This window comes from Phaseolus vulgaris, chromosome 7 (assembly GCF_000499845.2).
Source record: "Phaseolus vulgaris cultivar G19833 chromosome 7, P. vulgaris v2.0, whole genome shotgun sequence".
Classification (NCBI taxonomy): domain Eukaryota; kingdom Viridiplantae; phylum Streptophyta; class Magnoliopsida; order Fabales; family Fabaceae; genus Phaseolus; species Phaseolus vulgaris.
This window is the reverse complement of record NC_023753.2, coordinates 21,338,196-21,410,284: the sequence shown is the minus strand read 5'-3', so window position 1 is coordinate 21,410,284 and position 72,089 is coordinate 21,338,196. Positions and strand designations below refer to the sequence as shown.

The following is a 72,089-nucleotide window of genomic DNA, read 5'->3' as shown; positions in this document are numbered from 1 at the left end:
AGACAGGTTCATCTACCCTACAAGGCACAACCTTAACGAACCTATCGTCCTCTCTACCAAAAAGACATTTCTTTTTAGGGTGTTCGCTCTTCCTATACAACACTATTTTCTCACGAGTTGTGATCTCAGAGGTTTCTTATAAAAAGAGATTGGGAGCCCAGGGATACATGGTTCTGTAATCCACCATATAGGAAATCTAAAATAGAGAAAGCAAACAAACGAGTACAATACTCAGATAAAGAAACGCATGTGTTTTGAAGAAGGGAGCGACAAAGTGAAAAACATAGGCATTTACAATCACAATCGCAAGAAATGGAAACAGTCCCAGTGCAATTATGAGCAGATTAAAAGCATTTTGAATAATGTTGCAAATTAAAAGCAAGCATAAGATAAACACACCTTGAGGCGATTGATGAAGGGAGGCAAGGAGGTTGGTTTGAGGAAGAGAGAAAGTAGAGTATTCGAAAGAGAAGCGCGAAGGGGAATGAAACAGTGAAGGGAGCGTAAAAATTCCAAGGGTTAACGTATAGGGGAAACGCAAGCGGCAACGTTTCCCAACCGTTGGTGATGTCCACGAGTACGCTCGAGATGGAGTATGGTGAAACGTCACCTCAAAACACTGTGTGTGTCGCTTCGCTCATAAGACACGTAGGTCGCCATGGGCGAGCAATTAGCCTCTTCACTAAAACAAGTTTCAGCTCAAGCCTGGGGGGCTTGTGTACTGAACCAGAGCGCTGGGCTCAATGCTCGGATATCGGTACTTAGGTTAAGCAGGTCAACTCAATGGTCTAGTCGAGTTAATGGGCCACGTAAGTGGGCCTCATGAATGCGTGCGTTGAGGTTCATTCATATATATATATAAGGCCTGATCAACGAAAAAGTTCATGTGGTGTGTATAGTACATTCGGGTCTAGCACAAGTAAATATTCCCTAAAGACGCCTAAGTCCAAGAGCGCTAGGGTTTTTGGGGATAAGCTGCATGCATGATACGTGAAGGCTAATACGCCTACAGTAAACAAATGGGCTCCATGATGCTGGTACATGAGTTGGTACCCTGGCGACCATGTTGTTAAGATTGTGCACTCCAAGGAGGAAGATTTTGTGCGGTTGTTGTACTAAGATTGTGCACGTTGTAACAAACTCTCCTCCCATCAAACCTACTTTCACTCGAGATAAGGTTCTCGTGAGAGAAGGGTTGTTAGAAGAAGTAACCTAGAAGTAGTATAGAAAAGGGACTTGAGATCCCTGGTAAAGGTACATCGTTTCTAAGACTGAAACTACTTGCTTACTTACTCATTGTTTCTTAGCCCAGTACTGACTTGATCGTCGGAGTGCAATCAACAGGTAGGATTCTTTCTGTTTCAAATGGAGCCGTGTTCCAACATCCCAGGGAAAGAGAAAAATCTAGTAGAGGCAGACGGAGTCACAACCAATTCCCAGAGTCAACCGACGACCAGGTCAACCAACAAGAACATTATACAATTGAAATTTTGACAATTTTTAAAAATTGTGGAGTATGTTGGAAGGCTAAAACATTGAGAGTAACTTTTATTTGAAAAATACAAAATTTATTCATGGGAATACTATTGCATGCTATTTAAGACAGAATGAATATAAATTACATCTCAATATTCTCTCTTAATTTAGTTTATCAACAAAAATACACTCAACTTAACTCTAAAAAAAAAATCTAAATCTCTCTTCCTTTGTTGGTTTGGTAAAACATTTGTAACTTGATCATAAGTGTTGCAGTATACTAGTTTCAATTTTTGTCCATTAACTTGTTCTCTCAAATAATGAAATTTAGTTTCAATTTGTTTACTCCTTTCATGGGTTATGGGTTCTTTGACAAGTTTATTGATGACTTGTTGTTAATAAACAACTTCATTCTAACATCATGCTTATGATTCAATTCAATTAATAATTTATCTAGCAATGCAACTTGACAAGCAAACATAACATTAACTATGTACTTTGCTTTGTATGTGGACAACACAATCACTTCTTCCTTCTTGGAACTCCACGAGATTGGAGCTCCTTCGACAAAGAACACAAAACCTGTAGTGCTTATACGATCATCCTAAACACCTTCTCAATTTTCACTTGTAAATTCAACAACTTCAATATTCTCTATTTATGGGATGTTATATGAAAATAGAATACCATTTGTCATGGTTCATTTAATCTACTTGAGAATTCGTTTATCAGTTAGAATATGAGATATCCTAGGACTCTTCATATATCTTGATATTACTCATGTAAAAAATTCTATATCAAGTTGTGTATGACGAAGATATCATAAGGAGTCCACAATTTTCTTATACGCAGTCTCATCAACTTGCTAGTCATTCTTTTTTTTTCTAGCATTAAACCATTTTTTTTTATGGAGTAGTTGCTAAAAAGAAGTTTAGCATGTAAAATCTCTTTTAACACCTTCATTGCATACTATTAATGGTGCATCACTATACCTTTACTTTTGTGAATTTAAATCGCAGAAAGTATGACAATTTTCCTAAGTTTGTAATTCGAACTCCTACGTTAACTCCTTCTTAATGACATTAACTTCTCCTTCATTGTTCCTAATAATTAGAAGATCATTCCCATATATACCTAATATAACCAAGTTTTGAGTCCAAAGAACACATACTCCAAATTCATAAGTACACTTGAAAAACCCAAGTTGCCACATACGCACATAAATTCTTAGATTTCAAGCTCCTTGTTTGAGTTCACAAGGGCTTTCTTTTGTTTGAACACTTGGACTTCCTAACCTTCAAACTTAAATATAAGAGGTTGTTACATATATACTTCTTCTTCTTGAGGTCAATTTAGGAAGGCTAAATTTACATCAATTTGATACATAATCCATCTTTTTGAATTGGCAATAACAACCACAATTCTTATTGTCTTGATTCAAAGTCACTGGTGCAAATACTTCTTCATAATCAATTGGATTTTGAAGAAACTCACATACTTACCTTGTGCTTCACTACTCTTCTTGTAGGATCAATTTTCATATTAAGGACCCACTTGGTGCAAATACTTCTTCATAATTAACTAGATTTTGAAGAAACTCACATACTTACCTTGTGTTCACTACTCTTCTTGTAGGATCAATTTTTCTATTAAGGACCCACCTTACACGAATTGGTTTCTTGATTTTCCATAGAGGCACTAATTCTCACATATTATTCTTCTTAATGGATCAAATCTCATCCTTCGTAACATAAACCTATTTACTGTTTGTAATGGCTTCTTCTAAGGTGATTGGTTTAGTTTTCAAAAATAGAGAAAAGTGAACAATATATTTGTCTTCATTTACATCAATATTTGATGTCATTTTGAAACCTCTAAACATGTTAAGAATGTAACTTTTCCTCTGAGATCTCCTTAAAGCATTAAATTTACTTCCCACTTCATCATTTTGTTCTTCACTAGTTTTAAACCTCCTCCAACTTATTAATAAATTTTCTTAGATTGTTCATTTGTGTTTAATTTCCAATTCCATCCCTTTGACTCATCAAACACAATATTTCTACTCATTACAACTTGCTTGTTGTTGGGATTGAATAACTTGTAACCACCAATTTTATTATATCCTGGCAGTATCATTTATTCTCCTTTATTGTCTAGTTTCTTTCGTAACTACTTAGGGACATGTTTGTGAATGTACAATTGACTCCAGAAGGGGGGACAGGGTGAAAGGAGTCTCAAACTCTCTTTTCACAGTAAATAAAATAGTTAGACCATCTAATGAATAATCTAACAGATCTTCTAATAGGATCATCTAACATATCGTCCAACATTAAGAACTAATCACAAACAATAGTAAAAGTAATGAGAGATCAACACAAGAAATTTATCTTGTTTCAACTAAATCTGGACTACGTCTAGTCTCCTTAAGCAACTGCTTATGAGCTTCCACTAACCAACTTGTTATCACAAAGTATTCTCACCTCTTCAAGTTACAACAAGTGTTTACACCTCTCCATATTACACCTTCTTGACCTGCCCCTAAGATTAAGAACTGACAAGAAAAACACTCTCAAAGAGAGTACAAAGAAAGCTCACACGAGTATAACTTTACAAAGTCAAAAATTACAAAGATTTCACACTTAACCTAAAAGACTAAATGCTCCAATAACTTGATTAGACGTTCACTACAACCTTGTATTTTCAACAATATCACATAAGTAACTGATGACTATTTTACGGCAAGTGTACTGTGTCAGAAGTAATGATTGTCCCTAAGGACAAATATCAAACCCACAAGAAACAATTAAATTATTAAGTACAAGATTCACTAAATAGAAAACAAAATAATAAAGTTTATTGGAAGTTTGTTGTTTATGATTGCAAGAATTGTAAAGAAAGCAAGTTAAAGAGTTTCTTGGTTCAATTGGAAAAATTGGGATTGAGCTTCATCCTTCTTGCTCTTTTGTATTTTGAAAAGTATAGTAATATTCTATCATTTGATTGATGTTGATGCCCATATAAAATTGATTTATATCGATTCCTCGCATATAAAATTATTAACAGAGTCTCCTAAATATCGATTCCTCCCATATTTATAAAAACTCTTTATCATTACGATTAGATGTTAATAACAATTAACATTTCAAATCTATTCATAGCATTCAAATATGTTAAGCATTATCATTTGGATCGGAAACTTAGAGATACTTTTCAGTCAAATCTAAGGATCTAAATCGTGATAAACAAACATTACAAATAAAATGACAATACCAATCATCAATCAAGAATAGAACATTATATTTAAATATCACCTCAATACATAAGAGATTGAATATATTACTCCCAATACCAAAGGGTATAATTAGCCACACATGTTGGCCATTACAAGCATGGAAAGCAAGAAAAGAAGATCTAGGATGTTTCTCCTTGATAGCGGCCTCCTCTAGGGTTTTCTATCACCTTCTATTCTCCCAATATATGTTTAGGGTTATGCCTCACGCCTCATTTTTAACCTAGTTGGGCTTGGGCTAAATGACTTCTCGCCTGGGCGTGAATGGGCTCGCCTGGGCGAGTTGGACGAAAACAGGCCCAACGTCTTTAGAGTGATCTCGCCTAGGCGTGATTGAGCTCACTTGAGAGAGATCCTTTGGGAGCTTCTAGCTTAGGCGAATTTAGGCGAGTGTTTGGAGCGTTGACTTTCCCTTTTTATCTTATATATTCTCCTTTTACCCTTTCATCTCCATTTTCCCTAGAATTCTGAAATTAACACAAATTAGGGAATAAATAATTCGTATTCATATTATAATCATCCAATATGGAAAAATGTTTAAATTCATAAATTAGGGATTATATTATAGTTATTTTATCAATTAATATCCATAAGTGTTTGTATTTTAATATGAAATATTACTGAAATATGACACTTATTAGTAGCTTTGATTTCTTGGCTTGCCTTACCTTCGTTCTTCACCTTCAATCACTTTATAAGATTTTTGAATATATCATTTGATACTTGAATTGGTTAATTCTGGATTTTGCAATATCTTCATATCTTCGTCTTTCCGTATTAGATGCTCAAAACAGAGAGCTTGAATTTGAAATACTTCAATTTATTTATGCTTTGAATCTGTTTAAAAATTTAATTCAAAAGTATTTTCAATATGGGTTAATAAAAACAAATCAAAACAAAATAATAATATATTTTCGTTCCAGATATTTCATGATAGGAAAAACAAAGTACTAAAGATTTTCAATTTTTAAAAATGTTTCTATTTAGAAAAGATTGGAAGACCACAATATATTAAAAAGATATTTGCAAAACTTGATTTGAACAAATATATTTAGGAAAAGATTGATCTTAGAGATATGAAAAAAATAGAGTCGAATATAGTCATTACACCTATTCAAATCTTTTTGGTTATAGATATAAGAACTTTTTGTAGATATAAGAACTTTTAGAAGATATATGTATTCAAAATATTTTGTTTAACTATTTTAATTAAAAAAATTACGCTTTCAATTTGTTCAGTAGATTGTGCCTATCATTAATGAAAATTGTAGATTCTCAAAGAATTTACTGCATACTACAGTTGTAAAAAATATCGTTAGATCATAAAAAACATATTCAGTCTAAAATTTATTATTCACTTAAAAATCTTATTAGATCGTCTAATGAATATATGTTATAGATGCTCATGTTGAATAAGAGCTTTGATGTCTCCAAATCTATATGGATTGCTTGAAGGCTCAATATAGCTTGTGTGAGTGAGTTCTGAGTAGTTTGAATTCGTAAATCCACTCTTAGTTAGGATTCAAAGTTGGTTTAAATCAAATCCTTTTGAAAAAGAGTGTTTTCCAAAGAAGTGGAAAAACAACCAGTTGTTTTATCGTTTCAATTAGTTGTTTGACATTTAGTGGTTTTTGAAACAAGTTTTGACAAAGTTTGAAATTGGTTGACTTGCTGTCAAGCCAATTCAATCAATTGTTTCAACAATTCAACCGGTTGTTTTTTGAAAATACTTAACATAATATGTTAAGTTTGGTAAATCTGTTTTAATTGATTCAAAACGGTTTTGGCTCCTTCATTAAATGCTTTTAACTGCCTTTTGGAGTTTAAATAGGTTGTTTTAACGCTCCTGGTAGTAATGATTTGAGATTAATCTTTTGAAAACAGTTTTCTCCAAGATTTACATCAAGCTTTGATTGAACTTGCTAAGGGTGGAATAGGACTGTTGTGTAATCTTTTGTATTTCAATCTGTATCAGGTGTGATCTTTTCTTATTCTCTCTTCATCTGTATTTCTGTAAAGAACTGTGATTCACAAAGTTAGAGGCTGTTTTGATCTTTGGTGTGTTGTATTTCCAAAGGAAGTGTGTGTTCTTGAAGGGTTCAAGATCACTTTTTTGGTGTGTGTGTGGTTATAATTTGTGGTTGATTACATAGTAGAATACCCAGTGATTTCTGGGGACTGGATGCAGCTCTTGGTGTAAGAGTGAACCAGTATAAATCTGTTTGTGTGATTCTCTCTTTCCCTAATCTCAACTATATCTATTTTAAGTTGTTTTTATAAATTGATGATAAAAACAATTGCTTGAATTTTTGAAAATGAACTAAAACAGTTTTGTAACTTTAGCATTTTCATTCCTCTGGCTTTGATTCTTCATTGGCTTTCTCCATACCTTTAAAGTTTGTGAAAAACGTGTAAAAACAATTCACCCCCTCTTGTTTTTGGCCTACAATTCTAATAATTGGCATCAAGAGCTAGGTTCTTGAAAGTTACTCGAGTTTTGATCCAAAAATCTGTTTTTATGGCTGATAAACTAGCTTTTGGGGAAGGTGCTTCTATAAATAGACCACCACGGTTTTGTGGTGTAAATTACCAATTTTGGAAGGTAAGGATGAAAATCTTTGTTGAAGCAATTGACAAAGGTATTTGGGATGCAATTAAAAATGGTCATTTTATCCCTCTGATTGAAAATGAAAAAGTAATTTATGAAAAGCCTTGGTCCCAATGGACTGAGCAAGAAAGTAAAAAGGCCCAATATGATTGTATTACTAAGAACATTATCACATGTGCACTAAGTTCTGGCGAGTTTTTCAGGGTGTCTCTATGTGAATGAACAAAGGAGATGTGGGATACTCTTGAAGTAACTCATGAAGGCACCAATGATGTGAAAAGGGCAAGGAAGCACACTCTCATACAAGAATATGAGATGTTCAGAATGAAGAAAGGAGAAACAATTGTAGAAGTGAAAAAATGATTTACTCATATTGTAAATCATCTTATGAGTCTTGGGAAAACATTTGATAAAGAGGAGCTTAATATAAAAATTCTCAAGTGTCTTGATAGATCATGGCAGCCCAAGGTTACTGTGAAATCTGAATCAAAGGATCTAACCTCTGTGACCACTGCCTCATTGTTTGGAAAGCTGAGAGAACACGAGTTAGAGATGAACATGCTAGGTGTTCAAGAGAATGAGACAAGCATGTGATGACAATTGCATTGAAGATAGTTGGGAACAAAAACTATCAATATTCAAGTGATGACAGTGAAGAAAGAACAACAACAAAAATCACACCAATGACAGGTATGTTAGCAAGAAACCTACTGGTTTAAAAACTAACAAATATACATGTTTTGGATGTGGTGAGCAGGGGCACATAAAAGCTGAATGTCCTGATAAAGGAAGCAAAGAGAAAAAGTCCAGCAAGAAGTTTGAAAAGAAGGACAAATAAAAAATGGCCTACATTGTTTGGGATGACAATGATGTATTATCATCAAGTGGCTTTTCAAGTGAAGAAGAAGAAGCAAATCTGTGTCTAATGGTCAAGGGTGAAAGCGACACAAACAGTGTAAGTTCCTGCTCCTTTGTTAATATTGAAAATTACAGTTAACTTCTTGAAGCTTTCAAATAAACACATGAGAAAGCTAATAGATTGACTCTCTTGAACAACCGATTGAAAGGTTTAAATAATTGGTTGGAAAATAGAGTTAAAACACTGGAAGAAGAGTTGGAAAATTCAAAAAATGATTTTGAAAATCCAGAATTGATGTATAAAAACTCTTCTTGCAAGTGTAACTCTAGTGTTTGTGAAAACTGTGAATCTCTTGAAAAAAAGGTTCATTACCTTGTAAAAATAGTGGATAAGCTTTCGAAAGGAAAATCAAATTTTGAGACTGTTCTAACATCTCAAAAATTGTGTTTATGGAAAATCTGGTTTGGGTTTCTATCCATAGAGTAAGAAAAATGGAATTTCAAAGCCTTACTCCACTATAACAGAAACAACCGATTGAAAATAGAAACAACCGGTTGTTACATGTTTTTACTGCATGAAAAGAGGCCATTATGTTAGGTTTTGTAAAATTAGGAATTTTTTTGTTCCTAAAGGTGTTTTAAAATGGGTTCCTAAGATTTCTCAGGATCTTAATGTTTCTACTAACACTCATGGACCCAAATTTATAGGGGAACCAAATCTTACTACTTGATCTTGTTTTTTGCAGGGTTCTTTGGCAGCAAACTAACACTTACGATACTTGAACTGTGGTTGTTTTAAAGCACATAACAAAGGATAAATGCTCTACTTCTTAAGCAAGAAGGTTATGAGAAATGTGGGAACAACAAAAGTACTTTTGAAAATCAAGAAAAGTTTGGGTTAAAGAAGAAGTGCTCTGGTGAAAACTCATCAAAGTGATGTTTATTATTATTGTTCTGAAGCATACACCTTACTCAAATTCTTGACAAGTCAAAGATTCATGACCTATGTAAAGTAAGTTGTTTATGTTCATCCTATGCTTTTGGCCTCATATGAGCAAATGAATTTCTAAACATGTTTCTCTTGGTTAAACATGTTGAGGTTTTCTCTGTGCAAAGGTATGCATTTTCCATCACTTTGAAAGATTATTTGCTTTGAAAAACATTTTATTGATGTCACAGAAAAACAACCAATTGTTTTCACGAAACAACCGATTGTTTTCCCTCTGACACATTTGAATAAAGCTGTTATGAATTCTTATGCATGGTTACAACTATTTCTTTTCTTTCAAAACCCATTGTGAGTCATATATGCATTTATTATGCCTTTGAATAAGATAATCAAGGGATTTATTCTTTGTTTTCCTAGAAACTCAAAGCTTTTTATGTATGGCAATCACATTGGTGGTCATGGGGTTGATGAATATTTATTAATGTGATTACATTTGGAGTCTTCACCTTGCTTGGAGGTGTGGAATGAAAATGTATCTTTGAAAGGACTAGAAGGTTTGCTCCTAGCAGAAGAAAGAATATTTCTACCTCTTGATCAAATTTTACAAGTTATCTCAATCAAGAATGGATTCCTTTCTTGGGATGCAAAGGCTGAGAGCCCTACATTGTCAAACATAAATCTGGAATACCTGTTGGTTGTCTAGTTGCAGTTGTTAACAGTACATAAGATAGTGAGGTTGAACTTGTTGCAGCAAAGCAGATGGCTTCTGATATTAGGGACCAAGATGTAAGATTTTATGTTAATGAAGGTCAACTTGTTATTCTTGGGTCATTCCCGTGTCGATACTATGTTGTGATGGGTCGGTAGAAAGCATGGGTCATGTTCACAATGGAGATTTGGACTAGTATACTTGCAATATGGAATTGAAAATATCCAAGAAAATTGTTCCACTACAAGAAATTTTCTATTTACATACCGATTATTACATAGGATTCAAATATGTATGTAAAGTGAGCGTTACATACAGATTTTACATATGGATTTGAATCCGTATGTAAAGTGAGTGTTAAATACGGATTTTTACATACGGATCTGGATTCGTATGTAAAGTGGGCATAACATATGGATTTTTACATATAGATTTGGATCTGTATGTAAAGTCAACGCTACATACAGATTTTTACATACGGATCTGGATCCGTATGTAAAGTGAGCATTACATATGGATTTTTACACGGATTTGGATTCATATGTAAAGTGAGCGTTACATACGGATCTAAATCCGTTTGTAAAGTGAGCATTATATATGGTTTTTTTCATACGGATCCATATCCGTATGTAAAGTAAGTGTTACATACCGATTTTTACATATGGATCCAAATCCACATATAAAGTGAGTGTTACATACGGATTTGGATTCGTATAGTTCTTGATGGGAATTAAAAGCAATGAACAAACTAAAAAAATGAAAATGAAAATATAAAAGAAGGTTATAGGGAATTGAAATAATTTTAAAATTTATTACGTTGTTAGAATTAAATTAGAAAAATAATTTGAGTTTAGTTTTTTCTTTAAATTTAATTAAAGAAAAAATTATAATATTAAAATTATAAACAAAAATTTACATATGGATTGTATCCGTATATAAAGTATTACATACATAATATTTTTAATAATTGTAATAATAATAATATTGATATTAATGATAATATTGATATTAATATTTTTATTAATATTAATATTAATAATTTAATAATATTTGTTCTCGTCGGTTGACCTAGTCGCCAGTCGAATCCAATCCCAAGCTCTGGCTCCGTCTATCTCTGGTGGAATCTGTTCTTCCCTTTGGAATGCTGGAACGCGACTCCGTTGAGATAGAGGGGGCCCTACCTATTGATTGCACTCCGACAATCAAGTCAGTACAAAGCTTATATAATTTTCTTTTCCTTTTGCCTTTGTGAAATGAACTTCACATCTACTTAACCACTTGGTTAAGTTAATGTCCAATGAGAATTTTTATTAGGTTTTCACTCATAATTGCCTAACAATCTCAATCCTAAAACTAAAGTGTCACCTAAATGAAAACTCTTAAAATCAACTCACATTAGTTCTCCTGAATGAAAAGTCTGAGGAGAAAGTTGTGCTCCAGGCTGAGGTGGAAAAGCTGAAGGAGGAGTTGGCCAAAAAGGATGAAGAGCTACTCCGAAAGGATGAAGAGCAGGCACGACAAAGGGAAGCTCTTACTAATGATGCCGCCAACTCCTTCATGGAGAGCTTTGAAGACGTCGTTGCCCAGGCCTCGGGGATCTACCCAAAGATGGACTTATCCCAACTAGGTTTGGGAAAGATTGTGGTAGATGGGCAACTAGTGGATGAGGAGGAGTAGAGTAGAGTGTTGAGCCTTTTTTGTAATCAACTGCCTTCCGCAACTCTTTGAACAATTTTTCAAACTCTTTGTATATATCAGTACCTTTATTTATTTAACTTGTTTATCTCTATCACATCTCGACTAGTGTATCAACAATGCATGCCTTGGTAAACATGACTTATCGTAACTTAATCAACTGATGATAATATAATCGACCACCTTATCAATGCAATACATCGATTAAGCATGGTAAATCATAGTGCTCTTGGCGGAGCTATCTCATGGATGACCTGTACCTTCTAAGTGCGAAGGATATCACCCTTGCTCGAGCATTGACTAGCTACCTGAGTAAGGGATTAGAGCTTTCGATATGGTCGCGCAGGACTTGTGCATTTGGAAAGTTTACTTGCTTTCTTAGCACATCCTTCCCCTAGGCTAGGGGTGACTTGGGCATCTGACTTGGGGCCAATTTCTTTGTCGAGTCTGCCCTTGAATGGCCCATAGTGGCTGAGAGTATCTGACTTGAGTGTTGGTCCATCTTTCAAGTCCATTCTTTGGTAGTTTTCATTATTTAGAGTATCTAACCTGAGTGTTGGCTTACACACCAAGTCTACTTTTAACACCTCCGTGGTGCTTTGCTACCACATGTTTGGTTCTTCTTTCACAAAACGCCCGAGCTCGGGTGGTTCTACTAACGCCGAGGTGGGTTGCTCTCTATACCTTTAGTTGTGTACTTTTAGGTATTGTTGGTTTAGTACCTTTGGACTCAGAATCTTACTGAGTAGAGAGGGTACTGCCTCATGGTGTATGCTTTAGGGTGTCTGGGCTCAGAATCTTACCAAGCCAGATCATCTTTCCCAAACTTAAGTCAATCAACCTTAGTTGTGGCTAACTATGTTTCGGGGCACCTGAGCTCATAGTCTTATTGAGCAAAGGTCGCCCTATCTGATATCCAATTATAGATATTTCTTTCATAACTTGTTGGCCTTTAGAATGTCTGACCTGGGTGTCATCTCACACACCATGTCTACTCTATTAAGGCCTTTCGGTTGGAGTATCTGACTTTGCTTACATGCCAAGTCTACTCTTGAACAATTTTTATTATTTGGAGTATCTGACTTGGGTGTTGGCTTACAAGCCAAGTCTACTCCTTGACCCCGAGGTAGGTTAGTCTACCTGCCATTGGGTAGATAATTTTAACCCTATTCAGCGTGCCAAGACTCAGAGTCTTACTGTGAGGACATCTGAATAGTATGATCGTTGAGCCACCTAAGCCCTGGAGACTTACCAAGGGAATAGGTGACCTCGTTTGGTGGTCAATCATTCACACTTTGCGCTTACTCGGATACCTTACCAATCAAGTCGTCTTCTTGTGTCTTAACGAAGTATCCTAACAAAACATTTTTCCAAGAATAGTTTTGATTGGGCGACCTCGTTAAAAAACCCCGTAAGGGAAAAAGAGTGTCCCCTTAATTATTCAAATTGTTCATAAAGATTGACAAAAATACATTAACTGAAATAAAACTTGAGGCTGGCCCCATTCCACGTTCGGGGTATAGCTCCACCCTCCAGAGTCTCGAGCCTGTATGCTCCATTTCCGAGTGCCTCTACCACGCGGAATGGGCCGGTCCACTTGGGAGACAACTTGTTCTCCAACTAGTAGGGGTGAGCTTTTCGCATCACCAGGTCGGTAGCTTGGAACTATCAAGGTCTAAGCTTGGACCTTTGTTTCTGCTCCACCCTTCTCTCCAGGGCTTCAGCTTTGACGCGTGCTTGCTCTCACACCTTGTCAAGTAAGTCTAAGTTCACCTTCCTCCCTTCATTAGACTCTTTTATCACGAAGTTCTAGAACCGCGACGAGCTCTCCTGGATTTCCACAGGAATCATGGCGTCTGATCCATATACCAGGCTGAAGGGTGTTTGCTTCGTGGTGGATAGTGGAGTGGTGTGGTAGGCCCACAAGATTCGGGGTACCTCATTATCCCAGGTCCTATTAGCCTTCTCTAGCCTCCTCTTCAAGCCTCTGAGCAAGACTTTGTTGGCGGACTCAACCTGTCTGTTTTTCTGAGGGTGTTCTACCGAGGCGAACACTTGCTTGATGCTGAGCTCTGTGCACAACTTGCCCAACTGCTGGCTTGTGAACTGGGTGTCATTGTCAGATACCAAACGTTTTGGAATCCCAAAATGACAAACAATGTTCTTCCACACGAAGTGCTGAACCTTGTGGGAAGTTATATGTGCCACTGGTTCAGCTTCTACCCACTTGGTAAAGTATTTAATGATCACCACTAGGTACTTCATCTGACGAATCGCTAGTGGGAAAGGGCCCAAGATGTCTATTCCCCATGTGTGGAAAGGCCAGGGGCTATGTATGGACTGCAACTCCTCTGGGGGTGCATGATGCCAATCAACATGCTTCTGACATTGATCGCATCGCTATGAGTACTTCGTGTAGTCTTCCCTCATGGTCGGCCAATAATACCCCGCCCGAATAGCCTTTAGAGAGAGAGCTCGTCCCCCAACATGACTCCCACAGATGCCTTCATGGAGTTCTGCCATGATGCTCGTACATTGATCCTCGCTCATGCAGGTGAGGATAGGGTGTGTGTAGCCATGTCTAAACAACATCCCATCTACCAGGGCCTGCATGAGTTATTTTTAATCACCTTAGCCTCCACGGGCTCTGCTGGGAACATTCCATCAGCAAGGTAATGCCTATACGGTGTCATCCAGGTTTCGCCTACGTCAACCTGACAAACGTCCAGCATATCCTCTCCTGACAAGTCGTAGGTGCTTACCTTGGGCACCTTCAGCGTTTCTTGCATCAACGATCGGTGCCCTCTTCTTCCACCCTTCAAAGTCTCCACTTGTTGCACCTCTCCTGCATAACCTGCGGCAGTTCTGGGTGACTTCAGGATTTCTTAAATAACTGAACTCTGGTGACCTCCCTTGCCTAAGCTAGCGAGCTTGGCCAGTGGGTCTGCTCGCACATTATGTTCCCTCGGGACATGTACTAATTCAAACATAGGAAAGGTCTCCTTAAAGAGCATGACATACCTTAAGTACGAGGCCATATGCGAATCCTTGTCCTGGTACTCACCTGTTACCTTCCCGGTCACTAGCAGCAAGTCGCTTTTCACCATCAAACTCCGAGCACCCAACTCTTTAGCCAACAACATTCCAGCTACCAGCGCCTTGTAATCAGCCTGGTTGTTGCTGGCTCTGAAAGAAAATTTGATGACTTGCTCGATCAGCAATCTGTTTGGTCCCTCCAGGATTATACCAGCCCCGCTACCCTACTGGTTAGAAGAGCCATCCACGGAAAGAACCCATTGGAAATCCCCCCCCCCCCGCCCCGTCTACATGAGGGGCTTCTGAGGAGAGCTCCACCACAAAGTCAGCATAAACATGGCCCTTGATATGTCTTCTAGGTTCATACTGCACATCAAACTCGGACAACTCGATTGCCTAGCGTACCATCTGACCTGCTACGTCAAGTTTCTAAAGGACCTTTCGTATGGGAAGGTTGGTCATGACAACCACTATGAAGCTCTGGAAATAGTGGCGGAGCTGCCGAGCTGCGAATACAACTTTTAGAGCTGCTTTCTCGATGGCCTGGTAGCGCACCTCAGGCCCCTTCAACACCTTACTCACAAAGTATATCGGCTTCTGGACCTGATCCTGTTCCTGTACCAGGACTGAGCTGATCGCTCGATTTGTCACCGCGAAGTAGAGGCGGAGGGGAGTGCCTGGCAACTGCTTGCAAAGAACAAGTGGGCTGGCCAAGTACTCCTTCAACTTGAGAAACACCTCCTCACACTCGCTAGTCCATACGAAGCGATTATTCTTCTTTAGACATTGAAAATAAGGATACCTCTTATCTCCACCTGCTAACAAAAATCGGGACAGGGCCCGGTCAAGTGTTGTACCTCTTTTATAATGGCAGGGCTCCTCATCCTTATGATCGTTGTGCACTTATCGGGGTTTACTTCTATTCCCCGTTCAGTGAGCAAGAACCCTAAGAATTTCCCTACCTCTACCTCGAATACACATTTTTCGGGATTCAACTTCAAGTCATACTTAGCTATTGTGGCAAATAGCTTCTCCAAATCATCCACATGTTGATCCTTCTCTGGCGAGATGATGACCATGTCGTCCACATATGCCTACACATTTCGCCCTATCATAGGGGCGAGAATCCTATCCATCAACCTCTGGTAGGTCGCCCCGGAGTTCTTCAGTCCAAAGGGCATGACTTTGTAACAGTAACTGGAGAGCTTGGTCATTAATGCAGTTTTACTCTTGTCGCAGGGGTGCATACGGATTTGGTTGTACCCTGAGAATGCGTCCAAGAAACTGAAAATTTGGCAACTCGAGGCGTTATCCACTAAGGCGTCAATGCTGGGCAGCGGATACAAATCCTTAGGACAGGCGTTATTCAGGTCGGTGAAGTCAACACACATCCTCCACTTCCTGTTGGCTTTCTTGACCAACACAACGTTTGCTAGTCACTCAGGGTACTGGATCTCCCTTATGTGGCCCGAGCAGCTTCTGGGTCTCTTCCCGAATAACTAAACATCTCCCCTCGTTAAACTTCCTTCTCCTTTGAATTACGGGTCTGTCCTTCGTGTCCATCGTGAGACGGTGGCACAAGAAGTCAGAGACGATGGCAAGCATGTTAGAGGCAGACCACGCAAAAGCGTTTAAGTCTCTTGCTATTACCTCAGCGATCTGATCTTGCAGCTCCTGGCCCAGCGACGTGCTGAGCTTGAACTTCTCTCCCACAATTTATTTCTCCTGAACCTCACCTACAGGCTCAGGTCGGCTCTCGCTGGCGATCTCTACGCAAGTGATCCTCTCAGGCTCCTGTGGTTGGTCGGAGACAACACATATACCTCTCTTATTCTTCAAGCTGTTCTCATAACACTTCCTCGCCGCCTTCTAGTCAGACCTGATAACGATTACCCCTCCCTCAAGGAAGAGTAATTTCATCTTCATGTGCCTCGTTGAGGCCACCGTGCCTAACCTGTTCAAGGAAGGCCTACCCAAGAGTATGTTATAAGCTGAAGCTACATTGACAACTAAGTACCTCATACTGGTCGTACGAGATGAGGTGCCATCTGAGAAGGTCTTCCTTAACTCCACATGGCCCCTTACCTCAACCTGATCCCCCGCGAAACCAAACAAGCAATCGTCGTAAGGTCTCAGTTGGTCGGGTGACAATCGCAGTTTGTTGAACGTTCCCCAAAACATCACGTCGACCGAGCTGCCCTGGTCGATGAGGACCCTGTGTACTCTTCTTCCCACTGGGTCGTCCTCGTGTAGGACTACATCTCTCAAGTCATCCTTGGTGAAGCAGAGTTCGGGCTCGGCCGGCTGACCAGGCTCTCATGCCTCTACTGTTATCACCTCCCTCGCGTACCTCTTACACTGAGAGACGGTGCAGCCTCCTCCCGAGATTGTATTAATCTCACCATGGACAGGCACCTCGTGTCTTTGGTCCGCTGATTGCAGATCCTCCTTCGGTTCTTCCTGGTTCCCTTCCAAGTATTCCTTCAAGAAATCATCATTCTGCAGCACTGCCAACTGGTAGCCGAGAGCTATGCAGTGCTCCACGTCATGCCCGAAGGCTTTGTGGAAATCACACCAGATCTCCTTTCGTGGCCCCAAATTCCTATCAGACTTTGGGGGGAACCTCAGCTAGTCTGCCATACCTGGCATAGCCAGCAATTCCTTGTAAGGCTTTTTGAACATAGGTCGAAAAGGCAAGTCGTCCTTCGCCCTTGACCTAGTTTGGTTCTTTCTCGGTGCATAAGGTGCTCGTCGGGTGTATGACCTCTTCTCGGTCATAGTCTCATGCACTCTCATTGGTTGGGCTTGACCGCTCTCTTTGGGTTTGGCCTCCCCTGTGTACGAGCTCCCACGCTTGACTGTCACAGCTCGTCGTCTGATCTCCCCAAATGTCCTTGCCCGGTTCCTGATCAGTGAGTCGCTAAAGGGCCCTAACATGATCCCCTGCCCGAAGGCATGAACCATCAAAGCCTCATCCTGTGTCTGGAGTTTTACCACGAACACCCCAAACCTGTTCAGGAAGTCCTTCAAGGGTTCTCCCTACCTCTGTTTCACCCCGAAGAGGTCGGAAGATACAGGCGATTGAGCTCAGTTGATGATGAACTGCTTTTTGAACAGAGCAAAGAACTAGTCGAAGGAGGTAATGTGGCCATCTGGGAGGCCAATGAACAACTGCAGTGTGGTGCCTGTGAACGTGCCCATGAACAACTTATAGTGCATGGTGTTCGTTCCTCCCAAGATCATCATCTGAGCATTGAATGCTATGAGATGGGCCTCTAGGTCTTCTGTACTTGTGAAGACGATCTTGGGCGTCATGAAGTTAATCGGCACGACAACGTCCATGATAGCCTGTGAAAAAGACATGGGGCGAGTCCTTTCTTGTGTCGTTGGGTTCTGTTCTCCCATGGAGTGCTCTCCTAGCCATTGTAGTTCTCTATGCAATTCCTCGTTGGCTTTGCGTAGTTCCTCGTTGCTTGCTCGAGACGCATCTAGCTCCGCCCGAAATTGGTATTGCCTAAGCACATGTTCAACTCGAACCTCCGCCATGAGCTTGTCCTGGTCAGCCTTTGATGCCGCCACTGTCTCTTGAAGGGCGTTAATCATCTCCATGAGCTATTGCAGGGTGGGATTATCGTTTCCTTATGGTCCTGTCGGACCTTGCCTCGTGTTCCTCATTTTTCTAAAGAGCTTTAAGACAACTGTGGGTGGGACCTGGTTTTATCGGGCCCTACGGTGGGCGTCAAATGTTCTTGTCGGTTGACCTAGTCGCCGATCGACTCCAATCCCAAGCTCTGACTCCGTCTATCTCTGGTGGAGGAATCTGTTCTTCCCTTTAGAATGCTAGAACGTGACTTCGTTGAGACAGAGGGGGCCCTACCTATTGATTGCACTTCGACGATCAAGTCAGTACAGGACTTATAGAAACAAGAAGTAATAGGTTTAAGTCTTAGAAACAACCCACCTTTATTTAGGATCTCAAGTCCCTTTTATAGCCTACCTCTTGTAACAGCTTTCTACCACGAGAGTCTTATCTCAACTTAAAGCCTATGCGTTAGGAAGATATTTTGTTTAGGGCACACTCTGTTTAGCGTCACAACTGAAAAGAACCTTTCCTTCACTAGAGTGCATCAAATCTTAACAGAATAACCACCAGGGTACCAACTCATGTACCAGCATCAGGGGTCCAATTTGTTTTACGTAGGCACCCGCGAGGAGGTGCTACGTAACATACATGCAATCTACACATTGTGCCCTAACACACATGGGCTTCGGTTTAGAGAAAACATTTTGCTTGTACTAGACCCAAATGCACTAAGCGCACCCCTAGGTCCATTACTACCCCTTCCTGACCGTTTGGGCCTTAACACAAGGGGTTACGTTAAGTATATAGAAAAGAGTTAACACATATCTTGAGTCCAACCATTTGGCCCGTCAACTTGGCACAAAAGCCGAGTTGACCTAACTGAGGCATGTTAAGCTCCGACCAGCGAGCATTGAGTTCTAAGCGCTCTGGCCAATACAATATTATTAGTAATAATAATATTATTATTAATAATATTTAAAATATTAATCATATTAATAATGATTATAATATTAATATTATTAATAATATTAATATAATTAATAATATTAATAATATTAATAATATTTATTATATTAATATTTTTTATTATATTACTAATATTTAATAATATTAACAATACTTAATAATATTAACAATATTTAATAATATTAACAATATTTAATAATATTAAAAATATTTAATAATATTTATAATGTTTATAAATTAATAATATTTAATAATATTAATAATGTTTATAATATTAATAATATTAGTAATATTTAATAGTATTAACAATTTTAATAATTTTAATAATTTTAATAATATTAATAATATAAACTATATTAATAATATTAATAATATAAACGATATTAATAATATTTATAATGTTTATAAATTAATAATATTTAATAATATTAATAATATTTAATAATATTAATAATGTTTATAATATTAATAATATTAGCAATATTTAATAGTATTAACAATTTTAATAATTTTAATAATATTAATAATATAAACTATATTAATAATATTAATAATATAAACGATATTAATAATATTAATAATATTAATAATATAAAGAATATTAATAATATTAATAATATACATTATATTAATAATATAAGTTATATTAATAATATAAATGATATTAATAATATAAATGATATTAATAATATTAATAATATAAAGGATATTAATAATATTATTAATATAAAGGATATTATTAATATTTATAATATTTATATTATTTATAATATTTATAATATTTATATTATTTATAATATTTATAAAATTAATAATATTAACAATATTAAACATATTTATTAATATTCACAATATTTAATAATATTATTAATATTAATAAAAATATTAATAATATTAATAATTTTAATAATATAAATGTTATTAATAATACTAATAATGTAAATGATATTAATAATATTAATAATATAAATGATATTAATAATATAAATGATATTAATAATATAAATGATATTAATAATATTAATAATATAAATGATATTAATAATATTAATAATATAAATAATATAAATGATATTAATAATATTAATGATATAAATGATATTAATAATATAAATGATATTAATAATATTAATAATATAAATGATATTAATAATTTTAGTAATATTAATAATATAAATTATATTAATAATATTAATAATATAAATGATATTAATACTATTAATATTATTTATATTATGAATAATATTAATAAAATAAATTATATTAATAATATTAATAATATAAATGAATTTAATAATAATAATAATAATATAAATGATATTAATAATATAAATGATACTAATAATCTATACATATATATAAAGGGGATTCCCCTCTTAACTGTTCTTAATTTTTTTTCCTATTTTATCCTTATATTAATATTTAATTTTGTTATTGTATTATGGTCATTGTGTCATTTCTTATTTCCCTCTTAACTGCTCTTAAATTTTTTTTTCCCCATTTTATCCTTATATTAATATTTAATTTTATTATTATATTATGGTCATTGTGCCTTTTTGTATTTTTGCTACAATATTTGGTATACGTAGTGGGGTGATTTTGAATTGAAAGAAAGGTGGAAAAGCGGTTTTGAATTAAAAGAGATGTGGAGGAACAATTATGAATTGAAAGAGAGGTGGAGCAACGGTTATGAATTGAAAGAGAGGTGGAGAAGTGGTTATGAATTGAAAGAGATAATTTATTTTGAAAATTAATTGTATAATGAGAGAGTGTCTGTTGTATGAGAGAGAAATAAATTTAATAAAATATTTGAAATAAATTGAGCAACCGTTTGAATTGAAAGAGATAATTTATTTTAAAAATTAATTGCATAATGAGAGGGAGTGTCTGGTTTATGAGAGAGAAATAAATATTAGGAAATGTGAGTAGTGGCCAAACGTGAACAATTTGATTATTAATGAGCGATTACCACTTTCTTCAATAGTTTTCACCGTCACCATTTACATCCACTTTCTTACGAAGGAGTAGTTTTCACCAGTTACATCCACTCCCTTATAAGGAGTAGTTGAGCGGTTACCACTTTCTTCCACTTCCTTATAAGGAGTAGTTTTCACCCGTTGCATCCAAAGAAAAAAAATGTTCATAAATTTTGACACATTTTGAACCATCTTCCTTCACGCTCCATGTTCTTCTCCTACTCTCACCCATCTTAGTCCCTCTTCAATCACCACTGTACAACAACAACCACCATTACTTCCTCCTTCTCGCACTTCCCAAAGCGTTTGAAGCAGAGACGTGTCTCATTGTTATAGGATTTGAACATTTTTGTTTCTATTGCTTTCTTAATTTTTTTTATATTTTTGTATGAATCCGGGCAAAGTTTTTATGTCTACTGGTGCTTTGATCTATTAGATATTACATAAGTTGGAAGTTTGGTAATTTGTATTTTTCAACTTCTTTGCCATGGAAGATGCGGATTCAATTGATATGGTGATACATTCTACATCTTCCAACATACAACCATTTGAATTATGTTTTGACATTGTTTGCTGGTCCATTTTTTTTAAACCTTAATTTTAATTTTGATAACCTTACAAAGTTCAAGATTACACCCAAGTTAAATCAAAATTTAATATTCAAAAACAATAAAATGAAAATATAAAAAAATTAACATAAAATCTTAATAAAACTATTATCAATGGTGCATTTAGATAATTTACATATCTTCTCATATAATTTAATATTTATTAAAAATATATGAATATATAAATAGTAAAAATGAAAAATGCGGATACACAGGCACTCACGTGCCTGTGTTCCCGCTAGTATTAATAATATAAATGATACTAATAATATTAATAATATAAATGATATTAATAATATTTATAATATAAATGATATTAACAATATTAATAATATTAATAATATAAATGATATTAATAATATAAATGATATTAATAATATAAATGATATTAAAAATATAAATGATATTAATAATATAAATGATCTTAATAATATAAATGATATTAATAATATAAATGATATTAAAAATATAAATGATATTAATAATATAAATGATATTAATAATATAAATTATATTAATAATATAAATGAGTATAATAAAAATCATAATATGACAAAAGAACTTGTTTGGTGTAGTGGTTAAAGCTTGTTTGGTGATTGAAGCGACTTGATCATCAAACTTTGATTGAACTTGCTAAGAATGGAATATGACTATTTTGTAATCGTTTGTATTTTAATCTGTATTTTAATAAACTGCTGATAAATCTCAATTCAATAGTGTAATATAAAAAAATATAATTATTCTAAATTTTCAATATTAAAATGGATACTCATTAATAAAACAAAAAATAATAATTACATTAATAAAACAAAAAATAATAATTACATTAATAAAACAAAAAATAATAATTACATTAATAAAATAATTATATTATTATTTTTATTTATAGAAATTAAATATTCAAATTATCATTAAAAATTAAATGTGAATTACTATAATATATCAATCGATTTCATTATTTATATTTTCATAATTTAAATATTTAAATGAATTTTGTATTCTCATTAATAAATCAAAATCTAGATTATTATAATATATAATTGAATTCTATTATTTATAATTTTAGAATTTAAATATTTAAATGAATTTTCTATTCTTATTAATAAATCAAAATCTAGATTACTACAATATACAATAGAATTTTGAATAACATAATATAAATAAAATTATTAAAGTAATAGGTTATAATTTCAAATAATATATTTTATTAATTTTGAATATTCTTTTAATATTTCAAAAATAAATACAAACATAGTATTAAATTAGAACAAAAAATTACAAAAAAAAAAAAAACACATGAAAAATCATAAAAAATAAAAAATGGAAAATTTGGAAAAAAAATGAACATAACCGATTATACTTTGTCTTAAAAAAAACATAATCGATTACCCACTGTTTTTAGGAACCTAATCGATTATGTCTTCCCTTAAAAAAAGAACCTAATCATATGTTGAATATCTGAAAGGCATAATTGATTATGTTTATTTTAACACACACCACATAATCGATTGTCCTCGTAAAAATAGAGGTTAATTGGTTATATTTTTAGGTATATAGGTATTTTTATTTCATTAAAAATATATTTAATATTTTTATTATGAATATATTAAATATTTTTATTATGAATATATTAAATATTTTTATTATGAATATATTAAATATTTCTTGGATGTTTACAGTTTATTTGGAATAAAATTAAATTATTTTAATTAATATTTATTATCATTATTTTAAATATATTTGGAATAAAATATATTTAATATTTTTTATGTTTTATTATAGTTTAAAAAAATGTGGAATATGAATAATTTATAGTAAATATTGTGAATAGAAATGAGGGTATATAAGTCATTTTATATATTTGTGTATGAGTCTCTCCTCCTCCTTTCTCTGCAATTTTGAGAAGAAAGCTTTCAACCCCTCTCCCACACTTCCTCGCTCTCCCACCCCCTTCCATCTGCTGATCTAAACAGGGGGTGCACCCTCACTTCTGTCTACAGGAACAGTGCACCCCCTAATCCAAACCAGCGCTTAGACGGATGTAAGAGTGAAGAAAGGTGAATGACGGGTATAAGGTATCTTCTCATAGTTGAAGAGAAAGTGAAACTTAACAGGGAAAGTTGGGTAAGATTTTTTAATTTTCGTTTTTACCCTAAATAAATGTGCTTATGTGCATTCGAGTGTGTAGTATTTGAATAGGAACCATCCTCAAAAATAATTTTCTTATATTAATAACAATAAAAATCATCATTAATATTACTTTTCTTATATAAAAAAAAATATATACTTAATATATGTATAACATAATGTAATATAAATTAAATAACTATAAATAATATTAAAATTATCTGAAAACATTAATTTAACTAATAAAATTAATTTAAATTAATAAAATGAAAAATAATATAATTATATATATATATGTATATATATTTTAATTATATTTATTTATTTTAATTTTACATTATTTTATTTTTTATTTATAATAGTAATTTTATATTATTTTAATTAACTGAAATATATACAAAATTAATTATTATTATTTTTTCCTTTTTTATACACAAGGGTAAATTTGTAATCGTACAATTTACACCATTAAAAATAATTCAAATTATCCTTACAACCATCACATCATTTACATACTTCAATAAACTTTCCTCACACATTCACTCAAACATACCCTAACTTTCTTTTCAAATCCTCACACTTCCACTTTTTCACACCCTTAACTATCCATTCTCTAATCCAAACAAAGACCATTATGATGTGTTTGGATTGGGAAGGAGATTTGAAGTGATTTGAGAGGAAAGTGAAGTTGTTTGGATTGAGGTATATTAGTGTAGATTTGTGAAGAAAGTTTATTGAAGTTTGTGAGTGATGTGATGATTGTGTGAAAGTTTGTGAATGACTTGATATCTCCCACTTATAAAATAACTTTTGAAGATTGAATGAAATTTTCATTATGAAAGTCCTAAGAATTATTTACTTCTCTCCTTGTTCATATCTTGAGAATCTTTATCAAGTGCTGAATCTTATCACACCTATCCTTTGGGAATTCATCACAAAGGTGACATGTTTATTCATTTTCTAGTCCTTAATCTATTTTATATTTTCTTTTACAAGATATTCTTGTTTTTCATGGGTTTTCAATGACATACGAATTTGAATCACCATGGAACATGCTTTCACAAGTTTCTTCTTCTCCAAAACCTCTTGAGTTGATCAAGATCCTCCCAACATTTTAAGGTTCATGTCACCAAGTATTATTTGGAACGCAACAACTATTGTTAAAATCTGAGCATTGTTTCGAACACCTCTCACTTAGGGCTAAACAATCCAAATTATTGTTTGGAACGTAGTCACTTTTAGCTAAGACTTGAGTATTATTGGAAACACATTAACTTCTGGTTAAGGGTTTTACAAAGAAAGGTGTGATCTAAAATATCACATGGTTTTGCCTACTAGATAGAGAAACACATATTTTGACAAATACAAGATTTGAACATTGTATTATTTTGTTAAATGAACACAAACATTGTTCTTATGAAGATTAAGAGCATATAGAGATTTGAGCAACAAATTTTGTAACTTTTCCATAACTCTTGATTACCTTGGTATATTTCTTCAACTTTGAAGATTTCTATAATTATTCGTATTATAATAATATTTTTAATATTATGTATATAATTATTATGATAATAGTTGGTAGGTAATAGAGATTCGTGGATAATAGTTGGTAGGTAATGTTGAATTTACATACGGATTCAGATATGTAGATAATATCCGTATGTAATGTTGCCCGTAGGTAATATCTGTAGGTAATGTTGAATTTACCTACAAATTCAAATCCGTGGGTAAAAATTCGTAGATAATACTGATTTTTTGTAGTGATTGTTCTTGTGAAGTTTAAGAGCATATAGAGTTTTGAACAACAAATTTTGTAACATTTCCATAACTCTTGATTACTTTGGTATATTTCTTCAACTTTGAAGATTTGTATAAATAGAAAGTGGAGTAAAAAGTCGTTGCAAATCCTTTTCTCCATGTTGAGAAACTTCACTTCAATTTTTCATCTTCAAGCATTTGTAAGTTCACGCATGAACGTATGAATGCACTCCGTGCAACATTAACAACTTATCTCTTCTTTAAGCAACATCAGACCTTGAATAGAGAGTTTTCACATAAATCGAAGTAAAGAATATGAATGTACGTGACAAATAGCCTTCCTACACGTGACATAAGATATGTCATAATGCGTGTTGATGTTGAACAACTTTAGCATGTTTTTTTTTTAAAAATTGATGGTGACAAGTGCTTTGCAAGATCTTTTTGATACACATGAAAATAGGAACATTCTCTCCAACATAAAATAATTTCATAAATAATTAACTTAAAAACTTTGTGTGTATCATCTAACAAACTTTTGTTTATCAACGAAGCAAAAAAACACACGTAACATATAGTTTGTTAGATAAAACACTTTGTGTTTCACATTATTTATTTAAAAATTGTCTTACAAATAAAATATATTCATGTTTATTCTTTATTGTTTAACAATATTTAATCAAAATTATGTTTGACTTTATTCTAACATTTAACTCTCAAATAAATAACTTCCAATTAATCTTAACTATTTAAATACTTTTTATTATATATAATTTAAATAAGCCTTTTCTAAATATTATTACTTAAATTTATTATTATACTTTAGTACATATAAAAAAGTAAATTCTATATTAAATAACTATTCTATAGGAATTTTTAAATTTGTTATATTTACACTTTTAAAATATAATTTTCCAGGTATATTGATATTTTTTTTTAAATTTGTTTTTTAACATAATTATCAAAAAAATATATTATTAATGTATTGGAACCGACATAAATTATTAAAATATGTTTTTATAAGTTAAACTTTTAAATATTATTTATAATAAGTCTAATAAATTTACTTTTCTTCTATAAATTTATATAATATATTAAGTTAAATTTTATTGTTTAATTTTTTTAACTTTATTCATTATTTAAAAGCGAAAAATAAATTTAAAAAATTATAAATTGGTTAAACTTAAACAAAAAGAATAAAAAACCCTTTATAAAAAATGGGTTCACGGAGAGTCGATCTCTATCACGGATATGCCATGCCATACACTTTTATAAAAAAAATGGATGAGAATTTTAATACCCACAGAACGGTTTTGCTTCACTTCATAAACAGGAAACTGCTTTACTTTTTTGTAAATAAAATATCTGTAATTCTTTTTTCGGTTTTTATTTTATTGAAGAGAAAAAAGAAATATTTTTTCAAAATGTTGGATTTCTCTTATTTTAAATTCTGTACTATGATTTCTAAAACAAGAATACATTAAAAAAAATCATAAGATATATCTTAATTAACCTAAAAATATTTTTCTGTATTATGATTTATATGGGTCGGTCCCGGACGATCGAGACTATGCATTAAATAATGTAATATAATAAATACGTGGCATGTAAACGGTTACAACTAGCGTTGAATAGTCAGAGACACTTCGAGAGACACTTCCTTAATATCAGGAAGCCACTGCACATGACCTAAGGACCACTACGCATGTCTCTAGCAACCGGTTACCTGGCCCACACGAACCAAAGCCTAAGTCAACATATAAAAGGAACTTCTGAAAGGGGAAAGATACGTTTTTATGATATCCGGAGAGACTAAAAAAAACACTAGCACTGACTTGAGCATCAGAATGCAATCGCAGGTACCCCGCTGACCTGACGAGCACGCGCACGAGAGAGAAAGGACTTGAAGGATCAGGTAGCTGCTGGCACAACAACAATTGTGTATTGACGTGGAGCAACATTACTCTACCCCTGATATTCACACAGGTACATTGATTATTTTTTTCAAATTTTATACTAAATAAAAATATTATTTCCCATTCAACAATTAATTAGTTAAATAAATCATTCCTATATGTATTCTTAGAGACAGAATGGTCGAGAACGTATGGATATCCAGTATCCAACAGAATGGTATGAGGTCAACTTATTAACTAAATATTAACTAAAATACATATTAATAATAATTAAATCATATAAAACATTAGATAATATTAATGCTAATTATGACACTTTATTTTATATAGATCCGTAAATGTTTACAAATATTACAAAATTATTACAAATATTTACTTGAATGTTTTGAAGAATCTTTGGCATATACATTTCCAATAAAAACTTAAAACCCGAACAACTAAAAGAAAAAGTAAAAATAAAAAAAATCAATTATTCAATTAGAATTTCAACTCCTCATAAAAGAATTCGTTATACTATAACTTTCATATTAAATTATAGAGAAAAAAAAGGTATGCAAGAACCTGCAGATTAAAGAAATGGGAGTTGCAGGAATAGTGAGAGAAGTGAAGTTTTCTTGAATCTTCAGTGAAGACTTTTTCTGATATAGTGAGTCACGTGACCTAATCATATTTTATGCTCTTAAAATCACACGCGAAGCTCGCTTCACTCTTTTATCTATATACTTATATTTTTGTATGCTCTTAGATGCAATTCAACCTTATTCATCAAAATATTCCAAAGCTTTTAATTAGGGTGTTCTATCTCAGTTTTATTAAATTTTTCATTAAGAACTACTCAAAACAAACAATATGAAGTTAAATTTCACTCTATTTTAATTTAATATAAATCTAATAAAAAAACTAAAACAACTTTAATTTTATAACAAGTATTAAACATTTTAGAATATTAATAATTAAATGATACTAATAATATTAATAATATAAATGATATTAATAATATTTATAATATAAATTATATTAATAATATAAATTATAATAATAATAATAATAAGTATAATAAAAATCATAATATGTCAAAAAAACTTATTTGGTGTAGTGGTTAAAACTTGTTTGGTGAGTGAAGCGACTAGACTTAGTGTTTTTTGAAACAGGTTTTGACAAAGCTTGAAATTGGTTGACTTGTTTTCAAGCCAATTCAATCGGTTGTTTCGAAAATTCAACCGATTGTTTTTTGAAATTGCTTCTGGTAGTAATGATATGACATTAATACTTTGAAAACAGTTTTCTCCAAGATTTACATCAAACTTTGATTGAACTTGCTAAGAGTGGAATAAGACTATTGTGTAATCGTTTATATTTTAATCTGTATCAGGTGTGATCTTTCCTTATTCTCTCTTGATCAGTATTTCTGTAACGAACTGTGATTCTCAGAGTCAGAGGCTCTTATGATCTGTGGTGTGTTGTATTACCAAAGGAAGTGTGTGTTATTGAGGGGTTCAAGATCGCTTATTTGGTGTGTGTGTGGTTGTAATTTGTGGTTGATTACATAGTGGAATACCCAGTAGTTTATAAGAACTGGATGTAACTCTTGGTGTAAAAGTGAACCAGTATAAATTTGTTTGTGTGATTTTCTTTTTCCCTAATCTCAATTATATTTGTTTTAAGTTGTTTTTGTAAACGACTGATAAAAACAACCGGTTGATGTTGTAGACACTCAAATCCTCTATCATGAATTATGTTATGCACTTAATAAGTCTTTTCAGACCGTCTAATGATAATAAGTAGTTAAGTTTAACTACTAAAATATCAGTAAATGAAATAAATTATGTTAAAAGTAATTATTCAATTTGTGTGATCAATATTTTCAATAACATTAATTATTGTTTTCGATTAATTAAAAAATACTGAAAAATAGTTATATTTTAGATGTTCTAAAGATAACAAGTAATTAAATTCAAAACGCTAAAAAATAAATGTTTAAGTTCAAGTAAGTGATAATTTATGTGTCAAATAAGAAATTTTCTAATTGTAGAACTAAAATAATAAACAAAATTTTAATTTGAGTCACTTTTTTAATTTTAATATTTTCAAAGACTCAAATATTTAATTTTTTTTCTTTCTTTTTTTTTGGTACTGGAAATCAGAATCATTTACTTTTAAAACCTAAAATAATTGTTTATTTAATTTCTTCTCCTTTATTTTTATAATAAAAAGTCTATTTCAACATTCATCTTAATATATTTTTTTATGGATTCTATTATCATATCACATTCAAAATCCTTTTATAATTTTTATTATTAATATAAGTATATAGGAAACTTGAGAAGAAACTAGGGACAGGAAACAAAAATTAAAACCAACAAAGTAAAAGAAAACCATAAGAATAACATACACTCACACGGACGGATATTACAATGATACATGAAAATCTAAGGATTTCAAATGATTGCCTTTATTTTCCCTTGGAAGAAAGAGACTAGATTAAGCCATAGACTTCAATTGCGCAATCAGATTAGTGATGAAATTGTTCTGAATTTCCTTATCAGATAAAAACTTGCTCCATTTCATGTGGTTTTCTCTTATCTGTTTCCCTGGTTCTCTGTCATCCTCTACCATTAAAGTTTTTAATGCCTTTAGTACACCCTCTTTGTGAAAGTACCCATCTTCTTCCCTCCTATTTACCTCTACCCCTGCCTCCAAATCATTCGCTACCAGCTTGGAGTTGAAAAACTGGTCACCCTTGAAAGGCAACAGCACAAGTTGACACTCATTCACCATAGCTTCTATCACAGAACTAAACCCAGCATGACAGACGTAGCAGCCCACACTAGGATGTTTCAGCACAAGTTGCTGCTGAAACCAACCAGTGTGCACCACTGCCCTATCCTTCACTCTTTCCAAGAACCCTTTTGGTAATGTTCTCTCCAACTCAGATTGGGCAGAGAGATCGGATGGGAAATTTAGAACCAAAATGAAAGGTAAGCCGCTGAGTTCTAACCCACTGGCTAGTTCTCTGATTTGATCATCATTCAGAAAGGTCTCACTACCAAAGGAGCATAATATGACAGATTTGGCAGGGAAAGTGTCTAACCATTTGGACCACTTTTCCTCTAGCACATCCCTTGATGGCTCGGGAACAAGTGGACCAGATAGCAAAACTGGTTTTCCAAATTGCTTTTCTATGTACTCTAAGTAGGGTCCTTCTATTTCCCTGCACGTTTTAAACACTATGAATGAGCACTCACCAAGGCTTTGCAAAACCCGCTCATAACCAGTGAGGTGTTCACCAGATCTCTTAAAGAGGAACATGAAGTCCATGGCCTCAAAGGCCTTGAGGGAAACATGGGAGTTTTGAGGATACCCAGGTGGGGGGGATTTAAGATCCTCAAAAGTGATGTTTGTTCCCTCAAGATGGGAAAATCTGGAAGGCACGGTAATGTAGGAATCAGAAATGGCAGAGTAGACAGAGAAATGAACGGATTTGATGCCAAGTTGAGAAGCTATTTTTGGGAGCCAGTGTTGTGCAAAGTCAAAGAAAACATAATGGGGTTTGAGTTCCAACAGAAGAGACTTCACCTGAGGTTGAGTAAGGTCAAGGGCGTGTACGAGATTTGCAGCCAAGTGAGGAGGCAAATCAGCAGTGTTGCTTATGCCATTGGGGAACTGTAGTGGGATAACATTGACGGCTGGATTGAGATTAAGGCTTGATCTGATTCTGGAAATGTTGGATTCAGCTGACAAAAAAGTGATACGAACACCATGAGAGAACAACTTGTTGGATAACTGAACAAACGGGCTAATGTGACCAAATGCAAGAAATGGGAACATAACAACATGAAGCTGCTCCTCGTTCATCAATTCAGTAGACATCTTTATCTTGTGTCTTGTTGGCCGACACACAGTTCCTTGCTTTGCTCAGATGCAGCTCCTTACTTATACACTTTAGATTTTTTTTTCTTTCTAAAAGTAATATTTTTCTTATTTCATATTCCAGTTGGATTTTGAAGATAAACCTCTCTCTGGTTGTTGAAACATGTGGTTCAAAAATTTGCAAGACTTGTATTATTATTAGCTTATCCTCATACCTAACACATCCTACAACTATCTTTTTCATATGCAAATACTTATATCTCTTCAATTCACATTTCCTCTTCTCACCAAACACTCTTCCCACAAAGAAACTAAAATAGGTGCTCCTGTTTCCTCAACCCCCACCATGACGAGCCAAGAAAAATAAAATATTAAATATAACAACTAAATATTTGACAATTGATATAATAAAATAATAATAAAAAATTTCACTTAACAATGACAATTATCAAATATTGATTTATGTTATTATAATATAATTTTAAATAATTGTTTTAGTTGTAAAAAGATTATTTAAAAAAAGTTTCTTAGAGATTGATTTAAGATTATTTGCAATAAGATTAACTGAAAAAGAGTTTAACTCCACATGTTTAATAATATAAAATTTACTATTCAACATATTCATACTTCTAAATTAAATAAATAAATAAAAAGAAAAATTAAAAACAATTGGACAGATCTATAAAATTGTTTAAATATAAATTTTAGGTTATTACTTTCTCCACCCCTATTTTTCAACTGGAAACCCTTGAAGTATGTGAAATGTCTTAATTATCTTTATGAATTTTTTAATTATTTTTTTATCTCTACATTTAGGGTTAATATTCAATTTAATATAGTGGTTTTTAAAAAATCTCCGTTAAGTTTCTACCAACGACGTTAATTGTTGATGACGTGGTGCACACAGTGACATTGATTTGCACACGTGAACTGATCGAAATTTTAGGGTTTGGAAATCGAGAATAGAAGATTGAGGGAAAGGGAGGCGACGACGGCGACGTGTGGTGCTGGAGCCAAGGGAGGGGCGACACAACATCCATGGAAGGGAACAAGCTAGTTTCTAAGATATCAAGTTTGGTGGAAGAGGATAGGATTGTAGCATTGAGCAAGGTGTTGGTTAGAGTTAACGAGTTGAGAGAGCATTTTGGGTTTCTGAGTTTTGGAGAAATAGTGGAGTTGGTTTACGCGTTGAACAAATTGTTTAGAGATGGTGGCGGCGACGACAGAGAAACAAAGATTATTGTGGGATTTAGTTAGCGAAGCGAAGGAAAAGATGATGTTTAGAGAAAAAGGTAAAATGATGAGTGCTCACAGGGCAACAAAGTCATATAGGGTTTGTTCTCGATAGGGAGATGGGACCTAAAGAACTATTGAGAGACTTCGTCTTCTGTCTTCCTGTCAAGCGGTTGATCTATGCTTCAACTTCCGCTTCCAAACTTCTCGCTACTTGTTCTTGCTGGTTGACCTGGTCGCCAATTGACTTTAGGAGTAGGTCGTGACTCCGTTTGTCTCTGCTGGAATTTGTTCTTTCCGTGGGATGTTGGAACGCGACTCTGTTTGAAACAGAGGGGGCCCTACCTGTTGATTGCACTCCGATGATCAAGTTAGTACTGGGCTAAGAAACAATGAGTAAGTAAATAGTTTCAGCCTTAGAAACGGTGTACCTTTACCAGGGATCTCAAACCCCTTTTATAGACTATTTAGGTTGCCTCATTGTATCAACCCTCTCTCACGAGAACCTTATCTCGAGTGAAAGTAGGTATGATGGGAAGACATTCTGTTACTTTGTCACACAATCTTAGTGTAACAACCGCACAAAATCTTCTTCTAGGGAGTGCATAATCTTAACAGCATGGCCGCCAGGGTACCAACTCATGTACCAGCATTATGCGGCGCATCTGTCAGTTGGTTACTAGATCTGTCCTTATTATCTATGGCTTCTTCCGCTGCCACTATGTCTGATCCGTCTATTTATACTAATTATGTCAATGTTCATCTCTCCATTGACAAATTGGATGGAACCAATTATGTCACTTAGGCCTAAGATATTAAATTTTGGCTTAAAAGTTAAGGTTATGTTGGTCATCTTACTCGTCCCACTGTTGTTGAAAATGAGGTTTTCTGTTGATTGAAAATTGAAGCTCAATTATGCATTGTTATCAAATCTACCATTCACTCTTCTTTAAAACAAAATTTTCAAATCTATTAGACATGTTCAAAAGTTTGGGAACAGGAAAAATTATTATACGCTGATCCTGCCTGTTGACTAGGACGCAAGAACCTTGCCTCGTCAAATATGGATCGACTCTGCGCCGTGTTAGCTTCGGTCCTTCGCCTTGATTCACCTCAAGAACCTGCAAAAGACAGAACGGCGCCGCTGCGGCCGATCACGCTCCGACGCCCAAGTCAGCGACTGAACCACCAAAATACTAAGAGAAAACTATGAACAGGAACCGTGCAAAATTCTCTCTCAGCGTACTCAAGTTCTTGCAAGCGTAAAAGAAGTAATCTAAAACGCGCGTACCTCAGAAGTTCGTTAGAATCTCTTATATACCTGTGCACTTTCTCTCTCCTGACAGTTACACATCTGGACACGTGGCTCGTATCCAGTTGTACACGTGTCACCATCTGGAGCATCCTTGACTTGGGCGTCACTTCTTACTCTTCAGGCTTTTCGGCTAAGTTACTTATGCAAGAAACAACCCAGCGCATAACTGCCTTGGAGCGTGATCTCTTCTGCGTGGCGAGTACGGGTGCCTTCATACACACCTTCCCTGTGGTCTCGCCGGCCGCCTTCATGATCTACTTCACTTGCTTCATCGTGCATGTTTGGGTAAGCTGTTCCCCGACCTCAACCTCTGGCTAGCTAGGGGATGACTATCTGACGACTTTATCCTCTGCTTCGAAAGCCTGAACAAACTTCCCTGACCCTTCGGCGATGTCCTCCTTTCGGCGATCTCTGATCACTTGGTCGTCTGGGTTCGCATCTGGCGACTTCATCTCAAACCCGGCGACCGCCGGTTCAGGTATGCTAGAGATCGGAGCACGCCAACTTAAGGACTGGCGACTACACGAGCCCCCCGACTTCCTTCCCTTCTGCTAGCCACGAGCCCTGCTCAACACGCCTACATAATAGCTTGCTGCCACGTCATTACTTCCGACTACCTGGGCGGTACATACGCCAATCATACTCAACGTCTTTATGGTGTGTGTCAAAATCTCCTCATAGTTATTGCTCCCAAACGTCTTGATGGTACAATGGAAAAATATATGGGTAAACTTCATGCTCTTCTTCATAATTTTAATGAGTTATTGCCTCCTTCCTCCACTCCTTCTCAAGAACTAGAGAAAAGATCCAAGTTCTTCATGTTATTGGGCTTACATGACCTTTCTGATGATTATTCTCATGTGCGTGATTAAATTTTGGGATCTCCTACCATTTGTCAATTTTACTTCCACTTGTTTTACCCTTCTATGTGTGCCAGGTAAACACACCAATGATATAACGTCTTGTGTTGATGACTCTTTTGCTTTAGTCTCTCGACATAATGATAATACTCACCTTCACAAGTCGGGCAAAGGGCGTCACAAGTGTGACCACTGTGGCAAACTTGACAATAAAATTGATAGATGTTATTTCTTACATGGTCATCCTCCTAGATTTGTTGGGTTATCCAAACTAATCCTGTGCAACCTTCTACTAAGGTCATACTTCATTTGATACTCCAGGCCAACTTGGTATTTTCAATGAATTTCTTAAATGGTATGAGGATCGTCAGAACTTTGGGTTCCACTTCTGCCGTTGCATATTCATGTACATCTTTTATTGACCTCACTCATTCTACTTACCTTGGCCCTTGAGTTCTAGATTCAAGTGCCACAGATGATATTTCTAGTAATTAATCTTTTTTCTTTTCCCTATCTACTACGGGTTATATACCTTTGGTTAGTGATCCTGTCGGTTGACCAGAACGCAAGAGTCTTGCCACGTCAAAGGTATCTTCCTCTGGATCGGCTTTGCACCACGCTAGCTTCCGTCCTTCACACCTCGATTCACCTCAAGAACCTGCAAAAGACAGAGTGGCGCCGCTGCGGCCGATCGCGCTCCGACGCTCAAGTCAGTGACGAAACCACCAAAACTTTAAGAGAGAAAAGCTAGAAACTCAAGGAACCGTGCAAAAACTCTCTCAGCGTACTCAAGTATTCTCCAAGCGTAAAGAAGTGTTCTAAACACGCGTACCTCAGAAGTTCGTTAGAATCCCTTATATACCTGTGCACTTTCTCTCTCCTGACGGTTACACCTCTGGACACGTGGCTCGCATCCAGCTGTACACGTGTCACCATCTGGAACGTCCTCTGTTTGAGCATCACTTCTTACTCTTCAGGCCGTTCGACTAAGTTACCCATGCAAGGAGTAACTCGGTGTATAGCTGCCTTGGAGCGCGATCTCTTCTGTGTGGCGAGTACGGGGTGTCACCATGCACACCTTCTCTGTGGTCTCGCCGGCCGCCATCATGATCTGCTTCACTTGCTTCATCGTGTATGTTCTGGTAAGCTGTTCCCTTGCCTCAACCTCTGGCTAGGGAATGATCATCTGATAACTTCGTCCTTCGTACTCGTACCCTCTGAAGGCCCTAAGCAAGCCTTCCTAATCCTTCGGCGATGTCCCCCTCTCGGCGATTTCTGATCACTGGGTCGCCTAAGCTCGCATACGGCGACTACAACACAAGCCTGGTGACCGCCGGTTTAGATATGCTAAAGATCGGAGCACGCCAACTTAACGATTGGCGACTACACGAACTTCCCGATGTCCTTCCCTTCCGTCAGCCAGGTGTTCTGTTCAACACGCCTATATTACCACTTGCTGCCACGTCATCACTCCCGACTACCTGGTCGGTACACAAGCCCCCCAGTCTTAAGCGAAGACTTGTCCAGCGAAAAGACTAAGAGGTCATATCACCGTCGATCTACGTGGCGCTAGCACGGAATTCCAAACGTCTGTACCCTCTGCTTTCCTGACGCTCCACCAAACCCCTTTTTCCAATCGCTCGACACGTGGCTTCATCAACGGTCATCTTCAGCTGTCGTTTGCGCTCCCGAAAACGTTCGAAAAACCCTTAAACCCCTTGCACTTCCACTGTTCCATCATCTTTCTGCATTCTCGAACGCTCTGAGTTTTTCTCTGCAAACCCACGAAGCTTATCAACTCTCTCAATCTCCAACTCTCTTCAACGCTCATCCGATCATCAAAAGGTATCCCTTTTACTTCTTCTGTTGATATTTGTTGCATTTTGACCGATTCGCATCATCCATTATCTGTCTGGTGCATACGTTGTGGGTTGTTTCTTCCTTTTCTCCCCTCTCGTAACTTAGGGCTTCGTCTTCCATCACGTTCATCCCAACGAACTCTTGTTCGTTCGTTCTTCTTTCTTCGTCCTCAATCGAGTTGTTCTCTGCAACCTTTGTTCATCCCTTTCCTTTTTCCTTTGCAGTTCCTGCGATGGCTCACGCGAAATCCACCGCGAACCCTCCTCCTTCATCGTGAATCCCTCCACCCCAAGCGCGTAGGGTTGCCGCTGGGGCGAATCCTCCACCAGTGCGTAACCCGCCACGAGCCTCCGGCGCTCCTTCCACACAGGCTGAGAGGCCTGCTCCTTCTCACGCCAATCCCACTCCAGCAACTCCACTAGTCGCCGGAGGAGCCTCCATTCCTACACAAGACTATAAGAAACTCTACCCGTGGGCCACCCCAACTTTTGCTGAAGGAGACCTCTTCAGTAAACTCTGCGTTGGCGGTGCTACGGTTGAAGAAAGGGGACGAACCCAACCTCTCGTTCCACAAGGAGCACGACGACAAGTTAATGGTGCTGCCTTGCCCTCCCGACGTGCCAATCTGCGCGGATGACAAGGGGAACAACGGCGAGTTGTTCTGCTTCGTTTACACCACTTTATTCAAGAAGGTAAAACTCAGGTTTCCCTTCACCCGCTTTGAACGAGAGCTACTAACCGAGCTCAACATTGCCGCTGCCCAGCTCCATCCCAACAGCTGGGCATTCGTGAGGGCATTTCAAATCATGTGCGTGCATTTGGGACTACCGGCCTCGGTAGATGTTTTCCTTTTCTTGTTCGAGGCCAAGAATCCCGGAGACCGCCCCTAGGTGAGCTTAAACGGGATTGCTGGGAGATCGATCCTCTCAATCTTCCAGCAATCCTACAAAGACTGGAAAGGAAAGTTTGTCCAAGTGCGTCAAAACGATCAAGACCCCTCGCTGCTCGATGGCTTCCCCTTGTATTGGGTAAACAAGGGGAGCAGGGACTCCAAAGAAAACTTCAGAAGGCCAAGAAGTCCTGACAACATGGGTGAGTTGGACAAGGACCTCTGCCTTTTCTGGAAGAGGGTGGCTGATGCCCACATTAACTTTCCTACTTCCTCAATAATCACCTTCGAATTCCTCGAGGGTCAACTCGAAGCCCACATCGGTAAGCCCCACCTCACCATCAAATTTAACACCAACTTGGCATTTTTTCCGTTCTACTTTGGCATTCCGTTATTAACCTATGTGCTGCCTGTGTTATCCCTGTACAGACATGCTGGTATTTTCTGCTTCTGTTTTAATTGCTCACCTATTCTTTACCTTGTGCAGATAACATGCTGGGAAAAGGTAAACTGGCTGAATTGAGGGCGATCGCCCGAACTCACAAACTGGCGGCGGGCTCCCAAACCGTGCCCAACTCGGTGGTGGAGATTGCCGTTGCTCAGGGCAAAACTCCCCCCCGAGGTGCAACCTCTTCCGGGGTACTACCCGCCCCTCAACGAAAAAAATTGGTCTTGAGGAAGCCAAAAAGAAAAACTCCCCAAGTGGTACAAGAGGATGAAGAGGATGAAGAGACCACCGAGGATGGCCTCGTTACCAAAAGGACAAGGGTGGCTCCCTCTTCGCCACCTGCACTCCCAACTCCAACACCGCCTTCACCCCCAGCTCCAACACCGCCCTCACCTCCAGCTCCAACACAACCAGTCCAAGCAACACCTTTGGCTGTCGCACCCCCTGCGGTTGAAAGCAGCGACCCCAATTTCATAGAGAACCCTCCAAGCGCCTCCACGCCGTTCGTATCTGCTGGAGAGGGTCCTCCTTCAACCACCTCTATTGCTGGGGCCGCACCAGGTGGAGATGAGGGTGCTCACAACTCTCCAATACTCATAACCGAATCTCCCACTTCACCACCACGCCAAGAAGCCCCCCTCGCCCTTCAAACTCAAGAGGGTGGTGGTGAAAGTCAGCACCAAGCTCCTTCAGCACCTCCGCCAGCAACAACTTCAAACTTTCCCCCCTCCATCGAAGAGATCTGGGGACCCTTCACAGCCAAACTGAAGATGATGGCAGAGGATCTCCCCTCGATTATAACAAAGGCTGTGAAGAACACGAGCAAGAAGCTTCAAGATGAGAATGCGGCGCTCAAGGAGTCAAACTGCCTGATAAGGATGGAGGCAGAGAAGCTTTCTTGCAATCTGATGATGGCGGAGATCGACCATTCAAGGCTGGAGGACTCCATGGACGCTGAACTAAGGGGCGCGCGTAAGGAGGCCTCCGATCTGCGCCAAAAACTGCACCTCCTAGCTTAAGAGAAAATTGAGCTGGAGAGTAAGCTGGTACCTTACAGGCTCAAGGTGGCCAACTTGGAGGCATCAATGAAAGCAAATGCGGCCAAGGTGGAAAAACTTGAAAAAAGGTCGGAAGATCGGGAAGTCCTCCTCGGGAAGGTCGAGAAGGAGAGGGACGACACCATGGCTGAGCTCGCCAAAGCTCAAGAGGAAAACAAGAAGATTGCTGCAGAGTTGGCCCAGGCGCGGGACGAAGGCAAAAAGGTTGCTGAAGACCTTGCTCAAGCTCGCGAGGAAACTGAAGAGCTGAAGAAACGAACTGACGAGCTGAAGAAACAAACCGAAGAGCTCGAGCAAAGCTCCGCCCAAGTCCTTGCCGCCGGGTTCGACGCCGCCCTGGAGCAAGTCGCTTGCCAATACCCCGAGCTTGATCTGACCATGGTGTCCATTTGCAACGAGGTGGTGGATGGGAAGATCGTACCCTCCGAAGACTAGCTGCCTCTCCTCATCACCTCGTTTTTGAAAACTGCTGCTTATCTTTCAATTGTAATAGTGGCTTATGTGTAAACTTGTACTGACATTGCTTTTATATAACTTCTTCTGCTTTTTGCACCTCGTCTTTCTGTTTACTTCGCATTCTTTAACCTTCATCTGCTTTCTTACTCGTTGTATGGTTGATCAACTTACCTGGTGAAACTTGCTTAAACAAATCGACCCAGCGATACTCCGGGCTCAACTATTCACTCACCGCTTTGAACTTGAGTCAAACCGTTAATCTTATAACAATTTATCGAACTGTTAACTCGAAGTAAAACTTGAGCAACTTATTAACCTTCAAGCGATGACATTTAAGACAGCTTGCAAACTTAAAACAATAAGTTACTTACCAGGCAGCAGGTTTTAACTTAAGCTAGTATCAAAATACAGTTTACCTGATCTGCTCAGCAAGGTGACCCTTATCCCTGTCATCGCCTGGAACTCTTCTGATCGCCGTAGGGTTCTGGCGATGTAGGCTTTCTTTGCCTTCATCGCTTGACTATTGTTCCCTCATCTGGGGGGTAGAGGCGCCTTTCGGATCCCTCTCTACCTCCCTGAGTTTCAGAACAAAGAACTGGATAGCGAGGTGTTCTCTTTGAACCTACCTTAGCTATCTCTTAAACCTTTTTCGCCCTTCACGCTATACCTGAACTCGTTCAAGACGAGAAGGATTTGATCTGTCTTCATACCGCCCACAAGCGTGGAAGTTTTTCTCCGGTCTTACTAAGTTAATATTGATGTTTCACTTAAAAGGGGGAAAGGCATTTTCCTTCCCTTCCCGCTGTTTAAGGTCACGAACACCCCTGACCTTTCAGTTCATCTTGCCTGAACTCACTCTGAGGTGAGAAGGACTTTTTCTCGCCTGAACTCGCTCGACGGCGAGAAGGACTTTATCTTGCCTGAACTCGCTCGACGGCGAGAAGGACTTTATCTGGCCTGAACTCGCTCGACGGCGAGAAGGACTTTATCTGGCCTGAACTCGCTCGACGGCGAGAAGGACTTTATCTTGCCTGAACTCGCTCGACGGCGAGAAGGACTTTATCTGGCCCGAACTCGCTCGACGGCGAGAAGGACTTTATCTGGTGCCTCAACTTGCCCAGGGTGTACATCTCTTCCCCCTTGGATGCACTGAGGACTTTTTTCTCTTTCTCGCCTGCACTCGCTCGAGGGCGAGGAGGTCTTTTACCTTTCTTGCCTCCAGACGCACGAGAGCGTTGAGGTCTTTAGTCGTCGCTGGTGCCTCCGATCGCCGAAAGACGATGAGGACTTTAAAACTTTAACTGACGCTGCCAATCGCCGAAAGACGATGGGGACTTTAAAACTTTAACTGATGCCGCCAATCGCCGAAAGACGATGGGGACTTTAAAACTTTTCCTTAGAAAGCATGCAACATAACTTTAAACTTGCCTTGAATCACGTACGAGTGATAAGGTCTTTTTTCTAAAACTTTCGAAATAACAAGCATGCAATCTTAGAAACTTTAAACTCTTTGAAAACTCTTCTTTATTGGGTGGCCTCATTAAAAACCCTCCTTAGGGAAAAAAGAGTGCCCCCTTCAAACTGTTTTAACAGAAAGCTTGCAAATCTCTTCATGTTCGTTTTTACTTACAAAGCTTTAACTGTAATATAACTTGAGGTGTGTGGCGCTCCAAGTGCGAGGAATCGCCCCTCCTTCCAATGTCTCTAAGCGGTAGGCGCCGTTCCCGAGCGCCTCGGTTATTCTGAACGGTCCTGTCCACTTAGGCGATAACTTGTTTTCCATCTCGTACTGGTGGGCCTTCCTCATCACCAGATCGCCTTCTCTAAACTGCCTTGGCATCACCTTCGAGTTATACCTTCGTTCAATCCTCCTTTTCACTGCCTCAGCCTTTACCCTTCCCTCCTCCCTGACCTCATCCAGTAAATCCAGATTCAACCTTCTTTCTTCGTTCGAGTCTTCCGCCACAAAGTTCTGGAATCTCGGCGAGCTCTTCTGGATTTCCACTGGAATCATTGCATCACATCCATAGACCAAGCTGAACGGGGTCTCGTGGGTTCCTGACTGCTCGGTGGTGTGGTACGCCCAAACAATACGGGGTGGGTACCTCTTCTGCCCACGATCCTTTGGCTTTCTCTAGCCTTCTCTTCAAGCCTCTTAGCAACACCCGATTGGCGGACTCTACTTGGCCATTTGTCTGCGGGTGCTCGACGGATGCAAACACCTGCTGAATTCCCACCTCTTCGCACAGCTTCTTCAGTAGGTGACTTGCAAACTGAGTCCCATTGTCTGACACCAGGCGCGTAGGCACACCAAACCGGCACACGATGTTCTTCCATACAAAGCTCTCAATCTTGTGTGCGGTGATCTGGGCTACTGGTTCTGCTTCGATCCACTTGGTGAAGTATTCAATCGCCACCACCAAGTACTTCATCTGCCTGATCGCCAATGGGAAAGGTCCCAGGATGTCAATTCCCCAAGTATGAAACGGCCATGGGCTGTAAATTGACTTTAACTCTTCTGGAGGCGCCCTGTGCCAATCGGCGTGCTGCTGGCATTACTTACAACACTATGCATACTTCTTGCAGTCCTCCCTCATCGTTGGCCAGTAATAACCCGCACGGAGAGTTGTTGCAGCCAGGGCTCGACCCCCAACGTGACTCCCACATATGCCCTCATGGAGCTTGGCCATGATTCTTGTAAATTTTTCTCTGTGCACACATTCCAGGAGTGGGTGTGTGAACCCAAACCTGTACAACTCGCCATCAATCATGGTGAACTTGCTGGAGTTCTTCTTTATCTTTCTAGCCTCCGTCGGATCCAGCGGGAGAAGGTCATCTGCCAGGCAGCGCTGGTACTGTGTTATCCACGTGTCTGGCTCGTGCGTAGCGCAGACCTGCGTCATGTTCACCCTCTCCCCCTGACATGCTCTTATTCTCGGCGATCTCAAGGTCTCCTGAGTCAAGGATCTGTGACTCCTCGTCGCTTTCTCCGTTGACTTGCTTATCTGAAGAACCAGGTGGTCTGCCACAAATGCTCTAGGCGTCTTCAGAGTTTCTTGGATCACTGTCCTCTGCCTACCCCCCTTGCCCGAACTGGCAGCTTAGCTAACAAGTCTGCTTGGGCATTCTGCTCTCTGGGCACATGCACCACTTCAAATGAGACAAAGGAACTCTTCAACTCCTGCACATACTCCAAGTAAGCCGCCATTTGTGGATCCTTGGCCTGGAACTCGCCTGTTACTTGGCCTGGAACTCACTCTCGTCGGCGATGTGGGCCACCGCAAGTCGCTTAACTTCAGCAAACGTGGCGGGGTGAGCCCTAATCAGCGCCTCACAGAAAGGTCCCGGCAACACGCCCTTTTTGAAGGCGTATACCAGCATCTCTTCGTCTTTAGCAGGCGAGCGGACCATCTGTGCTCCAAAGCGATTCAAGTAGTCCCTGAGGGACTCTCCCTGGTACTGCCTTATGTCGAACAGGTCATAAGACACCCTAGGTGGCGCCTTGTTCACAATGTACTGCTCGACGAAAAGCTTCGAAAACTGCTGGAAATTGGTTATGTGACCTGTAGGCAAGCTCACAAACCATTCCAGCGCTGTTCCCTGGAGCGTGCTCACAAACATCTTGCAATATACAGCATCCGAGCCTCCTGACAACATCATCTGCGTGTGGAACATGGTGAGATGTGCCTCAGGGTCCTCCACGCCGGTGAAAGAAGCTTTCACAGGTACTACGCTCGCAGGGATAGACGTGTCTGTGATTGCCTGAGCAAACGGCATAGGGAAAACGCGCGGTGGCAACGACGGCGCGACCTCTTCAACAACTGGGCGTCCTCTCTGCTCATGAAGAGCTTGACGCAACTCCTCAGTCACTTTGCTGAGCTCTTCATTCCTGGCCTGAGAGGCGACCAGGTCTTCATGCATCTTCGCTTGCTCTATGCGCGATGCCTCCACATTCGCATGCAGCGCACGCATGATCTCCATCATCTGCGCCATGGTCATGGCGCCTTCTGTAGCAACTGGCACAACGGGACTTGAGCGGTTGCTTCTCATCTTTCTCATGAAAACTCAGCAAACCAAACTTCAACGAACAAAACCTTATCCAGCAAACAATCGATCCAGCAATCAATCGGTCAGAAACTCCCAAACTCCCAAGAACTTCCAAAAACACAACCACAACAGCACGCCGATAGATTCGGACGTCGAAACCTTCACAGAAACTTGCACTCTCACCACGAACCTACCGCTCCTCCAGCAAACTCCTGATTCACCAACCAGAAACGCAAACGAACGGAAAAAGCTCCGAATCAACCGATTGAAAACCGTGCAAACAGCAAGAAACTTCAAGAAACCGATCGAAAGCTCGAACGAACGGTGGAAAACTTCAGACTATCGATTAAAACCCAAACGAACAGCAGAGAACTCGAATTCACCGAACAAAAACTCGAACGAACTGTGGAAAATGGTTGCACCAGCACACAACCACACGGAAACTACAGAAACTTCAAGAACTTACGCTGTGGATGGGGGCAGGTTTTACACGGCCCCACGGTGGGCGCCTGATGATCTTGCCGGTTGACCAGAACGCAAGAGTCTTGCCACGTCAAAGGTATCTTCCTCTGGATCGGCTTTGCACCACGCTAGCTTCCGTCCTTCACACCTCGATTCACCTCAAGAACCTGCAAAAGACAGAGTGGCGCCGCTGCGGCCGATCGCGCTCCGACGCTCAAGTCAGTGACGAAACCACCAAAACTCTAAGAGAGAAAAGCTAGAAACTCAAGGAACTGTGCAAAAACTCTCTCAGCGTACTCAAGTATTCTCCAAGCGTAAAGAAGTGTTCTAAACGCATGTACCTCAGAAGTTAGTTAGAATCCCTTATATACCTGTGCACTTTCTCTCTCCTGACGGTTACACCTCTGGACACGTGGCTCGCATCCAGCTGTACACGTGTCACCATCTGGAACGTCCTCTGTTTGAGCGTCACTTCTTACTCTTCAGGCCGTTCGACTAAGTTACCCATGCAAGGAGTAACTCGGTGTATAGCTGCCTTGGAGCGCGATCTCTTCTGCGTGGCGAGTACGGGGTGTCACCATGCACACCTTCTCTGTGGTCTCGCCGGCCGCCATCATGATCTGCTTCGCTTGCTTCATCGTGTATGTTCTGGTAAGCTGTTCCCTTGCCTCAACCTCTGGCTAGGGAATGATCATCTGATAACTTCGTCCTTCGTACTCGTACCCTCTGAAGGCCCTAAGCAAGCCTTCCTAATCCTTCGGCAATGTCCCCCTCTCGGCGATTTCTGATCACTTGGTCGCCTAAGCTCGCATACGGCGACTACAACACAAGCCTGGTGACCGCCGGTTTAGATATGCTAAAGATCGGAGCACGCCAACTTAACGATTGGCGACTACACGAACTTCCCGATGTCCTTCCCTTCCGTCAGCCAGGTGTTCCGTTCAACACGCCTATATTACCACTTGCTGCCACGTCATCACTCCCGACTACCTGGTCGGTACAGTTAGCATGACCAATGGATCTACGGTATCATCACATGGTGTTGGTACTATTAATCTTTTTCCTTATTTATCTATTAGTAATGTTCTTTGTGTCCTTGGGTTTCCATTTAACTTATTATCCATTAGTCTTCTCACTTATTCCCTTGATTTTGTTATTTCTTTTACCAAAGAATCTGTTTCTTTACTAGACCAAAGTTCGGGACGGAGGATTGACACCAGATGTGAGTCTCATGGACTTTATCAACTACAAATCTCTGTACATGTTGACACAATTATAAATTCTCCATCTCTCATTCCTGCTCGGTTGGGTCATCCTAGTATTGCCAATATGCAACAACTTGTTCCAAGTTTGTCGAATGTATCAAGTTTATCGTGTGTGTCATATCAGTTAGGGAAACACATTCGTAGTTTTTTCGTAGTAGTTTCTCACAACGTTTTTCATTTCTTTTTCCCTTAGTTCACTTTGACATTTGGGGACCCAGTCGTATTAAGTCTAATTTAGGATTTCAATATTTTTTTACTTTTATTGGTGATTGTTCAAGAAGTACGTGGATGTGTTTAATGAAAAATCGTTTTGAGTTGTTTTCGATATTTCAAATCTTTTACAATGAAATTAAAAATCAATTTGAAATTTCCATTTGAATTGTGCGCAATGATAATGGGCATAAGTATATTTCTCATTCTTTTAAAAATTTCATGGCTTTTCACGGTATTCTTCATCAAACTTCATGTGCTTATACACCTCAACAAAATGGGGTAGCTGAGCACAAAAATAAACATCTTATTGAAACAACTCATACTATTTTAATCCATGGTGATGTTCCTCAGCGTTTTTGGAGTGATGTTGTTCTTAGTGCATGTTATCTCATTAATCACACGTCATCTTTTGTTTTAAAGGACAAAATTCCTCATTCTATTTTGTTTCCACATGACCCTCTCCACTCCTTTTCTCCCAAAGTTTTTGGGTCCACATGCTTTGTTCATAATTTTAGTCCTGGTATTGATAAATTATCTCATAGGTCAGACCAATGTGTCTTTCTAGGATTCACTAGATCACAAAAAAGATATAAATGTTTCTCACCTTCTTTTAACTATTATTTTATTTCAACAAATGTCACCTTCAGTGAGTCTTCCCTTTACTTTAAATCTTGTCCTTCTCCTTGTGTGTCTTCATCTAATCAAGTTAATATTCCTCTTATTGTTCATAGTGCACCTAATGATTCACCACAACCACCAACTCTTTAGGTGTATAGTCGTCGTCAGACATTCCATCTTCCATCAAATGGCTCTCTTCTAGTGCCAACACCTCCACCCCCCGACTCTGACAGTTGAACCTCCGACAGTTGAAACTGATTTTACTATTGCCATCCGTAAAGGTATACATTATACCCGTAATCCCTATCCACATTATACTGCTTTGAGTTACCATAAACTATCTCAAACTTTTATGCATGTCTTTCGTCTATTTTTTTTGTATCCATTCCAAAATTTGTAGGTTATGCCTTAGCCATCCTGGTTGTCGTCAGGCCATGCTTGATGAAATGAATGCACTTTAGAATAATGGAACTTGGGAATTTGTTCCTTTACCTTCTAGGAAATCTGTTGTTGGTTGCATGTGAATTTTTGCTATCAAAGTTGGTCCTGATGGTACTATTGATCGTCTTAAAACTCGTCTTGTGACTAAGGGTTTTACCTAAATTTTTGGTTTAGACTATGGTGATACTCTTTTCCAGTAACAAATATGGCTTTTGTTCTCTTATTCATATCGATGACTGCTCTTCAATGACAACCTCTTTATCAACTAGATGTCAAAAAGGCCTTTCTTAATGGGGATTTCCAGGAAGAAATTTATATGGAGCAACCTCCCGGTTTTGTTGCTCAGAGGGAGTCTTCTAGATTGGTATGTCATCTTTGCAAATCCTTATATGACCTCAAGCATTCTCCTAGGGCTTGGTTTTGAAAATTTAGCAATGTTGTTCAACAGTTTGGTATGACTCGCAGTGAAGTGGATCATTCAGTTTTTTAGCGTCATTCGAGTGTTGGGTGTATCTATTTTGTCGTATATGTAGATGACATTGTTCTTACATGCAATGATCACCATGGCATCTCACAAGTAAAACAACACCTTTGTCAACATTTTCAGACCAAAGATCTTGGCAAACTCAAATATTTGTTAGGGATTGAGGTAGCACAATCCAATAATGGTATTGTTACCTCTCAAAGAAAATATGCATTGAATATTTTGGAGGAAATTGGGTTGATGAATTCGAAACCTGTTGATATTTTCATGGATCCCAATGTCAAACTTCTACTCAATCAGGGGGAGCCTCTTTCAGATCCTAAGAAGTACACAAGATTAATTGGAAAATTGAACTATCTCACTATTACTCGTCCTAATATTTCCTTTGCAGTCAGTGTGGTGAGTCAAATTCTTAATTCTCCATGTGAAGACCATTGGAATGTAGTCATTTTTTTACTGAAGTACATTAAAGGCTCTCTTGGAAAAAGTTTGTTATATGGTCACAATATTCATACTAAATTCGTTTGTTATTCAGATGCTAATTGGGAAGGACCTTCATCTGATGGAAGATCAACTTCTGGTTATTGTGTTGGCATTGGTGATAACTTGATCTCTTAGAAGAGCAAAAAACAAAGTGTTGTGGCGAGATCTAGTGCATAAGCAGAATATAGAGTTATGGCTTCAGCTACATGTGAGCTTATTTAGTTTAAACAATTACTTAAAGAATTACAATTTGAAGAGGTCACTCAAATGACACTTATATATGATAATCAGGTTGCTCTTCATATTAGCTCAAATATAGTTTTTTCATGAAAGGACCAAACATATTGAGATTGATTGTCATTTCATCTCATCCGAGAATATATTGGAAAATATCAAGATTGAGTTTGTCAATTCAAATGATCAATTAGCAAATACTTTTACTAACTCTTACGAGGACTTAAGATTGATTATATTTGTGACAAGCTGGATACATATAATTTATATACACCAACTTGAAGGGGAGTGTTAGATATTATGAGATATTATAGATATTGTTAGATATTTCTATTTATGTAATGAGCTTAGTCTATAGGTTTTTTTTATAATCGTATGTGTTTAATATCCATAAGATATTCATCCTATTCTTTTTTTCATATTTTAATAGAAACTATTTTTTTAATTAAAATGTTTTAGCATCATATATAAAAAGTGATAAGAGTCTTGTTTTTCTAGAAGACTTTTCAGAAAGGGAAAATTGGGCAATAATAGTTGGAAAGTTGTCTTCCTCGCAAATTGAATATGCATACCTTCTGTTTTCGTTCTTCTTGAATTTGCTACCTTCTGTTTCATCTTTTCTCTGTATTCAGGTAATTGTTTTTAATTTTCAATAATTTATGTTAAAACAATAGTTTTATTTTTTAAATAACTCTTATAACCTCTTAGAGATGTTTTAATAACTCTAAGTATATATTTCTTATATTAAAGATAAAACAATAAAGTGTACATTATATTGGATATTTTGAAGTCTCTCGCACACAACTTACCTCGCGTAAGTTTCTTTTCGGTAAATAGGTGAGTTTAATTTTAGAATATTTTATTTTATTTAAATCTTTATAATTATCAAAATTTTAAAAAATAGTTAAAAATGTAAATTTTTAACTATTCTAGTCCTATAATTATCTTATACTTTACTTTAATGATCTTTTAATTCGTGGTTTTAATAATTTAAAGTTATTTGCTCTATAAATTTTAATCACTTATTATTATACCGCTATGTAAATTTCACTTAATGATAATAAGTAGTTAAGTTTAACTACTAAAATACCAGTAAATCAAATAAATTATGTTAGAAGTAATTATTCAATTTGTCTGTGCTCAGTATTTTCAATAACATTAATTATTGTTTTCGATTAATCTATATCAGAGAGAGAAGAGAATTATAAGGAAGTTTTCCGGTGAAGGGAGGGCTAGGCCAATGACGGATACATCTTTCTTCTTCACAAACTTTCCAGATCATTTCTTTGCGAAGGATCTGTGGAAGGTTTTTCAGAGATGGGGAAGAGTGTTGGACGTGTTCATTTCTAATAAGCTTAATTCCAGGAAGCGGAGGAGTAAATGTCTATTCCCTGGAAAGGAGCCTGGACGCTATTTGGATTGGTACGTGGAAATTACAGGTGAACTTACCTAAATACAGTAGGAATGAAGGGCCAAGGAAAGAATGGAGGTCTAGGACGAAGGAGGAGCAAACCCGTAAGATGTGGAGGCCGAGGGAGCAGGAGCAACGGAAACAACAAAAACTCTCTTTCGCTCAGGTGGTTTCTGGAAAGAAAGTGAGTAGTCCTCATGGGGCAGAGGCTGCTTTTCAGTTTAATGTTAAGGTAGAGTCTTCTTCCTGGTTAGACAGATGCTTCGTAGGTTGTCTGGCAGAAGCACCTAACATACAGTTGATTAAAGAGAGTTTTATGGAAAATGATATTTAGACACCCCAATTATTTTTTGCGCCAGAATACATCTGGATGACCTGGATGGATTGCTTACGTGGCATGGGTGTTTTTGTAAAATAACAATGAAAATTTGAATTTTGTTTCAGAACTTCCTGCGTTTCAAAACGTGCTGTACCTAGTGTGGAGTGTGGGTGTTTGCTCAAACAGAAGGAGACGGAGAGCGAAGCGATCGCGGACGAAGTGGTAGGAGTTTTTTTGGTCGTTGACGGAGTGCGAAGCGATTGCGGACGAAGTGGTAGGAGCGACGGGAAGGTGAGTGAATTTTTTTGGTCGTTTTTTGAATGCATTGGTGTTGTGGGCGTTTTTGGTTTTCGAGTTTTTGGTTATATTGTGTGACTGTTTGAGTCTATGGTGGGTCGGCGAGATCACCGGCAAGGTCGGCCACAACTCACGAGTAAATCCTGTACCCCGCCTCCGAAATTAGGGTTCACCAGGAGTGGATAAACGGCTAATGGATTTGCTCCAATTGATCAATTTACGTTTCAATTGATGAATTCGTGCAAGGAATCGTGGATAGATTTCTTGTTGTGGGTTTTAATTTGAATCTGTTAGAGAATGGAAGATGTGAACTGTGTCTTTTGTTGTTTATACATTTAATTGTACTTCCATTTGCTTATTCTGTTGATTCAAGTCCAACCTCAATTTCGTTCTTGTCTTTTAATTGTGTTCTTTTATCTTAATCTTGCTGGGTTAGTTTCTTTGACTGTGTTCGTTTGTATGTGTGGTTTATTGAAAATCAAATTTCAAGGGAAAGAAAGAGAAAAACTGCAACGTTGCACAGTGTTTTGACCTTTTGGTTATATTGTGTGACTGTTTGGTTATATGTTTGTGGTTTAGGATTTCTATTTGAGTTTGAATTTTATGGGTTATTTAGGGTTCCGTTTTGGGTTTTGATTTTAGGGTATTGTTTTGGGTTTTGATTTTAGGGTATTGTTTTGGGTTTTGATTTTAGGGTATTGTTTAGGGTATTGTTTTGATTCTAGTTTGATTCATAAAAGAATAATGGTTCTCTACTTTTGTAAACTATTTATTTTCATTGTTTAAAATAAAAAATTGTGGCAAAAGTTTTGAAAGATATATTGAAAAACTCAACACTTATTTTGATTGAATGTGTTAAGAGAGATCTGAAGAAGCAGAAAACATAGTAATTGATAGTTTGATAATCCAAATTCAATGATGGTGGTATAACAAGTCTCAGAGTGTACACCGAGGTATCATAAATAGGTCGAAATAGGAAATGACATAAGTTTTGAAGGGTTTGAGCAGAATTAATCAGCAGTAGCCATTAATGTACATTTCTTTCTCTAGATTTGGTGTTAGGGTATAGCTGCATCTGGCATAAAGGGAATTCACTCCCCTTAATTATCATCTTCTCAAATCCATTGTCCATGCAAGTTTCCCACACCTTGTAGTGCCAAATGTTGTTGCTGTAATACATAGATAACAAGTCAAATAATAGAAAGAGAGACAAAAATGGAGGTCATAATGCTAATATATGTATTAAGATAAGAGAGAGACAGTAATGATTGCCTTTAATTTTGGAACATGACACAAGTTTGTCTTATTAGATTTATTTATATGAAAACTATAAAACTCAACTTGTTCCATATGATTAGGTTCCGTAATATATACGAAGGGAAAGTAAAATAACATATCCTATTCGATGCATGTTAAGTATGGTAAAAATAAAAGAAATAGAGAAGAAATAAACCCGGTTTCTTTAGGTGGATAAATAGTGAGGGCAGACACCACCTAGGCAGAAGTTATATATATGAAAAATCAATGTTTCTTTAGGTGGATAAATACATGTTTTTTTTTCAGGATATAATGGAGGGAGATGCAGGTCAAGTCGATGATTTGGTTATGGAGCACAAGGTCTGATTCAACAAAATCATAATTTGTGCACAACGCACACTGATTTTTGTTTTTTGATGATTTGTTTTTTCGATTTCATATGTAGGTGTTTCGACATTATTGTAGAACAACTTTTCTGGGTGTGGTGAATAAGAGGTTAACTGATGAACAAAAGACTTTCATTCAATCAACCCCATTTGCATGGGTAATGTTGTTGGGTGACAAGGTAAAAATGAGTCGAACCCTACTTAGGGAGTTGTGTTCAAGATGGGTGGAGAGAAGACAAAGTTTCCTCATAAGGTGTGAAGTTGTCCCATTGTCCTTGGTAGATGTTTGTTTAGGTTTGGGGTTCAGAGTTGTGGGAGAAAAAATAGACTTGCACAAAGCAGCAAACGAAAGTCATACTAAGACTTTATTTCAAAGTAATAATGTCAATGTCAAGATGATTTTTGATGAAATTATGAAGTTTGACAATGATGGTTGCATTGAGGACTTTTGTAGATTGTACATATTGTTAGGGCTTTCTGAGTTTTTACTACCAAATAGAATGGGTATTGTTCATTCTGGGTTGTTTAGCGTTTTGGATGATTTAGGGCAACTAAAAAAGTTTAATTGGGGTTTAGTAGTTTATGAGTACTTAGTAAATAGTTTGTGTTCAGCTTCGATGTCTATTACGAACGAATCAAGTACATCACATATCCACATTGTTGGATGTGTATACTTATTACAGGTACTTTGAAATGTTTATGTTTATATAATTTAGTTCATATGCGTAATTTATTTCATATTTTATTGAGCATGATTGAAATTTTTAATATTGATGGTATATAGATATGGGCATTGGAGCATTTGTTCTCATACAAGACAAAAGTGCATCCCAGAAGAATAAAATTTCCTAGAATTTTGAATTGGATGGACTTTAAATTGGGGGACCATGAAATTGCATATGCGTTGGAAAAGAATTTGGTAAGGCATCATTTTAATTCAAATATGTAGGGAAATATTGTTGTTGATGATGTAGTAATGCATTGATTTATGTTTTCACTGTTATTTACATAATCAGGTTATTGTTCATTTGCCTGTGTCGAAGGAAGAGTTTGAGAATGTAATTGTAAAAGAAGCCTTTGAAGAAGGTCGACGTGCATATAACATCCTGAAACCAACAAAAGATGATATTGGTAAAATGCTTAAAGAAACTGCAGCAATGGTTCATCGAGCTAAGGAACAAGATTATTTGATTACCAATGTTGAGAATGTTGTGAAGCAGTTAAAGCAATGCATAAGTGAAATGCACAAGTCTGTTCTAGAAGATTGTCCTTCACCTCTACTTGAACCACTATCACTGGATTACACATATAGGGAAAAGAATGAGTTGAATGATATTAATGCAGGACAACATGAACAAGAAGATGGGGGAAATAAAAAAGATGAAGAAAAGGTGCCAAATGAAGAAAGTAACATGATATCACGCATGAAACGTGAACCCAGAATTCGGGTCAAGGCTCCTATTTTGAAAACACCTTGGATGACGTATTCCAGGAAAAGATGGAAGCGTTTGTAGTTGTATATGACTGATTATGTTATTGTTAATTTTAGTATGCTTTTGGGACATTCGACTATTACACAATAAATATTGTATGTTTTAACTGATATTCATAATTTGAACAAGTACAAAATTTAGCAACATTACCGTATTAGTCATTACAAATTCATTGTCTATTAATATTTATTTTGATGTTAATGTAAAATTGTATATTTATTTACATGTCATATGTTTATGTTGTTTTATTAGCTATGACAAATGTATTGTATGCATAATTTTTAACTGTCACAGTGCTCAGAGTATTTGGTGATTACTGTCTACATAAGTGGTGATCACAGTATAATTTTCTGCCCCATGCACGAATTGTGGATTTTTTTAACTTGGTATATTTTGGAAAACCAGGATGAATTGTTGGACATGTGGGAGGTGGGTTGATGGTCCCAAGGTTATTTTTGCATTCCCATTTGGTCATGGGTAATGTGGTGGTCATTTGGGTTTTCATCCATAAAAAGTGGGGATGAGGGCACCAATAAGTGGTGATTTCAGTAATAGTTTCTGCACACCGAACCAAGTGTTTCTGAATTTCACCTAAATTGGTTTAGGCTTGACTTTTTTAACTGTCACAATGCTCAGAGTATGTGGTGATTACTGTCTACATAAGTGGTGATCATAGTATAATTTTCTGCCCCATGCACAAATTGTGGATTTTTTTAAGGGGGTATATTTTGGAAAACCAGGATGAATTGTTGGACATGTGGGAGGTGGGTGGATGGTCCCAAGGTTATTTTTGCATTCCCAATTGGTCATGGGTGATGTGGTGGTCATTTGGGTTTTCATCCATAAAAAGTGGGGATCAGGGCACCAATAAGTGGTGATTTCAGTAATAGTTTCTGCACACAGGACCTAGTGTTCCTGAATTTCACTTAAATTGGTTCATGCTTGACTTTTTTAACTGTCACAGTGCTCAGAGTATTTGGTGATTACTGTCTACATAAGTGGTGATCACAGTATAATTTTCTGCCCCATGCACGAATTGTGGATTTTTTTAAGGGGGTATATTTTGGAAAACCAGGATGAATTGTTGGACATGTGGGAGGTGGGTGGATGGTCCCAAGGTTATTTTTGCATTCCCAGTTGGTCATGGGTGATGTGGTGGTCATTTGGGATTTCATCCATAAAAAGTGGGGATGAGGGCACCAATAAGTGGTGATTTCAGTAATAGTTTCTGCAAACAGAACCTAGTGTGCCTGAATTTCACTTAAATTGGTTTAGGCTTGACTTTTTTAACTGTCACAGTGCTCACAATATCTGGTGATCCCTGTGTACATAATTCGTGATCACAGTATACGTTTCTGACCCATGCACGAATTGTGGATGTTTTTAAGGGGGTATATTTTGGAAAACCAGGATGAATTGTTGGACATGTGGGAGGTGGGTGGATGGTCCCAAGGTTATTTTTGCATTCCCAATTGGTCATGGGTGATGTGGTGGTCATTTGGGTTTTCATCCATAAAAAGTGGGGATGAAGGCACCAATAAGTGGTGATTTCAGTAATAGTTTCTGCAAACAGAACCTAGTGTGCCTGAATTTCACTTAAATTGGTTTAGGCTTGACTTTTTTAACTGTCACAGTGCTCACAATATCTGGTGATCCCTGTGTACATAATTCGTGATCACAGTATACGTTTCTGACCCATGCACGAATTGTGGATTTTTTTAACTAGGTATATTTTGGAAAACCAGGATGAATTGTTGGACATGTGGGAGGTGGGTGGATTGTCCCAAGGTTATTTTTGCATTCCCAATTGGTCATGGGTAATGTGGTGGTCATTTGGGTTTTCATCCATAAAAAGTGGGGATGAGGGCACCAATAAGTGGTGATTTCAGTAATAGTTTCTGCAAACAGAACCTAGTGTGCCTGAATTTTACTTAAATTGGTTCATGCTTGAGTTTTTTAACTGTCACAGTGCTCAGAGTATGTGGTGATTCCTGTCTACATAAGTGGTGATCACAGTATAACTTTCTCACCCATGCACGAATTGTGGATGTTTTTAAGGGGGTATATTTTGGAAAACCAGGATGAATTGTTGGACATGTGGGAGGTGGGTGGATGGTCCCAAGGTTATTTTTGCATTCCCAATTGGTCATGGGTGATGTGGTGGTCATTTGGGTTTTCATCCATAAAAAGTGGGGATGAAGGCACCAATAAGTGGTGATTTCAGTAATAGTTTCTGCAAACAGAACCTAGTGTGCCTGAATTTCACTTAAATTGGTTTAGGCTTGACTTTTTTAACTGTCACAGTGCTCACAATATCTGGTGATCCCTGTGTACATAATTCGTGATCACAGTATACGTTTCTGACCCATGCACGAATTGTGGATGTTTTTAAGGGGGTATATTTTGGAAAACCAGGATGAATTGTTGGACATGTGGGAGGTGGGTGGATGGTCCCAAGGTTATTTTTGCATTCCCAATTGGTCATGGGTGATGTGGTGGTCATTTGGGTTTTCATCCATAAAAAGTGGGGATGAAGGCACCAATAAGTGGTGATTTCAGTAATAGTTTCTGCAAACAGAACCTAGTGTGCCTGAATTTCACTTAAATTGGTTTAGGCTTGACTTTTTTAACTGTCACAGTGCTCACAATATCTGGTGATCCCTGTGTACATAATTCGTGATCACAGTATACGTTTCTGACCCATGCACGAATTGTGGATTTTTTTAACTAGGTATATTTTGGAAAACCAGGATGAATTGTTGGACATGTGGGAGGTGGGTGGATGGTCCCAAGGTTATTTTTGCATTCCCAATTGGTCATGGGTGATGTGGTGGTCATTTGGGTTTTCATCCATAAAAAGTGGGGATGAAGGCACCAATAAGTGGTGATTTCAGTAATAGTTTCTGCAAACAGAACCTAGTGTGCCTGAATTTCACTTAAATTGGTTCATGCTTGACTTTTTTAACTGTCACAGTGCTCAGAGTATTTGGTGATTACTGTCTACATAAGTGGTGATCACAGTATAATTTTCTGCCCCATGCACGAATTGTGGATTTTTTTAAGGGGGTATATTTTGGAAAACCAGGATGAATTGTTGGACATGTGGGAGGTGGGTGGATTGTCCCAAGGTTATTTTTGCATTCCCAATTGGTCATGGGTAATGTGGTGGTCATTTGGGTTTTCATCCATAAAAAGTGGGGATGAGGGCACCAATAAGTGGTGATTTCAGTAATAGTTTCTGCAAACAGAACCTAGTGTGCCTGAATTTTACTTAAATTGGTTCATGCTTGAGTTTTTTAACTGTCACAGTGCTCAGAGTATGTGGTGATTCCTGTCTACATAAGTGGTGATCACAGTATAACTTTCTCACCCATGCACGAATAGAACATAATTTTCTTACAAATATTATCATTGACAAAGTTCATATCAAACAACATTGCTGTAAACATTAACATCCCATTTTAAAAGGTGGGATACACAATAACCCACCACAATTGCAAACTAAATAAAAATGCATGACGGATTGGTCACAATGTGAAATTCTTTGTTAATATCATTCCAAAAGTTTGAACTTCTAACGTTGTGATGTCACTTTAAATTATGGCCTGCAAGGAAAGCAACATGCTTAGAGGTTTAATTTAAGTGTAAAATAATTGTACTGGGTTCAACATAACACAAGAACAATTTTTAATGTACAAACCTCTTCAATTCTGCTGCACTTGAATGCTGTGAATTATTTACACTATTATCCAATGATGTCAAAAGCGAAAGGAATCCTATTGAAGCTCCGATTGGAACCTACAATTGCAAACAATTGAATGAAGGAAGCGAAAACATGAAACAAACTTTCACACTTATAACAACAACAATAACTTACAGAAAGCCCTTCACTTGCATGTGTTATCCCAATGCATGTGTTCATATTCACTTGACTTTCAACACACACCCGAGAAGGAACATCTACAAAATTTCTTTGTTCATGCCTCTCCTATAAGAGAAATGAAAAAATTTAATTCCAAATAGTTGGCCTATAATATGTTTCATATATGTGATATTCCATTGTATTCATAAATGTGATACATGAACTCGAAATTTAGATTCAAATGTGGACAAAGTTTGGCATTGCACTAACCGAATTACGCATAATGGCAACTTGGTGTGTACTAGATGAAGTTTTGACTCGAGGACCTCTCTCAGTCCATGACTTCTTTCGGGTAGATCGTGGACGTCCCTTTCTTTTAACAGCAATAGGGCTACGAACTTCGTTGTTCATGTTCAAAGTGATATGATTAGGTGACATCGGTGATGGAGGAATGCCAGACAACACTGGTTGGGTCACAATTGTACAAGTTTGTTGATTATCCATGTGTTTGGCCAGAAAATCATCAAGACGCTTATGTAATTGTTCTGTTCCACTTGTTGAGGCACTTGCAAGTTCAGCTATATCATAAAATTTCTTGCACAACCCGTCATATCTATGAATTTGTGGATCATTGTCTTTCATCCCTGATGAAGCTCTTATGTAGGTGTGTTTTCGACGAAGATTTTTACTCCATCTGCTCAACACATATTTCATTGGTACTTGTGGGACTTTTTCCTGTGCAAGAACAACCAAGCAGTGTCGACACAAAATTCCCCTAAACTCAAATAACAAGCATGTGCAGGAAATATCAAAGTTACCCCGGTTAAAAGACACTTCAAACTTCATGTGCTTAGTTCTTTCATTACAAAAGGACTCTTCAACAACATCGAACCGACAACTTTGTCCCTCAGCAAGCACATTATGAGCAACACAATTCATTTTCAATCTAAATTCTACTTGTACTTCTTTGAATTTGGCATGTGTGTACTCCATTTGGAATTGTCTTTCGATGCTAGACTGGGACGTGCAAGGAATAACGGTGTTCATCGAAGCAAAGTCTGCTTCACATTCTAATTGTGCTTTTTTTTTGTAGTGCATTGTTATATTGATGTACAAATTGTTGAAGTGTGGTCATCGAATTGATATAGCCATCAAAAAAGGCGTTCATGCTCTCACTCCTTTGTGTTGTTGACATCCCTGCCCAAAAGAAATTCTTAAGAAAACATGGCACCCAGCGTTGTCGTTCTTCGAATAGGGTAGTCAACCAAACATTGTTACTCAAATCATATGTTGTAATGAAATTTTCCCAGGACGACAAAAATTCATCAACATTGGTGGACTCATACACTACGATCTTCATTGCATGTTTGATTTGTTTATATTGGCCATAGCCTTGTAGCTTCTCAGGTATTTTCTTCATGATGTGCCATAAGCACCACCTGTGACTTGCATTAGGAAACACAAATTCAATTGCATTCTGCATTGCCCTGCATTGGTCAGTCACAATGCCTTTAGGTGGCCTATTTGACATACATCGCAACCAAGTTTGAAAGAGCCAAACAAAAGCATTTGTGTCTTCTGAAGATAGTAGTCCACAACCCAACAAAATTGATTGCCCATGATGATTAACACCCACAAATGGTGCAAATGGCATGTCATATTTATTAGTCAAATATGTAGTATCAAAACATAGAACATCCCCAAAGCTTTCCCACGTAGCCCGACTTCGTGCATCGGCCCAAAAAATGTTACGGATTCTGTTATCAATGTCGAAATCAATGTCAAAGAAGAAGTGCTCATTAAGCTCCCTCATACGAGAGAAATGAGTTAACAGTGTTTTCCCATCTCCTTCCTTTCCCAAAGCCCTCCTTTGTTTCCCGACATAGTTTCGCACATCTCGTTCAACAAATTCTAGATTATCATGACCACCAGCTGCTGAAACAAACGACTGATAACTCTTATTAATTCGTACCCCAGCATCGTCATTCATATCAAGCATCCTCTTTGTGTGTAAATTGATTCTTCTATTACCCCGAAACAACCGTGACTTTGTTGGACTTAGGTCATGTGAATGTTCTTCGTGCACAGACATAATATACCACTTTCCATTTTTTATCCCAACAGTTATTCGAGCTGGACATTCAATTCTTTGAGTTGGTTGGGTATTAACTTCTGTCGGAATAGGCGAGACATATTTTCCGGCTCTTGCACACACCAACATGAAGTACCTTAGCTCTTTGTTCGGTCCTTTCTTAGAACTTCGTGTTCTGATGCCAAAACCCTTTGAAATGGCATATTGTCGATAAAAAAATTTAACATTATCAGCACTATCAAAACACATGGCCACTATAGGAACCAAATCATCATCATTATTAATTCCTTTGCAATTAACTGTGTTAGAAGTCTCACATTCTTCAAACAAGGATATGTCATCAAGGCAAATATTCTCCACTTCGTTAATGTTCTGCACTGTTAAAAACATTACTGGATGCAAGTATTAATGGATGATATTTAGGAAATCCATTCACTTGCATGTGCCCAATGCATGTTCAATTTTACCATTGTAAAGGCGTTAATCTTAATGGTATTCTGATATAAAAAGTTAAACATGAAACATAAGGGTGGGGACATCCCTGAAATCTTTCATTTTATTTTATTTATTTATTGTAAATAAAAAAATAGTTGATTTATATGTATAAAAAAAAACTAATGAAAATAGGAACCATGAAAAAAATTCATCTTACAATACCCTCCTAAATTTGAAGATTTCTTACACAGTATACAGAATATGTATTAAACTTGGATATCTTCATACAAGAACTTTTACAATTTAAGAACTCAAGGATTGTATAGTAGTTAGGAACAAAATCATTATGAACATAGAAAAATGGGAAGAATATGGACAGTGAAGGTGCAACGAATGCAAATCAGAATTCACTAAAATTGCCTCATGAATTGGGAGACGGATAGTGGGATGAAGCATATATGAATTGCAATCTCACTTTCTGCCACAGTTTTTTATTTTAAACAATGAAAATAAATAGTTTACAAAAGTAGAGAACCATTATTCTTTTAGGAATCAAACTAGAAAACATTGAAAGAGAGTTTTCTCATGTGACATGCCTACTTCAGTTGCTTATTGCTTACACCATGAATTACTTAAAAGAAATAAACCATTCTATCAACTTCAAGTGGTGGCCAAAAGTCTGGGTCCCAGTCAATTACATGAAAAATTGAATTTCTCTGATGGTTCTGATGCACGTTATGTAAGGGAAAATCATTTTTAGACACTCCAGTTTTACTACCATCACTATTGCCATTCACATCACTATTTTTACCATACTTTATATGCATTGAAAATCAAAACCCAAAACAATACCCTAAAATCAAAACCCAAAACGGAACCCTAAATAACCCATAAAATTCAAACTCAAATAGAAATCCTACATAGCTACTATAATGCAATAAAATCTTAAACCCTAAACAAAAACTAACCTCCAAAGAAGCCCCCAAATCGCACGCACACCAATTGCCAACCCAGATTGAAGGCGTAATCTCGCACTGAATTGAAGGCACCCACTTTTTCTTGCGCCAGAAGCACCGCCCATAAATGAGGAGCACCAAGCTTTCCAAAACGAAAATACCCAGGAGCACCAAGCTTTCCAAATACCCAGGAGCACCAACCTTTCCAAAACGAAAATACCCAGAACACCAACCTTTCCAAAACGAAAATACCCAGGACCACCAAGCTTTCCAAAAAACGCGTATAGGAATTTTTTAATTTTTTTTAAAAGGACAAAATTACCCCTGCCATGTCATTAAATTTGCCACCTATTTGCCACCTAAGCAAGTTGTATCCAGGCGAAGAGTTGTTCACGTATCACTACTCGAGTTTTATTATGGGTGGTTTTAGCGTCGTTAGGTTAAGGTACTTGGGGACAATTATGTACTGTTGTCCTGTGACGAGGATGGTCTTATTGGTAAAATTATTGAAGAAAATAGAGATTGGTTTGCTGGAATGTTTGTCTCGATTCTTCCTTTTGGGATGAATCTTTTGCAGTTAATGAAAGATATGCTTGGGTACGTTGTAGAGGTCTCCCTCTACAACTATACAACTCTACAACTATACAACTATGGAGTAATCAGTGTTTTGAAAGTATTGGGGCTTTAGTCGGGAAAGTGGTAGAGATGGATCAAGCAACTCTTGCTAGGGAGGTTTTGGAATACGTTCGTTTTCGAGTTAGAATCCCGGCGGGCGAAACGATAAACGTGACGAAGGAAGTGTGCATTAATAGAACAGTGTGCTTGGTGTCTTTCGAAGAGGAGGCGTGTATTCCAGACCGCAAGTTGAGAAGCTTTTTTAGTCAGTGGGGAGCCCGCTCAGTGTCGGATTCTGATGCTAGCTCAGAAGTTGGAGGTGGACAGGAGTGCTCAGACTCTGTGGGTTCAGTTTTTGACGATGGCAATGGTGGAAGAGAATGCGAAGAGGCGACGGTCCAGGGTTCGGTGGTGCATGCAGAATTGGGTCTAGGTGGGGCTCATCAACAGAGGATCATAAATCCTTCATTGAACCCTCTATTGGGTAGTGGGACGGAGAGAGAGATTGGTACCATTAATGTGGAGCATGAGGTGGCACAACAAAAGTGGGATACTAATCCCGCATTAAAAGCTTTAATGGGTAGTGGGGAGAAGGTGGAGGTTGGCACATTAATAATGGAGAATGGTGAGGCACGTAAAGTGCATGGGTGTAATCATGTATTGGATTCTCAAAAGGTGGGTGAAGGAATGCATGCAGCTAGTGGATTAAATGTGGAGGTTGGCACATTATTAATGGAGCATGGTGAGGCACGTAAAGTGCTTGGTATTAATCATGAATTGGAACCTGAAAAAGTGGTTGAAGGAATGCACGTGGTTAGTGAAATAAATGTGGAGTTATGCAATCATGAGCCACATGATTCTTGCCAAATTGGTATTAATGCAGGAGGAAATGAAGTCCACGTGGATGGGAGTGATGATGCTTGGTACGTGGGGTTTTCGGGCGTGAATGGGGTGGGAGCTTGTGGTGGGTTGGACCCATCTCAAGTAGAGAAAGAGCAGGTCGGTGTCTCAAAGGTGAGGGGTGTAGGGGCTGCGGACCGAGAGGGACATGGGGGACATGTGAGTCTAAGTGTAGGGGCAATGGAAGAGTCTCGAAGGGGGTGGCAAGATGTAGCTGTGGAGTGTGAGATGCGAGGAGTTTGTGGGCAGCTTGGTGATTCCCTGCCGCAAGTGGGTCTCATCGAACCGTGTGGGGTTGGAGTGGAGACGTTGGGGGAGGAAGAAAAGGGGCGGTGTTTGACAAGGGATGGTTGTTTGTGGCAAGGAGGGTTCCTTCAATGTAGACACCATACAGAAGTGGTGTTGGGAGAGGTCGACGGAAGGGGTGAGTTGGAAATGGAGGGTTTGGGCGGAGATGATTGTAATCTAGTTGAAGTAAGGGTAGAGCAGGGTGACTATATGGTTCAGAATACGGTGGGGAGGTCTACTGCTATTTTAAAGCCAGATAGTGCTTTTGAGAATGACGAAAAAAATTTTAGGCTGAAAAATGATGGTTTTGAGGCAGCTAAAATTTGGTGTCATGGTAAGGAAAAGGGGTATACTCGGTCTGATCAGGAAGATGTTGTTATCCGCAATCTACTTTCTTTAGAGAGCCGGGACCGCTGCAAGTTGAGGAATGAAAGGGGGAGTCCAAGGTTCTTAGATGATGAAGATAATCAGTATAAATATAAGAGGGATAGGAGGTAACATCAAAAGAAATTATTTAAGAAATTTGATTAATAAGGAGGAGGCGGATATGGTGTGTATACAAGAGACAAAATGCGCTAAGTTAAGTAAGGAGAGTGTTTTTCTTATGTGGGGATCTAATGAAGTTGATTGGGTTGAAAACGGAGCAAGCAATGGTGCTGGTGGGATTTTTACAGTATGGAGAAAAAGTTGCTTTCAGATGTCCAGGTTTATTAATGGCAGGAATTTTTCTATTATTGAGGGGCTTTGGAAGGTCGGGTTGGGGGTTCCTGTCACAATTGTGAATGTTTATTGCCCTGGTTCGTTGCGGGAGAAGATGTTGGTTTGGGAGGAGATTAGTGTTCATAGGTTGACACAGTTATCTAAGGCTTGGTGTGTTATGAGGGATTTTAACTCTATCAGAAGAAAAGAGGAGAGGAAGAGTTTGGTGTCAGTATCCGAGTATAGTAGGGAAATAAAAGGCTTTAATGCCTTTATTGAGAAAGCTGAATTGGTAGATATTCCGTTGACTGGTAGAAAGTTTACGTGGTATAAACCAAACGGGCTAGTGAAGAGTAGGATTGACAGGTTTCTAGTGTCAAAGGAATGGTGCGATGTTTGGCCGCATTGTAAACAGTTCGTTCATAGTAGATCTGTTTCTGATCACTGTGCAATAATTCTTAAAGATGAGTATGTTGACTGGGGCCCGAAACCGTTTAGGAGTTTGGATGTTTGGCAAAGTGATAGTAGGTTTAAGGTGTTCCTAAGAGAAAGATGGCCCAGCTATGAGGTGCAAGGTGGTGGAATGTACATTTTCAAAGAAAAACTAAAAAAACTCAAAATGGATTTAAAAGTTTGGAATAAAGAGATATTTGGGAATGTGAATCAACTGGGTGAAGGGTTGCAAAAGAGGATTAACGAGTTGGATATAAAAGATGAAGAAAATGAGCTCGATATGTATGAAAGGGAGGAAAGAAGGTCTCTCTTAGCAGATCTTAACAAAAATCTTTTCAAGCAAGAGGCGATTTGGAAACAAAAAGCAAGACAAAAGTGGTTGAAGCAAGGAGATCTCAATACGAAGTTTTTCCATACGTCAGTTAAATGGAGGAGGGCTAAGAACGAGTTACATGGAGTCCTAGAGAATGGTTAGTGGTGTGAGAACAAGGATGAGGTAAAAAACAAGGTCAGAGAATTCTTTGAAGCCAGATTTGTTAGAAATGAAGAGCTTCCGCTCAAGCTAGACAACGTCAAATTTAAATCTTTCTCCGGAGAAGATAACCAGATGTTGGTAGGTGTTTTTTCAGAAGAAGAAATTAGGGAAGCGGTGTGGAGTTGTGATAGTTCGAAAAGTCATGGGCCAGATGGTTTTAATATGGGTTTCATAAAGTTTTGTTGGGATTTCATTAAGATGGACATTATGGCGGCAGTGAAAGATTTCGAGGATAACGGTAAATGGCCTAGGGGGTCAAATGCGTCTTTCTTATGTTGGATTCCTAAAGTTGAAAATCCACAACAGCTCGGTGAGTTTAGACCTATTTTGCTGGTTGGATGTCTGTATAAAATCATTTCGAAAGCGTTGTCTTTACGATTGAAAAAGGTGATTAGTAAGGTCATTGATGTCAGGCAGTCTGCTTTTCTTGAAGGAAGGGGTTTGTTGGATAGCGTGTTAGTAGCCAATGAAGTTTTGGATGAGGTGAAGAGAAAGAAGAAAAAGGGCATTTTTTTTAAGGTGGATTTTGAAAAGGCATATGACTCTGTGAGGTGGGAGTTCATTTACTATATGTTAGAAAGAGTCGGATTCTGTAGTAGATGGATTCGTTGGATTAAGGGGTGCCTAGAATCGGCTTCACTGTCTGTTCTTGTGAATGGTAGTCCGACTAAGGAATTTCTGCCAAAGAAGGGACTTAGGCAGGGTGACCCGCTAGCTCCGTTTTTGTTCCTTATTGCAGCCGAAGGTTTGGCAGGAGTGTCAAGGATGACAGTTGAGAAGAATATGATTGATAGCTTGGAAATTGGAGGGAAAAAAGTGAAGGTAAACATGTTGCAATATGCCGATGATACCACATTCTTTTGTGAAGCAAACATTAAAAGTGTCTTTAATATAAAAGTGGCTTTAAATTGTTTTGAACTCTCTTCTGGCCTTAAGGTGAACTTCTCGAAGAGCAAGATTGGTGGCGTGGGGGTCGATCAGATAATGATTCATCGTTTTGCGGCTATTCTAAATTGTGAAGTGATGGTAACTCCTTTTGTTTACTTGGGAATGCAGGTAGGAGGGTGCCACAAGAGACGGGTGTTTTGGGTTGGGGTGGTTGACAGTCTGAGGAGTAAATTAAGCAGGTGGAAAGGTAGGTTCTTGTCCATGGCGGGGAGAATTTGCCTAATTAAGTCGGTACGTTCCTCTATTCCTTTGTTTTATATGTCCTTATTCAAAATACCCTCTGCGGTAGCAAATGAGATAGTGAGATTACAAAGGGATTTTTTATGGGGGTGGGGATATGATAGAAGAAAGGTTGCCTGGGCTTCTTGGAAAAAGGTGTGTGAACCACGGGAGACCGGTGGTCTTGGCATCATTGACTTAAGGGTTTTTAATTTGGCGTTGCTTGGTAAATGGATTTGGCGTTTGGGATCTGACAAGGGCGGTTTATGGAAGGAGATTCTTGAGTCTAAGTACTGGGGTGGAGAGTTTTGAGAAAGGGAGGGAAAAGTAGTAAGGACTCTCTTTGGTGGAGAGATCTGAAGGAGGTTTGGAGTTCGGAGGGTTGGGGTCAGAATTTTGAAGATGCTATCAAGTGGATGAGTGGTACAGGGAAGGAAATTGTTTTCTGGGAAGACAATTGGGTGGGCAACGGAGCTTTGAAGGAAGTTTTCCCGAGGTTGTTTTCCTTGAGTTTGTCAAAAGAATCTAAGGTGGCCGAGTTTGGGGCGTGGAATAATGGGCAATGGGTTTGGACATTTGCCTGGAGAAGGAGTCTTTTTGAATGGGAGAAGCAATTGGAGTGCCACTTCTTACAGGTAGTACAAGGTGTGTGTTTGGACTTGGAAAAGGAGGATAGCTGGGTTTGGAAGGATGGGGAGGGGTTATCATATACAGTTAATTCTGCCTATAATCGTCTTAGGAGGGGCCGGGATGGGGGAATGCCATTGTGTTCAAACAGCTTTGAAGATGTAAAGCCCTGCCTTCTGCACTTGTTACTGCCTGGAGGGTGTTAGCCACTAGGGTTAACTTGGAAAAGCGCGGGATTGCAGTTGAAAGTCCTTTTTGTAGTCTTTGTAGGGTGGAGGTGGAATCAAATAACCATTTGTTTTGTGAGTGCAGATTTGCTTGGCTAGTGTGGAGTGGTTGTTTTGCTTGGCTTGGAGTGCAGTTTGTGTCCCATAATGATCCACTGCTAAATTTTTCTCAGTTTAGATTGTGTAATGCGTCTGCTTTAGCAAGTGAGATGTGGGGAGTGATTTGGATTGCAGTGGTAAGTGAGTTGTGGAAGCATAGAAACAATGCAATCTTTAATGGGGGAGTTGTCGATGGTTTAGAAGTGGTTGCTCTGGTTCAAGTGAAGACTTGGTCTTGGATTACGTCCAAGTCTCTCTCTGGTTTGTTCTCCTTTTCCGAGTGGTGTCTCGAAACTTTGGTCTGTATGATGATGGTTTTTTGAATTATTGTTTAGATCAGATCGTATGGGTTGAGTTAGGATTGTTTAGTAATTCTAGGCGTCTGACGGTGTGAGTATTGAGATGGAGTGTCTTAGGTATTTTATGTTTGTATAAGGGTTGAACCACCCCTGAAGTGATTCACATTTATTTATTTTTTATTGCCGATAAAAAAAAAGTATTAAAAAATACTGAAAAATAGTTATATTTTAGATATTCTAAAGATAACAAGTAATTAAATTTAAAACGCTAAAAAATAAATGTTTAAATTCAAGTAAGTGATAATTTAAGTTTCAAATAAGAAATTTTCTAATTGTACAACTAAAATAATAATAAAAATTTAATTTGAGTCACTTTTTTAATTTTAATATTTTCAAAGACTCAAATATTTACTTTTTTTTTCTCTTTTTCGTACTGCAAATCAGAATCATTTACTTTTAAAACCTAAAATAATTGTTTACTTAATTTCTTCTTCTTTATTTTTATAATAACAAGTCTATTTCAACATTCATCGTAATATATTCTTTTATGGATTTTATGATCATATCACTTTCAAAAATCTTTTTATAACTTTTATTTAAATACAATTTTTTTTATAAGACCAACACTCTCTAATGTTTATTTTGTTGTTAAAAGAAATATATACTTTTAAGATAGAAAAATAATATTTTTATTTTTATGATCTAAAATTTTATTTAAAATCTTGAATTTTCATTTTTTATGTCATGTCAGTATATTTTAATAGAGATGCTTTATAAGACATAAATTTTAATTGTATTCAGTATATGCTCCTGCAATGAATATGTTCTAAAATCAACACAATTAGTAGGTTTTAAATAATATATTAGAATGGAAAAAAATGAATACTTAACTATTAAATAACATTAAAAAACAGAAAACAGTATGCATTTTTTTAACAGTTACATAAACAATGGAAAATAATATATATATATATATATATATATATATATATATATTGAAAAAAGATATACTAAGTTAATAAAAATAATTAATATTTGTAAATGTTTTAATAAGAAAATAAAATAGATCGGTTTGTTAGTATGACTAATAGCTATAACAGGTATATTGTAGATAAAATTGTAGTTATGAAAATCCAAGTGGTCTAATAGCATGATATTGAAGAACACCAGAAAAACATTATATTGAAAAACATCTAACATTTAATGTTTGAACTGGTTTTGTTGGTCGCTGTTGAAACCTTGGGTTTTGGTTCGGTGTATAGAGGAATAAACTTGAAGAGGAAAAGTGACAACAACCTAGAATAATAAGGATTTTGGAAAATCAAAGAAAGAGATGTGAACTAATTTACATGGATTTTATTTATTTTCCCTATGATATTAATTATTTTTATTTAAATTTTAAATTCTAATTCTTCTCATTTTTTTAGATTTTTTTCTTTTTTTCTTTTTATAATTTTTTAAGGTTTTATATTTAAAAAAATCTAAAATGTTGCTACGGTAATCAAGATCATAAAATCTTAAACTTAATATATTCATTTAAAATTTTACCGTCCAGGTCTCAGTCTCGACCGTTGACCAAAAGTCAAAAAGGGACTCCGCAGGTTGGACCCGCAAAGGAGGTTTAGTTGACCAAGGAGGAGCCTTGTCAGGCTCACGAGTAAGGAGAACCGAGGAGGAGGCGGCATTGTATCTGGGCGAGGAGGCCTCGGATCACGAGTCAAAAAGAGGTGGCTTGAAAGCCACACATCAGCTATCAGTACGAAGAGGCCCAGATCACGAGGATCCGTGCATGAGGTGTAGGGAAGCGGCAATACGCCCCACCGTTAGAGAGCCACTGGGACCGATACGACTCGCTAGAGTCTCGTTCCAGGGGCGATTGACATGCACGACACGTGAAGGGGCAGAGTACGCTCAACATGGATGACCCCTCTGATATTGGGCGTATGAGTCGACGCTTGAGTGGTCATCCCGTGCCAGATGCACTTCGAGAGGGTAGCCTCGCACACTAGAATTTCCCAAAGCTTGGGTTACGGGGTCGTGAAGGCGCGCCTGCAGTAATGCTTAGGTCAGAAGAAGACACGTGGCAGAAACACTTAGCAAAGGTATATAAGCCTTTGCTGAAAGGCTAAGTGAGGTACGTTTTTACACATGACGTTCATTACATCACATTTTTTTACACACACTTTTCTAGAGACTTAGACGTTTGGCAAGCTCTGAAAGTGAGAGAGAATTCTGTTAGAAAACGGTTACATTCAGTTACGCGCTGCCAAGAACAATGAGCTTGTGGTGTTCCGCGACGGTAGCGCGACGGTGTTTCCAGCCATACTGACTTGAGCGTCGGAGTGCAAACGGCCGTGAGGGCTCCCTTTGCTCTTCTGTTTCAGGTGCTCACGACGGAGGAATGAGAGCAAGATTGAGCGAAGACGAAGGAGATTTCGAGACGTGGATCATTGAGACGCACAAGGACCTCTTAGCTCAATCGGCCGAAACATTTTGGCACCCATCGTGGGGCTTGATCTAACATCAGTCCCACTGCGAGAGGTTCAAGATCCAGAGAAGTTGCAGAGGTTTGTGAAGTTCGTTGAGGTTTTCAAGAATTTGGCGAAGTTCGTCAAGAATCTTGGAACGTTCGTCAAGAAGCTTCAAGATTCACTCTGTTTTGCAAGGATTCGCTGAAATCCTTCAAGAATCACCAAGAAATGAGAACCACTAGGCAAAGCTCCACCGCGCCGGTGGAGGAGGGGAATTTGACCTTACAGCAGGTCATGGAGATGATGCAAGGTCTCCAGGAAGCGATGGCGGCGTCGCGCGCTGATCAAGAGCGTATTCAGATGGACTTGGCTGCGTCTCAGTCAAGAAATGAAGAGTTGCGACATGAGTTGCGCAGCCAGGGGGAAGTCGCGAGGCAGAGGAGCATGACTGTGCGACACTTACAAGGGAGTTTCCAATGCCCTTCTCGCAAGAGATAATGGATGCTGTGATCCCGACTACGTTCGTGGGGCCGAAAGCCACGTTCACGGGAGTGGAAGATCCGGAAGCACACCTCACAACATTCCACACTCAGATGATGTTGATTGGCGGTTATGATGCCGTCAGGTGAAAGTTGTTCATGAGCACGTTGGTAGGGACGACAATGGAGTGGTTCATCAGCCTTCCAGACGGCCACGTGACCTCATTTGCATAGTTCTCAAAACTGTTCAGGGAACAGTATATAGCAAATCGTGCTCTCCCGCCCAATTCTTACGATCTCTTTGACGTAAGGCAGTACTAGGGGGAGACGTTGAAGGAGTTTGTGAATCGTTTTGGGGCTCAGGTGGTGAGGGTGAGCACCAAGGACGAGTCGATGATCGTTCATGCCTTCAGGAAGGGGATATGCCCTGGGCATTTTAGCGAATCGCTTATCAGGAGTCGCCCCACGACGTTCGCTGAGATAAGGCGTCGTGCGGTGGCGCATATCGCAGCGGAGGGCGAAGTAAATGAGAAGCGCATGAGTGTTGTCCCATCAGGAGCTGAGGCCTTGGCTACGCAAGCAGACGACCAAGCCCATGAGATGCCTATCCATGGGGAGATCCACACCATCGCGGACAGATTCTCAAGTGGAGGCTGCACCTCCTCCCAGCGTAAGAGATACGCGCGTTCGGTGATGTCGGTGGAGGAGCAAGCAGCGGACGATTTGCTCGACGTTGACCTCACCTTTACGAGGGCCGACCTTCGTGATGATGTCCCCCATGACAACGACCCTGTGGTGATTTCTGTTGTAATCGCAGGGAGAAAAATGCACAGAGTGCTCGTGGACCAGGGGAGTTCGACAGATGTTATGTTCTGGTCCACGTTCAACAAGCTGCAGTTATCTCTTGACTTGCTCAGGCCATACACGGGGTGTTTGTATGGCTTCGCGGGAGATCAAGTGGAGGTGCGGGGCTATTTGGAGCTGAGAACGACTTTTACAGACGGCTCCACATCTCGCACGGAGAATACCAAGTATCTGGTGGTGAACGGCCATTCAGCGTACAACATTTTGTTGGGCAGGTCGGCGTTGAATCGGTTAAGGGGGGTGTCGTCCACCCACCACATGAAGATGAAGCTCCCAGACCTGAGTGGGAAGATGATCGTGATCAAGTCCGATCAGCAAGAAGCTAAGAGGTGCTATGAGAGCAGCCTCAAGATGCAGAGGGGGGTGTTCATGGTGCTGGAACGCCCGCCCCTAGAAAAGGAAGACCGCGCAGGTGTCGCGCTCTTGGCCAAGGAGATGGGTGCGCGGAGCTTGCTGACAAAGAGTGATTCTCTGCTGGTGACGGGTCAGGTGACCGGAGAGTACCAGGCCAAGGATCCACAGATGGCTACGTAATTAAGTTACGTGCAGGTTTTGAGAAAGGCGTTCGCAGTGTTTGAGCTAGTGCATGTCCCTAGGGTACAGAATGCCCGTGCTAATCTGCTCACCAAGCTGGCCAGCTCAGGCAAGGGGGGAAGGCAGAGGACAGTTATACAGGAAACTCTCAAAGCACCGCGAGCGTTCGTGGCAGATAATATGGTAGGCGTCCTCCAAGTCGGTTCGTCAAGGAAGGGGGCGAGGAGTCATCGGCCGCTAACCCAGGAGACGCTGAGGGTGCCCAGTGTGAGTGTATATCCGGACTCACTGGAAGGAGAAGACCCCATGCAGGTATGCGTGCTGGAGGAGGGGGACACGTGGATGACGCCCTATAGGCGTTACCTTGCCGATGGGATACTTCCAGTGTAGCCCGAGGAGGGCAAGAAGATAAAGAAGAACTCTGCAAGATATACCCTCTTGGATGGAGAACTGTTCAGGCATGGGTTCACACACCCAATTTTGATGTGCGTGAGCAGAGAACAGTGTACCCGGATCATGTCCGAGCTCCACGAGGGGATTTGTGGGAGTCATGTTGGTGGCAGACAGGTTGTCCGCGCAGGGTACTACTGGCCAACGTTAAGAGAAGACTGCGTGAGATACGCCCAGCGGTGCAAGCAGTGCCAACTGCATGCCGACTGGCACAAGGCGCCGCCAGAAGAGCTGAGGTCAATTTATAGCCCGTGGCCTTTCCACACATGGGGAATTGACATTCTAGGGCCCTTCCCGTTGGAAATAAGTTAGATGAAGTACTTGATAGTTGCTATCGAGTACTTCACGAAGTGGATTGAAGCAGAACCGGTGACGCAGATCACTGCCCACAAAGTACAACACTTTGTGTGGAAGAACATTATGTGTCGCTTCGGTGTGCCGAGGCGCCTTGTCTCCGACAATGGTACACAGTTTGCGAGTCAGCAGTTGGGTAAGCTGTGTACGGAGGTAGGCATAAAGCAGGTGTTCGCATCTGTCGAGCACCCCTAGACGAACAGGTAGGTGGAGTCTGCCAACAGAGTTTTGTTCTGAGGACTGAAGAGGAGGCTCGAGAAAGCTAAGTGAACTTGGGAAGAAGAGGTACCCAGGATTGTGTGGGCTTACCACACCACACCTCAGTCCTCAACGAAGGAGACGCCCTTCAGCTTGGTGTATGAGTCGGACGCGATGATCTGAGTTGAGATTCAGGAGAGCTCGCCACGTTTCCAGAGTTTTGTGGCCGAGGAATCCAATGAGGAGAGAAAAGTGAATCTGGACTTGTTGGATGAGGTCAGAGAGGAGGCGAGGATAAAAGCGGAAGCAGTGAAGAGAAGGGTGTTGCACCAGTACAACTCCAAGATAAAGCCCCACCAGTTCCAAGTTGTCGACTTGGTCATGTGGAAAGCTCACCCATACTAGTTGGAGAACAAGTTGTCCCCCAAGTGGACCGGTCCCTTTAGAGTAACCGAGGTCCTGGGAAACGGGGCGTACATGCTTGAGACGTTGGAGGGAGGCGCCATCCCTCGCACTTGGAACGCAGCAAATC

At 38.4% G+C, this 72,089-nt stretch overlaps 5 protein-coding genes across 6 annotated transcripts; 2 read left to right on the top strand and 3 right to left on the bottom strand.

The window, feature by feature from the left end:
• Positions 1 to 29,919: 29,919 nt before the first annotated feature.
• LOC137828448 (UDP-glycosyltransferase 79A6) lies at positions 29,920 to 31,753 on the bottom strand. The gene has a single exon (XM_068635034.1). It carries the CDS (start codon positions 31,422 to 31,424, stop codon positions 30,036 to 30,038), a length of 1,389 nt encoding a protein of 462 aa, XP_068491135.1. The 5' UTR covers positions 31,425 to 31,753; the 3' UTR covers positions 29,920 to 30,035.
• Positions 31,754 to 39,114: 7,361 nt separating this feature from the next.
• On the top strand, positions 39,115 to 39,522 carry LOC137829239 (uncharacterized). Its single transcript, XM_068636037.1, has one exon. The coding sequence runs from the start codon at positions 39,115 to 39,117 to the stop codon at positions 39,520 to 39,522; it is 408 nt and encodes a 135-aa protein (XP_068492138.1).
• Positions 39,523 to 56,326: 16,804 nt separating this feature from the next.
• On the bottom strand, positions 56,327 to 62,524 carry LOC137829505 (protein FAR1-RELATED SEQUENCE 2-like). Of its 2 annotated transcripts, none has more exons than XM_068636311.1 (5): positions 60,311 to 62,524; positions 57,086 to 59,284; positions 56,831 to 56,941; positions 56,654 to 56,751; positions 56,327 to 56,558 (listed from the first exon to the last, which is right to left on the bottom strand). In XM_068636311.1, the coding sequence occupies exons 2-5, from the start codon at positions 57,911 to 57,913 to the stop codon at positions 56,552 to 56,554; spliced, it is 1,044 nt and encodes a 347-aa protein (XP_068492412.1). In that variant the 5' UTR covers positions 57,914 to 59,284; positions 60,311 to 62,524; the 3' UTR covers positions 56,327 to 56,551. The 2 variants fall into 2 exon arrangements, with proteins under 2 accessions (XP_068492412.1, XP_068492413.1); XM_068636312.1 differs by having other exon boundaries at positions 57,086 to 59,279.
• LOC137829238 (protein FAR-RED IMPAIRED RESPONSE 1-like) lies at positions 57,988 to 59,297 on the bottom strand. The gene is made up of 2 exons (XM_068636036.1): positions 58,081 to 59,297; positions 57,988 to 58,012 (listed from the first exon to the last, which is right to left on the bottom strand). Exons 1-2 carry the CDS (start codon positions 59,295 to 59,297, stop codon positions 57,988 to 57,990), a joined length of 1,242 nt encoding a protein of 413 aa, XP_068492137.1.
• Positions 62,525 to 62,648: 124 nt separating the features above from the next.
• Positions 62,649 to 63,728, top strand: LOC137829237 (uncharacterized). Its single transcript, XM_068636035.1, has one exon. The coding sequence runs from the start codon at positions 62,649 to 62,651 to the stop codon at positions 63,726 to 63,728; it is 1,080 nt and encodes a 359-aa protein (XP_068492136.1).
• Positions 63,729 to 72,089: the final 8,361 nt, after the last annotated feature.

Excerpts from the sequence above, each read along its gene's own strand:
- LOC137828448 (XM_068635034.1), bottom strand. The coding sequence starts at position 31,424 with ATGTCTACTGAATTGATGAACGAGGAGCAGCTTCATGTTGTTATGTTC.
- LOC137829237 (XM_068636035.1), top strand. The coding sequence starts at position 62,649 with ATGGTGTGTATACAAGAGACAAAATGCGCTAAGTTAAGTAAGGAGAGT.
- LOC137829505 (XM_068636311.1), bottom strand. The coding sequence starts at position 57,913 with ATGCACTACAAAAAAAAAGCACAATTAGAATGTGAAGCAGACTTTGCT. Across the intron at positions 56,942-57,085 it reads TTGCCATTATGCGTAATTCG|GAGAGGCATGAACAAAGAAA; the intron begins GTTAGTGCAATG and ends TTTCTCTTATAG. Across the intron at positions 56,752-56,830 it reads ATGCAAGTGAAGGGCTTTCT|GTTCCAATCGGAGCTTCAAT; the intron begins GTAAGTTATTGT and ends TTGCAATTGTAG.
- LOC137829238 (XM_068636036.1), bottom strand. The coding sequence starts at position 59,297 with ATGTTTTTAACAGTGCAGAACATTAACGAAGTGGAGAATATTTGCCTT. Across the intron at positions 58,013-58,080 it reads GATTTGAGTAACAATGTTTG|GGATGTCAACAACACAAAGG; the intron begins GTTGACTACCCT and ends TCTTTTGGGCAG.
- LOC137829239 (XM_068636037.1), top strand. The coding sequence starts at position 39,115 with ATGAAAGCAAATGCGGCCAAGGTGGAAAAACTTGAAAAAAGGTCGGAA.